This window comes from Pelodiscus sinensis, chromosome 3 (genome assembly GCF_052426305.1).
Source record: "Pelodiscus sinensis isolate ZL-2025 chromosome 3, ASM5242630v1, whole genome shotgun sequence".
Taxonomy (NCBI): domain Eukaryota; kingdom Metazoa; phylum Chordata; order Testudines; family Trionychidae; genus Pelodiscus; species Pelodiscus sinensis.
The window spans coordinates 139143025-139215113 of record NC_143054.1 but is presented as its reverse complement, the minus strand read 5'-3'; the positions used below and the strand labels follow the sequence as shown (position 1 = coordinate 139215113).

Genomic DNA, 72089 nt, shown 5'->3' with positions numbered 1-72089 from the left:
TCTGTGGCCTCCGGCCCCACCCCTTTGCCCGAGGCCCCACTCCTTCTGGCGTGGCCCAGAGCCAGCCCATGAACACGTACCCTAATTCATAGAGTGGCCCCTCTCTGAAAATGATTGCCCACTCCTGGCTTGCATCATAAACAAATGGGTTAACCAAAGTACATTTCTCAAACTTACCAGCAGGTGGCACTCAAGCAGGAGTCTTGAAATTACCTTGCCATAAATATCCAAAAAGAAGCGTAGCTGGAAAATAGTCCCTTTGCAATATTTCCCAGCAGCTGCATTTTAGTTCATAATGGACAAATATTACAAGATTTTTAGTGAAATAATCTACTTTTTGAATTGACATACTCATTATAGTTGAAAATAGAAAAGCTCTTTTGAGAACCCTGGAATCTTTACTGCCACAGCATAAAAATGTGGACTAGTGGCCAAAAGGTGCTTTTTTTTTCTGCCCTAGTGATTTCATGGGGTCATATGTAAGATGTGTGCAAAGTAAAACTGTGTTTAAATAGCATAGATCTGAGTAGATTTTTAGCATGGGTTAAGTGTTGTAGATAGGTTCGTTGTAATATGTCTTTGTAGTAAATCAGCTGGCACAATGGAGAACATACTTGCTTTTAGACTGGAAAATATAATAGGACATTAGAACAAATCAAGAAGCTAGTGGTATCTGCAAAGGCATTTGAATGCTTTGATAGCAGGTAAAGGAGACTTTAAACATGTAATGACATGGCAGATGGGGCCAGAAAGTTAGCTGTTTTGCCTTTATCACTGCTGCTGCAATAGTCCCTATACTGAATTTAGAATAGAGCATGCCACAATTACTGGGCTATAATTTAAACACTCTGTGAACAATAAATTTGGGGATTTGAAAGGTGCCCACTATATTTGGACTCAGGAAATTCCATGGGAGGACATTTGTATAGGTCACAGATCACAAACCCCTTGTTAAAATTCTTGAAACTACAACGGGTGAACCAACTTTAGAAACTGCTGTATTATGAAGGCAGACTGTGATGCCTGCATCTTACCACGGTCCCATCAGGTGAAAGCCACAGAAATGCTGCGCCATCAGAGATTAACTATCGACCGCAATCAAATCCTGATTTGGGAATCACTAATTTTGGCCAAACTTCCAATTACTGGGGAAAAAATATGTAGCGACTGTTCAAGATTCAGTCTGGAGAGGAAAAATAGAGTATGTGGAATCTGATCATTTTAATCCCATAGTTGGGGAGACTGAGTCTTTCTAAGAATGGGTACAGCTTGGGGAAGTTTTCTATCTATCTATCTTGCTACTCTGATGTGGAAACCTTTCTTTTATATGAAACCAGGTGCCAAAGCAGTGCCACTGTTTAATGAGTGGGGGTCTTGTCAGGCTTCTCTTCTCTTCTTCACTGAATATCCAGCTCCAGTCCTCTGCCACTTCAGGATGAGGTCCTTCGCTGCTCAAGAGAAGATGGTAGGATAGGATGGTACTTTGCTAATGTTTCATCGAAAGCTTCAGCAGGTACAGGTACATCCACTGTGTTGGGAATAATCCAGATCCTGTTTTGAAGGCTTTTGTCCATAGCTAAGTACGTGTTGTGCCTGTGTTGTCAGACACTTTTAAATTTCTGAAAATCTGCTCTTCTTGGAGGCAACAGCCATTTTGTTTTCAGTTTCAATGTAGCCTGTTATAGCGGTATATATACCACACTTCAAGATAGCTTGTGGGACTATACTTATTTTGTAGTTTTCCATTTAACTAAAGAGAGAGGTCATTCAGACTTGCTCTCTGGGTATGGAACAACATAGGAGATTTTACTGGAGGGCACAGTAGAAGATGCTACTATTTCAAACAGTGTAAAATGATGTCTTTGCAATTGGTTGTTACAGGGTAAAGAGAGTCTACGGACACCCCCAGCACTAAGCTCTCTCTCTGCTGCTTGACTGACATAAATAGGGCCCATCACCCATCAGGGGATGCTGAACAATTTGTATAGTGGGGATGCTGAGAGTCATTGAACCAAACTGTAAATACTGTATATAATAGGGATGTTAAATGTAGTTAAATCTACTAATCGACTAGTTGATTAGTCAATAAGCGGGGAAAACTGCAGAGCCACAATGGGGTTAGCTCCCAGCCCTGTTCTGCCTTTTAAATGTATTAAGTACCAGCAGGCTCTTAATACACTTAAAAGGCTGAAATGCAGCGGAGGGGACCAAGCGTGAGCTGGGACAGCTGATTCCCGGCTTGCGCTCAGGGCCAGATTAAGGCGGGGGAGGGGGGTCTAGCCAGGCAGCTGCCTGGGAGGCCAACCTATGGGGGACACCTGATGGCAGCTGTAACGGGCACCACGCGGCACCCCTTAGAGCTGCCATCAGGCACCGTGTGCCCAGGGCCGGGGGCTGAGCAGCGCCCCTGAGAGCTGCAATCAGGTGCCACATAAGGTGTGCAGTGTGCCAGGGGGCAGGGCCGCGTGTGCTCCGTGCGCCCAGGGCTCAGGAATGGCTCTAGCTGGCCCTGCTTGCGCTGAGTGCCCCTCCACCCCCTCTTCCCGGTGCACACCAGCCTTTTAAATATATTAAGAGCCTGCAGGCACTTAATACATTTAAAAAGCAGAGGGGTAGCATCTGGGACCAGGCGTGAGCTGAGGACCAGGCATGAGCCGGGATTCCCAGCTTATGCCTGGTCCCCCCTACCCCTCTGCCTCTCCTGCCCCCTGCAGAGATGGTGCTGGGGGGAACCAGCTTTTAAGCCAGCTCTCCCTAACACTGGCTCCTGCTCCCCCTTGCTGCCTCTGATAGAGGCAGCAAGGGGGGAGAGAAGTGACTAGCTGAGGTATAAGCTTATGCTTATCAGATTTTCAATTAGTTGCTTCCATCCCTAGTATATAATGGAAAAGGCTTCAAGCCAGCTGCTCTGAAAATGCTTATCATGTTCATGTTTGAAATGCTTAGTGGCATAACTGAGAGCCACCTGACAATGGTCTAATGAAGTTTGCCAAATAGTACAAGACTATAAAAGCCTTTTGAGTTGCGTATCTCATAAAAATGAAGTAATCTGTGTTGAGGAATCTTATGTATGGCAGAGGCAATCATGTGTTCGTCCCGTGTTCAACTCCAAGGAAAGCACACAGCTGAAGTAGAGGCTTGAGGTTCCAACAGAATTCAAGTGACTTTTAACAATTTGTTATCTCTATTTGATCGCTTTCAGTGAGGGCCATGTGCTATAGTTATCATTGTTAATTCAGTTTCCTGTGCATACCAGGCCTTATTGTGGATCATATAGCCCCTCACCATGTGGATAAGGTCCATATAGTCCCCGTAAACCAAATCTGTAAAATGTAAATCCAGTAACAATCTTCTGTCTGTTTTTCCTTGACCATGTTCCCTGCATGTTTTCTATTTACCCTCTGTAGGGCATCAAATGGCAATGTAAGCAGGTGATGCCAGAAAACCCCCCCTCCTCATAGTACTGAGTTAGCGCCTGCATCCCTGAAACATTCCTCTCTGTATTGCCCTTATCCCTGACTTCTTTAGCCTAGACTCTAGGGACCAAAGACTGTTCAAATGCAGATTTTTCTGGAGGAAACATGCTGAAATCATAGCAGAGTGCTGGCAGCTGCACGTTTCCAAACAAACTCTAGGGTCAGAACTGCTAGTGTGTTTAATGGGGGACAGGGGTTAATTTATTTTCTTTTCTGGTTTGTATCTTTAAAAAAAGGCTGGTTGCTAGAGTTTATAAAAAGCCCCTCTGCATGCAACCCCTTACAAAGACTCGCCACATCCTGGTGAAAACTAAGGGTCTGTCCACACTGTGGTTGAAATCACGCTCCTGTGGTGTCCCTGATCAATGTGGACAGAGCTTTTTTTCTGATATCCTGCAATGCTATAGACTACCCCTTAAGGCTATTAAGAGTAGCTTCATAACATGATTCTCAGAGTGGAAAAAAAACTTTTCCAGAAACAGTGCTAGAAAAACATTGCTTCAAGCATAGTGTAGAAAGAGCTAGCATGATGTTTAAGGAACTGGGTTAATGCACTAGTATCTGCTGAGGCTAATCATTAGCAAACTGTAGATCAACAAGAATTTGTTCTCATTAGAGCTCATCAGCACCATCCAATGGACAACTTGTTGTCCATCGGAAGGTTTCCCCTCTAGTGAAGGTACAGAGTAACTTCAAAGAGATTGTGAGTAGTAGTGTAGAAAGAAGACGTTTCTGGTATATATAGTTCATATAGTCATAGAATTCCAGAACTGGAAGGGACCTCAAGAGGTCATCAAGTCCAGTCTCCTGCCTTCAAGGAGGACCAAGCACCATTTATATCATCCCTGATAGATGTCTGTCTAACCTGCTCTTAAATATCTCCAGAGATGGAGATTCTACAACCTCCATAGGCAACTTATTCCAGTGTTTAATCACCCTGACAGTTAGGAACTTTTTCCTAATGTCCAACCTAAACCTCCCTTGCTTCAGTTTAAACCCATTGCTTCTTGTCCTATCATCAGAGGCCAAGGAGAACAATTTTTCTCCCTTCTCCTTATAACACTTTCTATGCCCTTTCCCTTTAAAGGTATGTGGAGCTCTGTTACCTGAATTGCAGTGCTGTGAGGATGGCCAGAAATGGATGAGTGAAGCTCTTAGGGCTCACCCATTTCTCTTGTCTCACCCCCCTCATTACCCCAAGCATGGAAGCAGAGATGAGCTGTGCTTACTGGTAAGGTGTGTAGGGGGAGCAGAGTACTGGCAGGGTGATTGTAGGTGCTGTTTATATGATTGCCAGGCCATGAGGTGCTTCCAGGCTCTTTTCCTGTGTGTGCCTTCTCCACATCTTCCAATGCTTCCCTGAGAGTTGGAGCTTTTGCCAGGAAGAGTCTCGTCAAATCCCCTGGGAGAACATCATTGTTTATGCTGGCACCAAGTGCCATCCATTGCAAGTAATTCTTTGCCTCATTTATACGTTTGTGGATTCTACCCCCATGATTACATGCTTTCCTCTCAGAGCCTGGTAGATGACTGAAGCACTATACATCAGTGCTTCTCAAACAGGGGTATGTGTACTCTGAGGGCACTCAGAGGTCTTCCGGGGGTAGTCAACTCATCTAGATCAGTGTATCTCAACCTAAAGGTTGCAGCCCCTGGGGGAGTCAGCAGATGGATTCAAAGGGCTGCAAGTGTAGGGGGTGGTAAGCAGAGCAATAGACTAAAGCCCCATGCCAAAGGGGCCATGCAATACTAAATCATGCCCCAGGCGGTGGGGCTTGGACTTCAGATAAGGCTTAGAAGTGAAAAAGAGGCTTAAGTATCACACTGAAATACAAGTAGGATATTTGTATTCCAATTGATTTATTTTATAATTATATGATAACAGCAAGGAAGCAAGACATTTTTTAATCGCAGGGCACTATGACACTTGTAGTTGTTTGTCTGATTTTTGTAAGCAAGTCATGTTTAAGTGAGGGGAAACTTGAGGTACGCAAGACCAATCAGCCTCCTGAAAGGGGTACAGTAGTCTGGAAAGTTTGCCAACCACTGGCCTGCACCATCTACAAACCTCGCCGAGACTATGGGTCCATTGATGTAGTCCATGCTTCCACTGCAGAAACGGCCTATGCTCTACAAAGCTTTCACGAGGCTGGGAAGAGAAAGGTGATTGGACTGATGATTAGTATAATGTTACTGTGAGACACGGGTGTGCTGATAAGAGACTGCATTTTATTGCATGGCCCCAGACACCTCACCTAGGGCAGGAAAAAAAAGTTATATTGTGGTCACATGACAGACATCAATATTCCCTGACTACAGAAGGCCGTATTAGAGTTAGTGCCTCATAACACTCTGCTAGTGTCCAGGCATCGTCTGCAGGCATTTTTGAGTACTGAGAAATAATTTGTATGTCTCTTCTAAACCACAGTTCCCCAATGCCTCCGAAGGTGGAAGAGATGTCTCCTGGATTCTCTTCAGTGAGCAGTAGTATCTGGTCTCTATGACATCTTAAAGTAAGCGGGAGTTTTGCTATTGATTTCAGTAGGGACAGGATTTTACACCCTAGCTGCAAGAGAGGAAGGGGGTAAATCTGTTTCACTCAGTTTTTTCCCCCCAAGCTAAGTACAGGTTGGAAAGTAAGGGGGATTCTTCCACCACCTATTCGCCCTAATAGAGGTGAAAAGGAAGTAACCATTCAGGCTGCAGGAAGCAGGACCACATGTTAGGTTCCATGTTTGCTGTCAGACAAGAATGGAGTTGGGAAGAGCAGTTGTTAAAGGAGCTCCTGGGTTTTCATCAATGCTGTACCAAACAACCCTATTGTTCTCTTTATATTTAGGAGCTAACATGACCATAGCCTACAAGCTGTTCCATTATGCAAATATGACCCGGTCCAGCTCTGGCTTAGCAAGGGAAAAGATCAATGAGTAACTTTTAAAACAGTGACTGTTTAAATTAAGTGGCGCTGATAACAGTGACAATGCCTCTTCATAGCAAGATTTTCACTGAAAGGGTCACACATAGAGGAACTTGAGCCATGAACTTACTTGGGCAAGGCAGGCAGAGGGATTATGTGGGTCTATAAACGTATTCAAAGCTATTTGCTGCTGAATGTCTTTAACATAGGAACAATGATAATATAAATGTTTGAAAATGTTGAAAGAATGACACTGTACATAGGCCGCACAACTGCAACATGCATAAACCTGACCATTCCTCCTGTCCCATATCAAGACTAAATATTTTTTAAAAATCACTTCTGACAGTCCTTTATTGTTGTCTAATGAGGGCTTAAGTGGCTCGGAAAAAGTTATGTAACCAGTTGCTCGGATTTCATCGCAGAATCTGAAGTAGGCAGCAGTTGCAAATGTCACCATTTGTCTCTAAAGTTTGTTTAACTGAAGCCCAGCTTGTTTGCACGATGGGCAGTTCTTTGTCCTCCCACTCTTGTTTTCTAAGTGCCAGTGAAATGTCACAACTCTGATTATTGTGGAGTTCTCAGCTCAGCCACTCTGCTGTCCCTGCTGAATTAACAAGGGGCCTCTTTGAGCCATTGTTCCAGGGAAACTTTCCACGAGGGAGTTCCTGGCTGCTTCTCTGTGCTATTCCCAAACATTTTTACACTCTGCTTCTTTTGTTAATTGGACTATTTGTTTCTGAGCTTGTTGCTGAGCAAATCAAATTGTCCCACGCTTGGTTAGCAAACCCTGAAATAATTGACACTGGGTTCAAAGTGGTTTGACGTATTCAAGCTCATAAACCAGTCTGGTTTCCTGAGCCAGCTGTGAATATTTAATTCATGCTGGGTTTATCGAGCTCTCAAAGAAAGTCTTGAATGAGATCCAGTGATTCAAAATGTGTCCACAACTTTTTTGACAGACAACTCTTAAGAACATAAGGTAATCATCATGTGATCCCTCTCCTATCATCCATTTCCAGACAAACAGAGGCTAAGGACACCATTCCTGCCCATCCTGGCTAATAGCCATTGATGGATGTAACAGCTGTGAACTTATCTAGCCCTTTTTTGAACCCTGTTAAAGTCCTAGTCTTCACAACATCCTCTGGCATGGCATTCCACAGGTTGATTGGGAGCTGCATGAAGAAAAACTTCCTTTTGTTTGTTTTAAACCTGCTGCCTATTAATTTCATTTGGTGACCACTAATTCTTATATTGTGGGAACAAGTAAATAACTTTTCCTTATTCACTTTTTCCACACCAGTCATGATTTTATAGATCTCTATCATATCCGCCTTTAGTCTCCTCTTTTCCAAGCTGAAAAGTCCCAGTCTTTTTAATCTCTCTTCATATAGGAACCGTGCCAAACCCCGAATAATTTTTGTTACCCTTCTCTGAACCTTTTCTAATACCAGTATATCTTTTTTGGGATGAGGCAATCACATCTGTATGCAGTATTTACGATGGGGCCGTACCATGGGTTTATATAGAGGCAATATGATATTCTCTGTCTTATTCTCTATCCCTTTTTTTAATGATTTCTAACATTCTATTTGCTTTTTGGATTGCCGCTGCACATGTTTTCAGAGAACTATCCACAGTGACTCCACGATCTCTCTCTTGAGTGGTTGTAGTTAAATTAGTCCCCATCCTATTATATGTGTAGTTAGGATTATTTTTTCCAATCTGCATTATTTTACATTTATCAACATTAAATTTCATTTGCCATTTTGTTGCTCAAGCCCTTAATTTGGTGAGATCTTTTTCAGGCTCTTCACCGTCTGCTTCGGTCTTAACTATCTTGAGCAGTTTCGTATCATCTGCAAATTTTGCCACTTCACTGTTTACCCCTTTCTCCAGATCATCTATAAATAGTGCAGGTAATCATATATGCTACATTGGGTGCAATAAACAGAATACCCCCCCCCCCCCTCCCTCCCTGCTGATGGGCTTCTGCCTGCATTCTCTCATACAGGGAATTTAAAAAAAAATTTAATTGAGCCACTATAAGGACTTACAGACTGATCCAGATTAACCAACCTTCTTTGTAAATGTCCAGCAAAAATTACATCTCTTCATCTCTAAGAAATGTGTACTGTGGCATTAGTCATTCTAACAGTCCTTACATATGTCAATTGCAACAGGAATGAGGCAGGTGAAATTGCTGGTTTAAAATGGGAACTCCCACCTATGGGAGTCCAGGTGGCACCTCCTGCTGAATATGGGATTGGATATAGAGTAATGGGAGTTTGTGCTTTTCAGATTTCAATGTTTGTATCTGTCATCAGCTGTATTTGCCCAAGTGCAATATGTCATGGCATACTTTCAACAGGCTGGGTGGGTGTATCTGCTTTTAAAATCGCACATTTTGCAAGTATGCCTACGTAACTTTTACTGCTACAATTTTAGCAGACATCAAGTGCAATGCTATTCTTTTAGCAATCAGTAGCAAAGCTCCTAGTGGCTTAAATGAGAACATGATTAGGACTATTATTAGGACATCCATGAATGTGATCTTATGAGATCGTGATAGGTCAGAGATTTGTATTACACTGTGGAGACACTTTGGTCCATCAAGCAAGACCCTAACATTTAGAATTAAAGACAAAGCTTTAACCTATAAATAATGACAAAAGGAGGAAGGCAACATATACATCATTTCCTTATAACAATGGTTTTTCTAAGTGTAACCCACATACCTATTTAGTATGGTGAATTATCCCATTTGAGCACTTACAGAAAGTGAGAATGAGCATGTGTTCTACAGAGGCTGTTAGCTCAAGTTGTAGAGGCTCACCCACTAAGCTCCAGAGATCACACGTTCTGTTCCACCTGTTGGCATTACATATGATCAAGTAATCATAGCCAACTTTCATGACTTCAAGTCAAGTATATTATACATTGCTTTAATACTCTAACGATCCTAAATTATCTAAGCCTGATTTTACATAGAAGCTTTGTGATGAAATAAAACAATTTCTAGCCCACAAAAATGAAACCACACATCAGGCATCTGTCTCGAGTGGTTATTCATATGATTGTGCCAATTAAATTACAACAGCACATTCTGCATGAGGGACACTTAAAAATTATTCTAATGATGGTATTACTGAGAAGTTCTGTGTGGCGGCCAGACAGCTTCAGTGAGTAAGACTTAGTCCTGGGGTATAACTCCAATGAAGAGTTATACCAGGAATTAAGTTCATTCATTGGAAGGACAGTAATGAGTTGTTTGGTGTATGAGCATAAGCCCAATGTGCTAACACTTCCACATATATAAAAGTGGTTCAGTACAAAATTTGGTAGAGAAGCCAGCTGAATCTTTCAGGAGCACGTTGGGGAGAAATGCTCTTTGTGGTTGTTGATGCTGATGTGCTTGCTAAATCTGCATTATTTATAGCAACTGGTGCATGAAAAGTCTTAAAGGAGTACTTACTATACTTTATTAAGATAGTCAGACCAGTTAGATCAGAGTTTGCATTTTAGGAATTTCAAATATTTTTTCATTTCAATAAGTAGACTCAAAAATCTGGTTTACACCTTTATAGATACACCATTTCCACCACTGGTTTAGGGTAAAGAGTTCTACTGTTGTTTAAACAAAGTTTACACTCTTAAAATACAGTACTTCAACCTGGTACTCAAATGTGTTTGCACCCTAGTTGCTTATTGTCATCTTCCGTATATCACGCCCCAATTAGCAGAAGTGTACACTAATTTTCAGTCTCTAACTTGAGAGACCATGGGCCTGATTTCTCAGGTGCCAAGACTCTAGTGGTTGCAGTCAAACTCCCATTGATTTCAGCTGGAACTTGGAGTGTTCAGGACTTCTGAAAATCAGACCCTCAAATTCTTAAGAGGGGCACCCCAAAACAGCAGGTACTGTTGCAAATTTTGGTCTTGCTGCTTTTGGGACAGATTTTGGAAGGTACTTAGGCACCTAGCAATGCAGCTAAATATCTTTGAGGATGTGAGTCTCAGTGCACAGCTGCATGGTTAGATACCTCACTACATAGCTTCTAGAATAGCTTTTTCTGAAAAAAAAGCTTGCAGTGTAGACATACCCTAAGAGGTGGAAGATGACCATGGAAATGGGTTTTTAGAGTGTCACTTCTGTTGTGAAATGCCCTAGCAATTCTGTTTATTTTAAGGAACAGCTTATGCAGTGAGTATATTGGGAGAAAGGCATCGGGAACCTATTCATCTTCATTTATGTAGGGATTCAAGTTAGGTGGTTGGCTGGTGCACTATGGTCTTGGAGAGACATAACCAGCCCATCAGCTGAACAGCTAAGGTGTACACTTGAGACAGCAGTGTGTCAGCTGTGGCTGCATGGTGCATAACATCAAAGGAGAAACAAAGTGTACTCAGCAGTGTATAGCAACCACCCACTCTGAACCAGTAGGATGGTTCTTGGGCTAGATGCAAGGGTTTGCACCCCATTGCTCACCCCATTGTCACCCCTGTTTCAATCCATCCAGTTAGAATAGGATTCTGCCCTTAATCTGTTGTAGGTTTGACTGAGTCCTGGAATTGTGGAAAGCAGCTTCACTCAGACCCAAACAGTTGACCTATTTTCTATTAATTATTTATGATAATGAAAAAGAAAAAAAGCCAAAATCCCCCAAATTTTCCACAAAAAATGAATATGCTTTTCAGTTCAGTTCTATGGCCATGAGAGAAATCATAGTTCTCTGCCATTGCTTATAAAGGTTATTTGTTTTTGAGTTCAAATCAGATGAAAATCTCAAACCAAATATACTAATGGAGGAAATTAAGGTGGATTTTTTTGGGGTGTGTGTGAAACTTTCCCAAGAAACACACATGGATATGCAGAGTGCTGCAAAACAAACACAATGTTTATGTACTTGGACCCTTTGCGATTCTGGAGATTCAAAGCTAGTAATGCCGTTTGCAAACCATTAATTATTTATCTTGCTTAATGATGGAGCATTCAAATGTCAAATACATGCAGATACAATGTTTCAAAGGGAATGTGTTTACTGTAAACATGCCAATACATTTTACTTTGGTGGATGTTTGTGAACAAGAATAGCTTCTAAAGAGGAGGAAAATGAACGTCTCTTGTTTTCATTTTCCAAACAAACAAACAAAAAACCCTGAAAGAATTAGCCGATTCTGCCATAGCATGAAAAATAAACCCGTTTTACTGGTTAATCCCCACAGTTTTGCTATTTAAATCACTACTTTGTCCTACTAATTTATAGAAGCGCTATTACCAGATAGTCATTGGCAGTTCTGTATCCCTCAGCAGACATATGGACTTCCCCAAGAAGAGTCAATAGAGGCTGGGTTTTGTTTTTGTTTTTTGAATAATTTTTGAAACCACACTTTTTTGGTGCTTTCGTGAGAATAGCATCTTTGCTAGTTTCCTTCTCTGGGCAACATCTTATTCCAATTTAATAGCCAAGTAAAAAGATAGTTTGGAGATGCATGAAAAAAAATTAAGGCCAACTTCCCTGAGGATGGATGTTATCATCATGTCCTGCTCACCAGGAAAATCAGGAAAGATTAAGCTAATTCAGCCAATAAACAAAGCGTGGCATAAAACTGCCATCCATAGCTCAGCAAAGTATGAGACGATGCCAGTACCACCAGGAGCTTGCCCAGTGACATGGTTGCTACTGGCAGCAGGGCCCACAGCCTCGCCAGACCCCAAGGCAAGGTGTGGTGGGAGGGGGCAAGAAGGAGCAGGGCAGAGAGCTGAAGCATGGGGCCAAGGGCAGACATCCCTCAGCGCCATCCAGACCGTGGTGCTCCATCTCACCCCTGTGCTCCTGTGGCAACACAAAGGGAGCCAGTGGTCAGGAACTCTGGTTCCCTTTGAACCTCTGGGCCCTGGGGCAACTGCTCCCTTTATTCCCCCTGCTTGAGCAACCTGAGAGCATCATGGAGGTGACAGTGTTAGTCTCCCACAGAGAGCATGTGGCTTTTGCTCACCCTCTAGTGGCCAGTCATGCAGAAGATTTACAGTGATTTTAGCACAGGCTGACTTTCCTTTGCTGCCTTTACTCCAAGGCCAAGTTTGAAGCCAGGAGAATGGGATGAACCCGGGACAGTTAAAGGTACAAAATAGTGGCAAAATGTGCTTTTGGAAAATCAATCTGCTAATTTAGATATGAAAATATTAGCGATTTTGAATGATACATTTGCTAAATAAAGGCTTTCGAATGCAGTACTGTTAAGATGCAGAGAGGGAATACTTCCTTCAGACTCTGTGGCTACATCTACACTACGAGTTTTCTTGGCTAACAATACGCTAAGGAGCAACTCATTTGTATGAGTCACGATCTCATTTGCATATGTTCTGCCAATCCGTTTTTGCGCTAGGGGTTTTTGCACAAAAACAAGCAGTGTGGATGTTTTCTTTTTGCACAAAACCCCCTTTTTCTGCAAGATCGGCATACCTCCTTTTTTGGGGATCTTGTGGAAAAAGGTTTTTTTGCGCAAAACGAAAACATACACACTGCAAAAACCCCTAGCGCAAAAACAAATTGGCAGAAACTATGCAAATGAGATCGCGACTCATGCAAATGAGTCCCTCATTAGCATATTTTTTGCTGAGAAAATTAGTAGCGTAGATGTAGCAAAAATATGATGGCCACCATTGTAATTTGCTACATTGCATTTTATAATTCATATCATGAGAATTATATCTGCTTAGCACATCCTGATTTGCTTTAAGTCATGCAGGAGTCTCTAGAAAGGGACAGATGGATGGGATGCTCAGAAGTGGTGAGCTGAATCTGTTCTAGTTGCACATACAGTGAGTGCACATGGTAAATGCAGCCTTACAATCTATCACATTCAATATCCGGGTTGGTAGATGCAGAATCAAAGTATACTTCCCTTTTTTTGGGAGGTGGGGTATTGGTTGGACTTCCTACCCCAGAATCAGGACTGGGTACAGGTTGGACCTCTGCTGCATATTTCTCTTCTCTCTGAGGAGCAAGTTCCTGCTTCTGCTTGAGATTTTTAAAGCGTTTGAGCTTCACGGGGTCCTTAGTCTCCTTAGCACAATGCAGCAAGATGAAAATGTCCCTCCGGAATTTGGCGCTCATTCCAAAGTAGATAATGGGGTTGTAGAAGCTGGCAGACTTCGCAAAGAGACTGGCAAGGATGCTGGTTAGATTGGGCACAGAGTAGCCACAGGCAGACCAGATCGAGATGACAGCATATGGAGACCAGGCTATAATGAAGGCTGTGCAAATGACAATAGAAACCTAGAAGACAGAATGAAAATGTCTTTCATTTCCTTAAGACAATACAGTGCATTGGATGCAGTGTGGGCTGATGGCTAAGAAAGACCTGTCTCGTATTCCCAGCTGTACCAGTGACTTGCTCTGCCACCTTGGGTAAGTCATTTCACCTTTCTGTGCCTGTCTATATTTTCCCTTCCCTGCTTCATCTTAGATGATGAGCAATTTGAGGCAGAGAAGCTGTCTATTACTATATATTTTTACAGAATCTAGCACATTTCTTATATGGAAAATATGATAATTGTCTGATTTAGATAAGGAATAGAGTTTTTCTTCATTGCCATATGCTATTGCGTACTCATTAGGACAAAGGTGTTGGAACAATTTTTATTGTGGAGGTGCTGAAAGCCATTAAGCAAAACTGTAAACCCTCTATATAATGGAAACCATTTCAGGTCAGTGGATGCTCCTGTACTGCCAGTTGTGCTAGTTCCAGCACTCTTGCATTAGGACACAACTATGGACCAGATTTTGCAACCTTTGCTCTTGTTCATTGGTATTTATTCGTGTACGTATTTTAGCTTCGTTTGGACACTTCTGATAGTTATTGCTCCAAAGTAAATCAAAGATATATAATTGAGTCAATTGAGATACATATTTACTGAGATAAAAAATAGACAAAATCGTTTGTAGACCCTTCGTTTTCAGAAGTGCTGAGAACCTCACAACCACAGTTGTGGAGGTGATTGTATCTTCTGAAAATCAGGCTATAGGCCAATATTTTCAAACCTAGTACCTAAAACATGTTACACTGTAGGCACTAAATAAATGCCCTCCTTCTTAGAAGCATTGAACAGAGAGAGTTCCCAATGAGTGCAATGGAGAAGGGGATATTTAACACCTCTGAAAATCAAGCCACTTAGTTGAGTCCCATAGGCGTGCGCAGCACATTTCATTAGGGTGTGCACCCAAAGATTTTTTTTTAAATGCACTTTGACCCCCCCCCCCCATTAGCCACATCCCTGACCCCTGTTAGCCACGCCCCTGGAGGTAACCCTCTCCGGGCAAGATGGGCACATGACCAAAAGTAAAAAGTGTATGTGACCCCCCGACCCTAGGACTTTTCCCACCATCCTCCTATCAATAGGGATTAGTTTGTCCTCCCCAACCCCCCCCCCCCCCATGCAGCTATCCTGCAATTGCATTAATCCAATGTGTGTGACATTAATGCGGGGGTCGAGAGGCTGGGGGGGGGGGAGGAGGAAGTGTTCCCTCTAAGAGTTTCCTCCCATGAGCAGAATGAATTTTGTGTTGTGCACCAGTACTGAGTTCATGTGGCTTGTTTGGATGTGCCACTGTGGCACCCAAGTTATTAATAAATATCTTCCTTTCCCCTCTGCTGCTATGTCTCCTCCCCTTTCTCCATCAACTCCCCTGGTGACTGCTGCCCCCCAACCCCTCACCCTCCCCTGCTGTCCTGACTCCTGCCCTTCTCACTTCCCTCAGCCTTCCTGAGACCTGCCCCTCCTCCGCCAGCCCTTCTCTCCCCTCTGTGCCCACTCCTCCAGTAGCCCCACTCTGATCATGTGAGCTACCCCTCCTATCCCTTCATCTAACACCTCCCTCGCCTCTCTCCTCTGGTGCTGGTCCCTCCCCTGCAGGTGTCTGCCCTTCTGCTTCACCCCCAGAATTCCCTGCCACCTACACCTTCCCTTAGCCCTGCACCTTCCTGGTGCCTGCCCCTGCCCCCTTTGCCCTTTTTTCCCTGATGCCCATCCCCTCACCACCCTCTGCCCCCATTCCCCTCATGCCCCTGTGCCCTCACACATGACTTGCTCCAACCCCACCTTCCTCATGCCTACCCCTTCTGTCAAGCCTTCTCCCAGCACCTCCCCCTCCAATCCCCAATGCCCTTACCCTCTCCTCTTCCACCATCACCCTGTACCCCCTCCCACTGACACCTCCCCTCCTGCTCTTTTCCTTGTTGTCTCCACTTCCCCCTAGCATTTGTGTCTCCTCTACCCTGTCCCTTTGGTGCCTTCCCCTTTCTTCCCCCTCTTCCCTCCCCCTCCGTACAAGCCCCTTCCACTCCTTCCCCTTTGTTTCTCCTCCTCACTCCCCCACCGCAAAAGCCCCTTCCTCTCCTCCCCCCACCCTTACCTTCAGCTTCTGCCTTACAGCTTGCAGGGCTGGAGTCAGAGCCAGCCCAAACTGCAGGGCCGGGGAGGGGCACCCCCGGGGCACCGTGCAGTGCTGTAGGGCAGGGCAGGGATGCCCCCGGGGTGCCGCGTGGTGCTACAGGGCAGGGCACCACGCGGTGCTGCAGGGCAGGGCACCGCGCGGTGCTTCCAGGACAGGCTGGGGCGCCCACGGAGCACCGTGCCATACTGTCAGGTTGGGGGGCACCCCTGGGCGCCTCAACGGCACCTCACCACGCACACCGTACTGGTGGGCTGGGCGGGGGCATTCCCGGGTGCCTCAGGGGTGCTGCGCCGTGCTGCTGGGCCGGCCCTAGACATTAGGGTGTGCTTGGGCACACCCGGCCAGCCCGTGCGCACACCTATGTTGAGTCCTTAAATATAGATTTAGGTGTTGAATATAACTTTTATTGTGTTTGATCATTTGCCCTTTGTGTTTTAAAAGAATTGGGATGAAGATGAAAGGAATATGAAAAAAAAACCCAGTTAAGTAAGGACAGAAAAAAGAAATGGGAAAGGAGACTGAATGACGACCATGCAGAAGAAAGGGAAAAGGACAGAGAAGGTAGAAGGACAGAGAGTGGGAGTTGGGAGGGTGGGGAGAAGTGAAGGAAATATAGGGTAAGATTCAAAGGCTGCGTCTAGACTTTTTTCAAAAAAACTTCACCTACGTCTAGACTACAGCCGCATTCTTTCAAAATTAAATTGAAAGAACGCAGCTTTTCTTTCGACGGCAGTACTCCTAATTTCACGAGGAATAATGCCTTTTTTCGAAAGTGCTCTTTTGAAAAAAGGCGCTATGTAATGCCAACTGTGCTTTTTCGAAAGAGAGCATCCAGACTGCCTGGGTACTCTCTTTCGAAAAAGCAGCTTGCTTTTTCTAAAGTACTGATTGTAGTCTAGATGCTCTTTTTCGAAAGAGGCTTGCAGTCTAGACGTAGCCAATGGGAAAAAGAAAGGAGAGCAGTAGAAAAGAGTAGAAACAGTTTTTTTTATTATGCCCCGGTTTATTAATAGTAGGATTTTTTTTTTTTATTTTTTTTTTTAAGGCACTCAGCTCAGCATTCCTTCTAAGCTGCAGGGCAGTACAGCTTCTCAGGTGATTAATCAGCTCTGCCCAGTCAGTCAGCCAGCCCTGAGCCTCTGACTGGCCAAGGCTGATTAATCACCTGTGAAGCTGTGCTGCCATCACTTGGCTTAGAGGGAATGCTGACCCAGTTCCTATGAAATCTCCCATTAGTTTTGATGGAACAATAAGCAGTGTCAGGCCAATGATTAGCATTTTTGAGAATTCCACCATACATCTCTCTCTGCACAGCAATATCACTTCAGAAAAAAAGAGAGTCTTTGATGTTCCATAAATAAAGAGCTTCTGCTATATTTCCCCCATATTTTCAACTGACTACATTATTTTTTCATATTCTGGTTTAATGTTAATTTGTGGTTCAATTTGATAAGTTTTCAATTTCTTCATTGAACTCTAAAGAGGTTCCTTTAGAATATAGAAGAAAGCACAGTGACCCTCTGTTTTCTTGTATACTACAGATATACTAAATACTCAGACGTACCCGAGTGACATTTCGCTCCATTCGCCTCTGCCTGTCTGTTGGATCACCCACTCCAGTTAACACATGGCTTGACTTGACAGTATTGATGATGGCCACATATGAGAAGACCATGACAGTTACAGGTAAGAAGAAACAGCAGATAAGAATAGACACAATGTAGGATTTGTAGATTGTAGAGAAATTGGCTTTTGCCCAGTCTATCTCACACGTGCCATACATGCGATCTAGAAAACAGAACAATGTGGTTAGCTTTTTTCTTTTTAAAATATTTGCCTGTATCAACCGTAAAGCATTTGATTTATCTATTTAAAACCTATAGTTTTCTTTTAAAAAGCAAAGGACCAAGTGATCATGGTTATGTAATAAATTATGACATAATGTTCTATAGATTCAATTTTCCAACAAAATCCCTGCACCAAAATTTATTACAAGCGACATGCCTCTGATTTAGATTTCTGCTGCCTGTCCAGCATGAATAAACCATTGTTAGGGAGGACAGTAAAATGTGATATTTTAATTTTCATTCTCACAAAAATGGCCATTCATTCTATAGGTTTGATACCATTGCAAGTCACGTTCTAGCTATTTCTTGCTGCAAAGCAACTTTTTCTAAGATCTCAGTACCAAACAGCATAATAAGGGCTGTTGTAGCAAAGATAATGCACCAACCAATTTTAAAAAGTCCCGTTAGCGAACAAATTACAAAATAAGAAATGGGAATAAGAAATATTGCATCAGTAGCCACAAAAAATTCTGTCAAGAAAGGATTTCCACTTTAATGACACCAGAGGTGCAAAAATTGTAATAGAGAAAATGGCAGTGATAATGGGAACACATACCCGGAAAAACTGTGATGAGATATACATTGCAACAATAGCATGCACAACTTCTTCAGTCAGAAAGGGACTACCGATGCTTAAATAATTGGCCAGATTTACAAAGGGATTTAGGTGATGCAGCTAGGCACCTAGTGGGATTTTAAAAGTGCCTATGCAAGTTAGGCACCTAAAAGAAGGTCTATGGGAATTAGACATCTAATCTGCATGGGTGCTTCTATACATCCCACTAGAATCATACAAGATTAGGGTTGCAAGAGACCTGAAGTGATCTAGTCCAACCCCTTGTTCAAAGAAGGACCAACCCCAACTAAATCATTTGAGCCAGGACTTAAACCCCTCTAAGAATGGAGATTCCATTATCTTCATAGGTAACCCATTTCAGTGCTTCACCAACCCTGCTAGTGAAATAGTTTTTCCTAATATCCAATCTAGACCTCCCCCATTGCTTCTTATTCTGCCATCTGTCACCACTGAGAACAGCCTAGCTTTATCCTCTTTGGAACCCTCTTCCAGGTAGTTGAAAACTACTATCAATTTCCTCCTCATTCTTCTCTTCTGCAGACTAAATAAGCCCAGTTCCTTCAGACTCTCCTCATAAATCATGTGCCTCAGCCCCCTAGGGTGTGTCTAAACTACATGGGTCCGTCGATGGAGCCATGTAGATTAGGCAGGACGGCAAAGGGAAATGAAACCATGATTTAAATAATCACGAGGCATAAAGGATCTGCTGATGAAGGGTTCTGGGGTCGGCAGATCCCCATCGGCAGATGCCACACTGTGCCAACAATCAGCTGATCGGCACAGCGCAGTGGCCATTTTGATTTAAATAAAGCGGTGATTATTTAAATCATCGTTTCATTTCCCTTTGCTGAGTAAACTAATCTACATGGCTCCGTCGAAGGAGCCATATAGTTTAGACGTACCCCTAATCATTTTGGTTGACCTCTACTGGGCTATTTCATTAGGCACTTATCTCCATCTTTGAGCACCTCAACCTCATTCTAAATGTCTCAGTATCAAAATATTGAATCTGATTCACAATGATAAAACCTGCCCATATATTTCACACATGAAGGTTTCAGGGACTCCCCAAAGGGAAATGAGCAGCAGGATTTTCTATAGACTAAAGTTTAAAAAAAATGTAGGATGACTGCTCAGACAACCACTGGAATAAGATACATCACAAAGAAGCAAAGCATGAACCAAAGTTTTATTTGTTCACACAGTCAAGTGCCTACAATCCTTGGAAAAGTTAAACAAGTGAAACCTGCATTATTCAGCAATGGAATTCTTATTAGCACCAAATGACAAGACCTAATAAAAAATAACTCCTCTTAGTTCTCCACAAAATATATTTAAATGAGATGAATTTAACCTTCAGAAGGCAGGACCAGAGCTAGAAAAAGAATCACTTACCCTGAGTTAAAAGATAGGGCTTATCCATATTTAACATTAAAAATTTTTAATGTTTTTATATGGATACATTCAGGGTACAGCTACACTGCCGGGGGTGGAGGGGAAGGGCTCAGGAGACTGGAGGTATCCCCGAAAAACTCTGCTGCATTCAGGGAACACGTTTGCTCTTCCATTTTTTTTTTATTTATTTTTTTTTGTGGAAGAGCAAATGTGCTTTTTCAGGGAGATGGGGCCAAATGGCAGAAAATCCTCTTCTGGAGCTCAATTTGCATAGCTTTTTCTGAAGAAAAAAAAAAAACCCTATAGTGTAGACCTAGCCCTAATCAGTACCTTGAAAAGCAAAGGCAAAGTACTGGCTCTATTGAAATCCATGGCAAAATTCCCATTGACTTGAGTAGGCCAGATTTTCATCCCACAAGTAGATTATATAGGGAAAGGATATGTAAATCTGGATAATTTAGCAAATAAACAGTAATATACTTAATACATGTAATATAATATCATCCACGTAATATAATATCACTGATTAGTAGAAAATGTAGAGAATGTACTAAACCCAAAACTCAGATCTTAGGGTATGTCTACACAGAGTCTACACAACCATTCTGTTATTTCAAAATTAATTTGAAATAGCGTAGGGCTTATTTCGAAATTGGTCAACTTCATTCCACAAGGAATAGCACCAATTTCGAAATTGCTATTTTGATATAAGTGCTGTGTAGACGCTTATTTCGAAATAAGGGGCCTCCAGCCCTTCCCAGGATGTCTTGCTGGCCGCCCGGGCTACAAGGCAACTCCTGACCTGATGCCCTGCTGGAATTGGTTCCAACCAGCCTTACATGCGATTCAATGTACTCAGTGTGGACACGCTATTTCGAAATAGAAAAATGCTATTTCAAAATGCATTTTGTGTGTATACGCGTTATTTCAAAATAAGCTATTTCAAATTAACTATTTCGAAATTAGATATTTCGCAATAACACTATAGTGCAGACATACCCTGAAGTATACCCAGAGTACAATCATAATCATTTCTGGGATAAATAATTCTTTATGAATTATACTCACAGCTCTACAGATAATCAATCTGCTCCACAATAAACAGCAAGGCTACGTCTACACTGGCCCCTTTTCCGGAAGGGGCATGGTAATTTTTGAGATCGTAATAGGGAAATCCAAAGGTAGGAAGTAGGAATAAGATCCTCCGGAAAAGGGCGCTTTTTCCGGAGGATCGGGGCCAGTGTAGACGCTCTTTTCCGGCTTTTCTAAAAGCCGGAAAAAAGCAGCGGACATTTCTATTTAAATGCCGCGGGGGATATTTAAATCCCCCGCGGATTTCCCTATTACGATCTCAAAAATTACCATGCCCCTTCCGGAAAAGGGGCCAGTGTAGACGTAGCCCAAGATAAGAGGGAAATCATCTTTGTTCTATTAAAAGCAAAAGTGCCAATTGTGTCTCTGCAAGAATGTGTGAGAGATCCTTTACCTGTATAACTGCCCCATCCAAGTATTGGAGCCACTGACCAGAAAAAAGCTGCGATCCAGATGAGAATCAGGGCCACAGTGATGCTGCTATTGCTAATGCAATGCCCTGAAACATACGACACAGTGAGAAAATGCCACTTAACACACTGACCCTTTGCAGATTAAATCTATTCCCATTGGACTACTTTAAAAACCACAGAGGGCTCACAGGGGGAAACCTGGTACTCGAGATAATTCCCATGTTCAAGATTTTGCAGGAACATTGGAATTAGATGAAATTAGATTAGATTAGATGAAAAGTGATAAATTAGATATGGGAGAATTAGGAAATTCAACATTAAAGCTACAAGAAACATGAATGAATTTTTCAGTTTTGCAAACCTTTAAAAAGACAGGAAATTATAAGTTTAATTTGATGTGGAAAAAAAACGGAAAGAATGGAAATTCACAAGTGCAGCTTTCAAATAACTAACTCTGCACCCACACTCATAGCTAGAGGGGGAAAAATCAGAAACTCAAACTATCTCATTCATCCTGCATAACACTTTCATCTCATCCATGATCACAGAAACCCAAATTCTTTATTCTTAATCATACAGTGGTTGTGCCAGTTTTAACTTCCTTTAAAGGGATATAAAGTCCACAGAAAGAGATATCCTTTACCTGACAGATTAGCAAAGTACTCTGCTCACTTTTCATTAAGATTCCATGTGCCATCATTAACACAGATGTCATAGACCCATGTATGTGTCTGCACGTGCAAACCTCTCAGTGCAAGACAACACATAGCAAAAGTATTTCAACCTAGAGCATTTGAAAGAAATTTCTGCATTCCAAACTGTTGGTGGGACAATGGTAACAACTGTCTAGATATATTTTGCTGGGGTTGCGTGGTTGTGACTTTTGACAGAATTTAGCCCAGAGACCAGCCCACTCAAACACTGCTTTTTGGAACAACCCTGAGCTCTGGCATAGATACCTCAGATAAGAGCTTTATTTTTTTTTATTTTCCCATACTTACCATTTTCCCTGCAGAATATGAGCCTCAGGTGTGTCGAAGGCAAAAGGCTCTTATTTATTCACATCTCTAATGGTTTTAATTACCAATTTCCATTTTTCTTCTCCCCTTTGTCCTTGATTTCCAAGCTGTTCATGATGTCATTGGATGAGAATGCAGGACATGTTTTCAGTCTGAGTTCCCCAAGTGATCCACTGTGTCCTCCCTTACTCTCTCATGTCTTCCCCTATCAGGGATGGTGGAGCACAGTTTCCTGTACTTAAATCCATGGTATGCCCACCTCATGAACACTGTGTGCAGATGTGATCACTTCATCTTGAAAAAGATATTGTGGCATTCAAAAAAAGTTCAGAAAAGGCAACAGAAATGATTAGGGATATGGAACAGCTGCCATATGAGGAGATATTAATAAGATGGGACTTTTCAGCTTGGAAAAGAGATGACTAAGGGCACTGGTGGTGGATGTAAGAGGCAAGAAGAGGCAACATCTTCACTGGTTCTTAGTGCTCAACCTGTCCCCTCTTCCTATCCCTATTCTGACCATTCCTGAAGTGTCCCAGAGCAGGCTCTTGCTGCTTGCAGACTGGTGACTCTTCCCCAAAGTGGATCTGTTAACTTAAAAGTGAAAAGCTTTCCAGCTTGCCAGGCCTATTAGCATAACATTGGACCTGTGATAGAGCCATTAAGCAGTAATGAAACCATTTATCGGGCATGTGCCAACACTGAATTTACTGACAAAAACAATTGTGCATTACTATCTCTACAGGACATTAGTTTAAAATTTGCTTTTTTATATTCTTCAGCAATAAACGAGTGAAATATTTAAACCCATCTCTAAAAAAATCCTTATATGCATGCTAAAATGCACAATCTGAGTATTCAGCTTTAACCTTAAATGCTTGGATCTTCATACTTTTTTTTTTAAATAATTTTCTCAGAAGACCACCCTTCTCTAAAATACACATTTTAATTTTAATCACTGTAGTACAAAAAACTTGCTTTCAAGGTCTTCCTGTCCTATTTTCTAAACCACGTGCTTCCCAAAGCTATCTCCATTTCTCTTTTTGACAGAATACTTATGTTGTGTAATACACTGAGAGTTCCTAAACTTCCTTACTGTTATATTTGGAGGGTGACTAAATGGGGCATAGCTCTATCTAAACATATTGCCCATCAAATAGCGTCTTCCTTTCAGTTTCCCCAGTTCCCTTTGACAAATATTTCCTCTGTGTTCCTCACAAAAAATTCCTTGATCTTCCCCTGGTAGTATCATTAAGACACGGGGTACAATGATGAGGGCTCCCACAATGTTACCTATTGAATCCATTCCACTTTAATTGACTCATACTGGGGTGAAGTGGTACATGAGGCTCCCTCTCTAGCCCAGTGGTAGGGCTTCTCTGGTGTGTTAGGGGACCTGCTGGGCCAAATCCTCTTTCTGCTCCCTGAAAAGAGTGTGTGGGAAGAGGCATGTTCTGCAGCCCATGTACGGTTATACAGCTAGCTATGGTGATGGAGGCTGGGGACCCCTTGAGTTTGTCTGTTGAAGTGGATACACTTTAGTTAATTATTATTTGTGTTTTAGCTACTCTGCACTTTGTAGTCCAGTGGTTAGACTGCCTGCCTTGCTTAGTGGTGCTGTGGGTTTGAGTCTTCCCTCTGCCTGCCTTAAGAAGGGCTTTGACTGGGTTTCAAAGACAGTTGTGCAGAATGCTTCCTGGGCTTCCCGCTCTCTTGCCTGTGGAAGCTGTTTCCCTCAATGTTGGTTAGGCCAGGAGCCTCTTTTGACTTCCTCTGTAGCCCAGAGGTTTGGCTGGGAGCTTGGATTGTGGTAAGTGTGGGTTTGAGTTTGCTTTGGGGCCTGGGCCTGCCCCTGTTCTGTAACAGCCGTGGGCTTGCTGCTCAATTCTCAGTTGAACTTGCTCTGTGAGTTAAAAATGCTTTGGGCCAGGCTCACAGCTAGCCTCACTCTCCAGTCCAGTTGCTTAAACAAGACAGCACGAGACTGGAGATATTTCAGATGCCTTGTGATCAGCGACTGATGGGCATGTTTGATTGATTAGTAATAGGGGTGTATTATTGAGAACTGGCCTCGAGAGCATTTAAGTTCTTATTGAGTGCTGCCAGCTGGAACTTTTTGGCCATGTAGCCTGCCTCAGAGAGAAAGTCCCTGCATACTGAATCCTGAAGATTGGCCTTAAGGTCCAGAGGAGATATTGTCCAACCATGAACAGCTGGCAGCCTTGTGGTCATCCATGATTCCTCTGGCTGTACCAGATCAATAATGACTTTGTGGAGCTTTTAAATGCCTGGAATAAAGCCATACAATGTGGCCATGGACATTCAACGCTATGGATCCCTGCTGCCAAGGCTAGTGTTGGTATAAAACAGTGGTCCCCAACGTTTTGGGGCTGCCGGGCGCCTGGGGGCGGGGCCACTCACGCGCTGCGCGTATGGGGGCGGGGCCGCTCACAGGCCACGTGACTGGGGGCGGGACCAAGCATGCGCCGCACGCCCGAGGTCGGCACCGGCATGTGCAGCAATCCTGGGCAGGGGCTGCCCAGGTTCCGCGCGGCGCCCCTGGGGCCGGGGCTGGGGCCAGGGCTGGGGCTGGGGCTGGAGCTGGGGCCGGGGCAGCACCCACGGGGGCGGGGCTGGGGCCGGGGCCGGGGCTGGCGCGGCACCCCCGGGAGTGGGGCTGGTGCGGCACCCCCAGGGGTGGGGCCAAGGCCGGGGCCAGGGGTCAGGGTCGGCACCGGCACGCACGGCGCACCCGGAGCCGGGGCCGGGGCCGGGGCCGGCCATGCGCCCGGGGCTGGCACCTGCCGCACGCCCGGGGGCGGGGCCAGCCCAGATTACTCCGCGGGCGCATGTAAAGGGCCCGGTGGGCGCCATGGCACCCGCGGGCACCGGGTTTGGGACCACGGGTATAAAAGAACCCTCAGGTTCACTAACAGATTTGTAGAACTTATAAGCAAGCCTGAGCTGGTTTAAGGCTTTCCACGAGGAGTAACAGTTAATTCGAGGGAAGGGTTTCGGATAGGACTACCGCATCTACATACAGCGAGTTAATTTGGGCTACCGGCTTTTAAAAATGTTGACCGGCCGCGAATATGCTGATCAAGCATGGGGTATTTAAATCCCACGCTTCATTAGCAACTTCGGTATGCTTCATTTGCCTCCCTAGGGAGCAAGTGTAGACATACCCTCAGGTGCTACAGGGATACTTGTTTCTTTAAAATTACAGATTAACATGGCTAACCCTCTGAGACTTTAAGAGTTACTCTTGATTTTCAGCAAGATAAAAGAATGCAGAATCAGACCAGCACTATTTGAATTCCTTCAAAGATGTTGTCTGAAGATCTTACCTCTGTCTGGATGGCAGCCCTTTATGTAGCGAGTCACACTGATCACTGTAAGGGTATTTATGCTAGCCAGGCCAAACAGAAGTGTCAGAAATCCATCAATCTGGAAAAACAAATAGAAAAAGGTGTTTTTGTTTCTGCAGCCAAACTGCAGAATGATAAGTGGAGTTGGATTGAGGAAAACTATTGGGAATGCTTCATTTTTTTTAAATATTAAAGTTCCTAAAAGTTTTCCCAAAAGCCCAAATATCTGTGAAATATAAAATGTCCAGGGCCATTATCTTCTCTGTGATCAGTGAACAATTAAACACTGAAAAAACTAGATGTGGTGTGAGCCATATGGAAAACATGAATGTAAAATAAACAAGCAAACACATGCTAAAATACATCCTACCAAAAAACAAAGCTACCGAATGAAAGAATAAAAAAAAGACTGCACAGACGAAAGGGGTGTGGATGCACTAATCCTCATTATATAGAGACATGTGTAAACTGAACATAGGAAGTGTAGATTAAGGTGGCAGTAGGAATAGGAAGAAAGAGAAATAATCAGTTTAGCTGAGTGGGAAAAGATTTTTAAAGCATCCACACCTAAATCACGCAAATTATTTACCTTTGAACAATGCTGGTTATATTTATTTCAGGTATTTGTAAAGCTGACTTAGGCCCTGGAATTGGATCCACACAGGTATGGATGCATAGATCCTTTTTCCAAAGCCAGTGCCCCTCCCCCCCCCCGGGCTACGTCTAGATTGCATCCCTTTTTCGTAAAAGGGATGCAAATTAGAAGTATCGCAATTGCTAATGACGAGGGGATTTAAATCTCCCCCGCTTCATTAGCATAAAAATGGCTGCCGCTTTTTTTCAGCACGGAGCTTTGCTGGAAAAAAGCACCTGTCTAGACTCGGATCTTTCGGAAAATAAAGCCTTTTCTGAAAGATCCCTTATCCCTCTTAAAATAAGGGATAAGGGATCATTCGGAAAAGGCTTTATTTTCCAAAAGATCCACGTCTAGACTGGTGCTTTTTTCAAAAGTTTGGAATCCTTTACAAACACAGAGCTGTATGGTCATTGGAGGGATAAATTTCTCATTAAGTTGAGTAGGAAAAATGATGTACCGGTAAGTGGCCTCACACCGTAACTCACTAACTTATAAGAATTTGATATTCGATAGTTATGAAACAAAATGCTGTATCATAAGTAGAACTAGTTGAAACACTTTCAGTGAAATTGCTTTCCATTGGAAAATGCTGTTTTGATTACACTGAAATGCTTTGTGGGAATGTGTCAATTTCTTGTTGTTTTGATAACGTTGAACTTTTTTCAACTTTATCGTTATAATTAATTTCATTTTGATTGATAGATTACAACATTTGTTTTAATATATTATAATTAATATTTAGTACTGTATTATAATATCATACTTTGATAATATTAAAACAAAACATTTTACCGTATCAAAACAAAACCCTTCCATGTTTCTGAATTGAACTATTCAAAATTTCTATTTTGCAGGAAAATTAAATTTTGATTTTTCATTCTGATTTGGAACTGCAAAAAAAAAAGTCACTTCAGAATTTCTCACAGAACAGAAATTCTGTTTACCAACCATTTCTAATTATAAACAAGGAAGCAGGCCAACATCACTTCCCAAATAAATGAACAGCCAGTAAGTCATCACTACTGTTCTTTAAATGTCACCTTTTACCAGCTCAGCATTTAAGTTACACCAGTCTCCATCCAACAAGAGTTTAGGGAGATCTAGTTCTCCATTGCTTTGTACCTTGTGTGGATATTTAAACTTGTGCAGAATAACTGTAAAATGGTGCCCTTATGACTTGTAAAGGTATAAATGACTACACACTGTGCATTGGATAATAAGGGAATCTATAAACCTGATGAAAAGTCCACTGAATTCAGCGGAAGTACTCACTCATTGATTTCCATTAGCTTTTGGTATGGGCCCTGTATTAGCATGGAAGAGGCTTATTCATGCATGTTGTCCTCTGACTTTGACACCTTATCTAAAACCCTCCTGTTCATCTTTGATTGTTACATTCTCTGGTATTTTACCCTGTAGCACCAGATATGGTTTATTGAGTTTCAGTTGGGGACAATATTTGATAGTGTCTCATGCAGCCTCTTTTTCAAAATTGTTAACTCAGCTCGGACAGACACACACCTCATATGGACTCAAAACAATCAGGAATGACAAATTGCAAAGCAATGAGGTGCTAAGTGGGTTACTGCAGACACTATATGGGATCGAGCTTAATGTCTTCATGAAGGGCCTAGAAGAGGGATTAAACAGCACATTAATGAAATCCCAAGAGGATATCAAATTCAGAGCATTCTGAAACCATAAACGGAACAGAGAGAGGCTACAAAAGAGGCCCAGTGGGTGGATACAGGAACAATAAATTGCATCCCAGGATTCATCTTTGAAAAATACCAACATTTCTCTCAAGTGCCTAAGCACCAGGGTTAAAATTATATAAAACATAATGTCTTCAGCATCTTCTACTATACTGGAGCACCTGCCTTGTACTGCCAACCATCCTTAGTGTGGCTCAGCCTCACAAGAGGCAGAATGGAGCCCAAATGTGATTTCCAAAACGTGTAGCAGACATTGGATGGGTTATATCACTAAAAACAACGCACGTTGTTTCTATTTATATACCTTATCAATGAAAATACAATACTTGCTCTTTAGTTATGAGTTAAAAGAGAAAGGGGATTAATTAAAGCACTATGATTAGCACTAAAGAGCTGTCAGGCCAGCTAGCTTAGCCAGCTTTAGCCTTTTCTGCTCCGGACTGGCTCATGCCCAGCTGCAGGTGTTAACTGTTGGTTAGCTTTAGGGACATTGTTCCTTCCATTCTTTATAAAACCAAAGTCTCAAGGTCAGCTCCGATTTCTCTCTCCCTTGCTTTCTGAGAATTTCCCTCTGGTCATTCAGCAGCTCTTCTCTATGAATTTACTCCATTTGCTGTGTCTTCATTCTCATACCTCTCTTAGGAGTTTGCTGCCTACATTTGCAGTGCTGAGCATGCAGGGGTCTTACAGCTTCGCAGACTGTTACAACACGTTCTGTACAATTCTTTCCATCGTATGTATTTCAATAGCCCCATTACCATATCTGAGTTCCTCACAGTCTTTAGCACATATTTTCCCCCACTTATAGATAGGGTACTAAGACTACGGCTACGTCTACGTCTACACTGGCCCCTCTTCCGGAAGGGGCATGTAAATTTCACGAGTCGTCGTAGGGAAATCCGCGGGCGATTTAAATATCCCCCGCGGCATTTAAATAAAAATGTCCGCCGCTTTTTTCCGGCTTTTAAAAAAGCCGGAAAAGAGCGTCTAGACTGGCCCCGATCCTCCGGAAAAAGTGCCCTTTTCCGGAGGCTCTTATTCTTACTTTGAAGTAAGAATAAGAGCCTCCAGAAAAGGGCACTTTTTCCGGAGGATCGGGGCCAGTCTAGACGCTCTTTTCCGGCTTTTTTAAAAGCCGGAAAAAAGCGGCGGACATTTTTATTTAAATGCCGCGGGGGATATTTAAATCCCCCGCGGATTTCCCTACGACGACTCGTGAAATTTACATGCCCCTTCCGGAAGAGGGGCCAGTGTAGACGTAGCCTAAATGATTTGCCCTAGATCACACAGCATGTCTCGTACAGCAGGGACCCAAACTCCAATCTCACAAGTCATTGGCCCGTGCCCTAAACAGTGGAGTCTCCTTCAGATTTATGAACAAGGCAGAAGCTTATATTAACACCAACAGGTGCATTTGAACCTGGGACCTCTGCAGCTTAGTGTATGAACTAAAAGCCAGCTGGCTAATAAGATAAGGCTGGCGAACAGACTCATTATTCTCTCTGTAAGCCGTCTCAGTGCTACCTAGCTAGACAGTACACTACATGTAGAGGTGTATGGGTTACACTTAGGGTATGTCTACACTACAGAGAAGATCAAAGCTGCTGCAGTCAATCTTCCAGGGTTCAAATTAGAGGGTTTAGTGAAGACACGTTAATTTGAGCTGAGAAGGGCACTGCGGTCAATGCCGGTAGTCCTGCTTCCATGAGGAGTAAGGGAAGTCAAAAGGAAAGTGTGCTGCCTTTGACTTCCTGCAGTGTGGACTGTGCCAAAATTCGAGTTAAGATACTTCGACTTCAGCTATGCAGTGGGGCTATGTCTACACTGGTGGGTTCTTACGTAAAAATGGCCGTTCTTGTGCAAGAATCCGCAGAGTGTCCACACTGCCCACCCGCTCTTGCAGAAGAAGATTTACAGTACAGCATGGTAAGAGAGGGCTTCTTGCGCAAGAGCTATGCTCTTTTTTAACACGTGTAAGCCTTCTTGCGCAGGGGCTCTCGTGCAAGAGGGCAGTGTGGATGCTCGGCAGGGATTTCTTGCACAGTGTAAGGCGAGGAAGAGGAATTAGGTGTCCTTAAAGGAGAAAAGGTGAACCCAACACTAGTCATAGCTTGAGCACTCTAAACACTTGCCACAATGGACAACAGAAAGAGAAAGACCTTTCAGATCCACCTCTACCTCGAAAAGGACAGTATGGATCAGAGGTAGCAACAGAGACCGATCTACGGAATCCAAGGTAACTAGTAACCCAGAAAATACTAATTGTCCAACCACAGTCTCTTGAGTTGATAGTTAGAAATACTAATGTCAGTACTCAGAATAAAGTAATCCATTTCCTCTCCAAACTCAAGGGCTATGTGTAGACTGGCATGATTTTCCGGAAATGCTTTTAATGGAAAAGTTTTCCGTTAAAAGCATTTTCAGAAAAGAGCATCTAGATTGGCACGGACGCTTTTCCACAAAAGCACTTTTTGCGGAAAAGCGTCCATGCCAATCTAGATGCGCTTTTCTGCAAAAAAGCCCAGATCACCATTTTCGCGATCGGGGCTTTTTTGCAGAAAACAAATCTGAGCTGTCTACACTGGCCCTTTTGTGCAAAACTTTTGCACAAAAGGGACTTTTGCCCTAATGGGAGCAGCATAGTATTTCCGCAAAAAGCACTGATTTCTTACAGTAGGAAGTCAGTGCTTTTGTGGAAATTCAAGCGGCCAGTGTAGACAGCTGGCAAGTTTTTCCGGAAAAGCAGCTGATTTTCCGGAAAACCTGGCCAGTCTAGACACAGCCAAGGATAAGTTGGCCCATCAACTAAGGACATTCTAAAATATGTAGGAGAATAAATAAAAACTCTCTAATCTAAAAATTGGGTGCATATTTTCGTGCTTTTCTCCTCCAGCCATCTCTTTATTCCCTTTTTCTCCCACCTCCAGCACATTGTTTCCTACTATGTTCTTTCATAACATCTTCTGTTATTTCAGTGTAGGGCACTGGTCCTCATAATGTGATCTCTGGAACACTGGTGATCTGAACCCTAATGCTACCCAAGTAATCAGTAACTGCAGGTCCCCTGGCTAATTAATTAATAGAAACAACATCGGGAAGTTTGTCTGATTTTGATTTTAATTTTGACTCAGATTTTCTGCTAATATTTCTTAAAAAACAAGGAGATTAGCCATTTTGATAGTCTTTCTTTCAGGGACTGCACCAAAGCTGTTCCTTCTGCCACACAAATATTGACAGATTATGCTTATTATCTTTATTAGTTGCCTACAAGCTGAGACACGAACAAAAGAAAATGTCATCCTATTCTACTTTCTACTTCACATGCCTTAGTTTAAATCTCATTATGTGCACAGTAAACTACTTAAAACTCACAATGTGTAAATCTCATAATGCACTCAAATTAGTTCCTTAAGCTTTGCTCTAAGGTACAAGTGTCAGGAATCTCCCATGCACCAACAAGTTTTAGCAATAGACTGGATTATACTCTCAACTATACTGCTGTAGCCTACTAGCTTCAATAAAGCTTTTTTTAAATTTATATTAGCGAGAGAAAAGACTATATCCCAGTGTTTTTGCTTAAATAGCAATTGTATGTCAATTTCAGTTGCAATGGAAGTCTCATTGGTGACTGCTCAAGATAGAACAGATTATTGTGGCTTCCTAAACTATATGTGTTTCTGCATAGACTAAGCTGCCCTATTATTATCCTCTAGTTAATATGATAAATCTACCAAGAAACTGTTCTTCCACTATATAGGTTATCCCCGCTATAAGTTGCCCCAGTTCGGCACTAAAGTCATTGATGCTTGTAGGAACTAATGCATTATAAGTCCTCTCATTCTCTACTCTTAAGTCACGCAAAAAACAAAACAACGCCCTCCCCCCCCAATTTGTGCAAATGGAAGTCAGTCATGGGGAGAAAAAATTCCCCACTTTAAGTTGTTTCGCCGGAAGTCCAAGTTTTTTGGAACGTATCTTGGACTTATAGCAAGGATGGCCTGTACACCATTATATATATTAAGACCCTTACAATCTAGCCTCCAAAAATAACATTTAAAAATGCAAACAAAAATTACTCCAAATTCATGTGATTGAAATAAAAATTAACAGAACACCCAACCCAGAAACCAAAGGAGAAAAGTAAATGACCCACGTTCCAAAACTAAACTAAACTAAACTAAACTAAACTAAACTAAACAAACAAACAAAATGAGAGTATTCCTTTAAGACCCATCCTTCCTCCCTCCCTATCAAGCAGGGACGTGAGTTTCATTTATATCCAATAAAAACTACCTTCTCCTCACCCTCACACCAATTCATTAAGAGCATATCAGTTTAAGCAACATAGTTCATTTCAGCTTTCAGGTAAAAAAGAAGGGCTCACAAGATACATGACCCAAAACAACAACTTGAACTGCATTTGGAAATGAATTAGAATCTATCCACAACATTCGCTGATATCTGAGCCCTTAAATGTGCAGCCTTATTTTTGCAATAATATTTTTCCCATTTAATTTGTTAGCCCTTTCTAAAAAAAAAGAAAAAAAAAAGAAAATGGAAGTTTCCCCATTGTATACTAATAGTTGCCAAAGATAATCTGGTTTGTCTAAAAATAGAATGAATAATGGGTAGAGAGCAGTTCCTGATCTTTTCTATTAATCAGGACTCTGCTTACTTGAATGGAGTTATTCTACATTTATGCTGGCACAACTGAGATCAGAATCAGGCCCTATCAACCAACGACTGGCTCATGGCTATTGATATTACAGTTTGTTTAATTACTTGTGCATATGCTGGTATATAGCTAAGTAAGTGAATGGGGTCCAGCTGATCTCAAGACATGATCATTTAAAACATTCATAACATTTAAATACAGGACTATGTAGCACTTTAAAGACTAACAAGATGGTTTATTAGATGATGAGCTTTTGTGGGCCAGACCCACTTCCTCAGATCAAATAATGGAAGAAAATAGTCACAACCATATATATCAAAGGATTCAATTTAAAAAAAATGAACACACATGAAAAGGACAAATCACATTACAGAACAGAAGGGGGATGTGGGGGGGGGGGGGGGGGGGAGGAAGGTGAATGCCAGTGAGTTAATGATATTAGAGGTGGGGAAGGGGAAATGTCTGTGAGTTAATAGTATTAGAGGTGATAATTGGGGAAGCTATCTTTGTAATGTGTGAGATAATTGGAGTCTTTGTTAATTCCTCTGCGGAGAGTGTCGAATTTTAGCATGAATGCCAGTTCAGAGGATTCCCTTTCAAGTGCAGATTTGAATGTCTTCTGAAGTAGAATGCAGGTTAGCAGGTCATTCAGACAGTGTCCTTTCTGGTTGAAATGACAAGCAACTGTTTTTTCTTTGTGATCCTGTCTAATGTCTGTTTTGTGGGCATTGATTCTTTGGCGAAGTGTCTGAGAGGTTTGTCCAATGTACATAGCAGATGGACACTTTCGGCACGTGATAGCATAGATTATATTTCTGGATGCGCAGGAATATGTGTTCTTGATCTTATAACTCACTTGGTTAGGCCCAATAATGGTGTCAGCAGAGTGAATATGTGGACAAAGCTGGCAGCGGGGTTTGTTGCAAGGGAAAGTACCAGGGTTGGTATTAGTGTGGTATGTCCTGTGGTTGTTGGTATGAATCATCTTGAGGTTAGGTGGTTGTCTATAGGAGACTATGGGTCTGTCTCCCAGAGCTTCTTGTAGTTTAGTGTCCTGTTCCAGTATAGGCTGTAATCTATTGATAATGTGTTGGACAGGTTTAAGTTGGGAGCTGTAGGTGATGACAAGTGGTGTTCTATTGTTGGTTTTCTTGGGTCTGTCTTGAAGTAGATGGTTTCTAGGTGTTCGTTTGGCTCTTTCAATTTGCTTTTTTATTTCTCCGGGTGGGTAGTTGAGGTTTATAAATGCTTGGTAGAGATCCTGAAGTTTCTGGTCTCTGTCTGTGAGATTAGAGCAGATGCGGTTGTATCGAAGGGCTTGGCTATAGATGATGGATCGTATGGTGTGTGCTGGATGGGAGCTGGAAGCATGTAGGTAACTGTATGAGTCAGTGGGTTTTCTGTAGAGGGTGGTGTCTAATTTTCCATTGTTGATTAGTACTGTGGTGTCCAGGAAATGGATCTCTCGTGTGGAATGGTCCAGGCTGAGGTTAATGGTGGGGTGTAGGTTGTTGAAATCTCTGTGGAATGTCTCCAGTGTTTCTTGGCCATGCGTCCAGATCATAAAGATGTCATCGATGTAGCATAAGTAGAGAAGGGGTAAAAGGGGACGGGAGTTGAGGAAACGTTGTTCTAGGTCAGCCATAAAGATATTAGCATACTGTGGGGCCATGCGTGTACCCATGGCTGTGCCGCTGATCTGGAGGTATAAGTTGTTCTCAAACTGGAAATAATTGTGGGTGAGAACGAAGTTACATAGGTCTGCTACCAGGTTGGCAGTGGTGTCCTCTGGGATAGTGTTTCTAATAGCTTGTAATCCGTCTTCATGTGGGATGTTGGTGTATAGTGCTTCTACATCCATGGTGGCAAGGATGGTGTTATTGGGGAGGTTATCGATGTTTTGTAGACTAACACGGCTACATTTCTATCACTATATAACATTTAAATGACTGACTGATTTTCTTCACATTGCCTGTGATCTCCATAAGAAATGTAAAAACCACAGACAAAATACACCCCAGATCAAAGCAAACTCCACATTTTCTTCAAATGTGTGCAGTAGTTTTAAAGCTATGAATATGTCAAGAATTTGAAAAGTGTGCTGTGGATTAAATGAAAGTGTTCTGTGGTGTTGATCCTGCATAGTACAGGTGCAACCCACAGATCTAGTGGGTGTGGTTCACTGTCCCATGTAATGGCACTTAGACTACTTACAGAGAGATAAGAATGAGTGAACTCCATAGCTTAAGCTGAGCGCCTGCTGGCTTTACAACTCAAGCTGTGGTGACTCCTCCACTAAACTCAGAGGCCCTGGTTTGAGTCTCTCTGGTGGTGGACAACTATAGGAAACTGTGTATAGAAATTCAAGGTTATTTTCTGTTCTTAGTGGAACCTTATCCTTCATTAATGAAATACTGCTGTGTGGCTGCCATAAGGATGTGTCTGCTCCCAGAGCCATCTTTATTTCCTGACATCAATCACCTGACCTGGATCAGGGTTATACAAACTTAATTCCCTCTTGGACTTAAGCCTGACCATCATTCATGCAGAGAAAAGTATATAGTACTTAACATCACCCTGATTAATGATTAGTCTTTACCCTGGAGGGCAATGACCTCACACACCTTTCTGTGTACCATGCAGTGGTTAAAAACACAACCTATATATCTGAGAAATACAGAGGATGCTCATATCACTTGTGCTAGAACTCACTAGGTCTGATTACCTTATCAGAATGAACATAAGTGTGGGTGCCCAGAACTTCCTGGTTCCCAGATCTGTGCTGACATTACTAAATCATTACACACTCCTCATCTCATCTCATCTCATCTCATCTCATCTCATCTCATCTCATCTCTCTCTCTCTCTCTCCCACATGCATACACAGAGGCTATGTCTAGACTGACGATTTTCAGCAAATGCTTTTAACGGAAAAGTTTTCCGTTAAAGGCATTTGTGGAAAAGAGCGTCTAGATTGGCACAGACGATTTTCCACAAAAGCACTTTTTGCGGAAAAGCGTCCGTGCCAATCTAGATGCGCCTTTGTGCAAAAAATCCCCGATCGCCATTTTAGCCATTGGGGCTTTTTTGCGCAAAACAGTACTGTGCTGTCTACACTGGCCCTCTTGCGCAAATGATTTGCGCAAGAGGGCTTTTGCCCGAACGGGAGCAGCATAGTATTTCCGCAAGAAGCACTGACTTCTTACAGAGGGAAGTCAGTGTTCTTGCGGAAATTCAAGCGGCCAGTGTAGACAGCTGGCAAGTTTTTCCACAAAAGCAGCAGATTTTGTGGAAAAACTTGCCAGTCTAGACACAGCCAGACTGTTTCACACCATTATTTTTTGTTTACTCACATAACTATGATTCTAGGCAATGTAATACCTAAAAAAACAATATGGTTAAGAGATTAAGACGGAACATGCTTTACTGGTGATCTGCTCAGCAGCTAAAAATGCTGTACCAGAGCCAACAATAAGCATGTTTTTAAAATGTAATTGATATCGTCAAATAAAAATGTAAATTCATCTGAGAGAGTGTCATCTAATGATTCCTGATACATTACAACACGCATAAAATTACTTAAAATCAAAATGATATTCTCTACCCTGAGAGGAACAGCCATGAATAATATCACTTTCACACACTGGAAGTTTTTCTGAATAAGCAAATTGCCATATTTAATGATAGGAAACACCATGCTATTAGTGAAATAGCAAAAGCATAAAGTTCAGTATTTTCCAAGTAGACAATACCGTGTAGATAATAAATCCTTCTGAAAACAGGTTGGGGTGGGACTGGGGTGTGTCTTAACTATGGGTAGGTCTACACTTGCAACCTAATTCGAACTAGGGCTGCATTTGGAATTGCAAATCAAGCCCGGGATTTAAATATCCCGCACTTGATTTGCATCTTCCCAGCCGGGCGCCATTTTTGAAATTTACAAGCCCGAAGTAACTGCCTCATTGCAGGAGGAATAACAGGTAGTTCGAACTAGGGCTTTATTTCGAACGCCCGTTTCACTGCTGTGTGTAGACGCAGGCAGTTACTTCGGGTTTGTAAATTTCAAAAAATGGCGCCCGGCTGGGAAGATGCAAATCAAGCACGGGATATTTAAATCCTGGGCTTGATTTGCAATTCTGAATGCCTACATTTGCAGCCCTAGTTCGAATTAGGCTGCAACTGTAGACATACCCTTATGAGTATAATTATATACTCGTAAAATAAGGAACACTACTGGATGAAATACTGATAATTAAGAATATACTATTTTCAAATCTTACAAAAAACTTCATAGGAACTGATATTTTAGAGGTATGAAATCATATAAAATTATTTGGGAAAAATTTACAATTTTTTCACTAAAAAAGTGACTAGTGGGCTTTCAAAACATTATTCACCTCCACATGACACCCAGTACTAATACCAGCTTACATTTTTCAAATTAAACTTTTTCTACAAAGTGAGGTTGTGACTGAAATTTTCATGGAAAACAATTATTTTTGACAAAAATATTTAGGTTTCTGTTGACAAATTGAAAAGTTTTTTTCCCCATTTTTGGCAATGAGAAATATTTATTTTTGAAACCTTTTGGTTGCCAAAAATATTTTGGATTTTCACTGAAACCTTGAATATTTTTTGCAGAGATTTTTTTTGGGGGGGGGGAAGGAAAGAAATCAAATTATTTTTTCCCCCAAAATGCTTTGTGGGAAAACATTTCCTGACTAATTCTACTATAAACTCAATTAATTTTTGTGTGTTTTACATCTATTTTACTTTCACAGGTATTTTTTATGAGTTGCCCTAATAGCTGTAATGGAAAATGCTGATGAAATGGGTTCATTCAGACAGAAGAAACTCTATCCACTTTCTACATGTTCTCTTTAATATAATAAATGCTAAGTCATTCATCTATTCAACTATCTATCTGAATAAATCACAGTCCCAAAAAGAAATAAACTTGATCTTTACAAACATAAAATATCTTAAAAATACCTTAAAAACTCCAGTCATCTGAAGTGGGCTGTGCCCACGCAAGCTCATGATACATGTTTTGTTAGTCTATAAAGTGCTACCAGACCATTTGTTGTTTAAGTTTATCCTGTACAGACTAACTCGGTTACCCCCTGAAGCTTCATAAAATAGCTCGAATGAAATCAAAGTAAAATTATCTGATCTAAGGAAATTGGTGGATGGTAGAGCTTATCAGCCCCAAACCAGGAAAAATGGAAATATTTCTGAGACAGAGTAGAAAGGCATTACAACATTCAGTCTCTTATGAATTACTGAAGAGAGAAATTAAATAGTGAACTATGGAGTTCCCCCTAGAAACTTGTATAGCACACTTTAGTGTGTATTAAATCAAGCTCATTGCATTTATTGTTATTATAGGATGTTAAGAAAGAACATATCCAGATGGTTTTAAAACCATCGGTACTTTTTACATATCTGTCTTGCCTTTGGTGCCCACCTGGTACCAATAATGGGGTCCATTAAAGGTTAACACAAACATAGCTTTCTTGTGAAAGTAATATATGCTGTATTCGTTTTTTGTCTCCAGAATGTTACTTTATACTGTTCTCTAATTTGATAAAATTATCAGGTATGTTATCCTAAAGATCATTTGTTATTCCTGGGCTCTGCCACAGCCACTTTGAGGCCTGCAAAACACATGGCAAGCTGTTCTCTCTGGGCTGATTCATAGCTGTGGGGAGGCCACCTGTGCGCCATTTCCAGGGTCGACAAGAAGTCACTTCTGGATGCTGGCTAAATGCCTCAGTTGAGCCCTTTACACCAACATTCCACATGAAGACAGATTACAGGCCATCAGAGTCATCATCCCCGATAACAGCACTGAACACTTAGTTACAGAACTCTGCGACTTTGTCCTCACCCACAACTACTTCCAATTCGGAGACAATTTGTATCTCCAAGTCAGTGGCACGGCCATGGGCACACGCATGGCACCACAATATGCCAATGTCTTGGCATATGTCAATGGCTGACCTTGAACAACATTTCCTCAGCTCTCGCCCCCTAATATCCTTACTTTACTTATGCTACATCATGACATTTTTATCATATGGACCCGTGGAAAGAGACTCTTGAAGAATTTCACAAAGATTTCAACAACTTCCACCCCACCATCAACCTCAGCCTGGACTAGTCCAAACGGGAAATCTACTTCCTGGACACTACAGTACAATTTAAAAATGGATAAATCTCTGCCACCCTATACCGGAAACCCACTGACTGCTACACTTATCTTCATGCCTTCAGCTTCCATCCCAGACATATTTTTCAATCTATTGTATACAGCCAAGCCCTAAGATACAACTGGATTTGCTCTGATTCCACAGATAGAGACAAACACCTACAGGATCTTTATAGAGCATTCCTAAAACTGAAATGCCCACCTGGAGAAGTGAAAAAACAAATTGACAGAGCCAAAAAAGTACCCAGACATGAACTACTCCAAGACAGACCCAAAAGAGAAAATAACAGAATTCCACTTGTCATCACCCACGGTCCAAAACTCAAACCTCTCCAATGCATTATCCACAATCTGCAACCTATCTTGGAAAATAATCCCTCACTGTTAGAAGCCATGAGGGAAAGGTCTATTCTCACTTACAGACAACCTCCAAACCCGAAACGTATTCTTTTCAATAACCATGCTACACAGCTACATCATAAACATCCAGGAACCCATCCCTGCAATCAACCACGGTGCCAACTCTGCCCACATCTCTCATTACTGGAGCCAACCACATAAGCCATCAAATCCGAGGCTCATTCAACTGCACATCCAGGTATTTAATCTATTTAAATTATTTAAATTTAAATAGATTAAGTAATTTAAATGCCAGCAATGCCCCACTGCAATACATATTGGACAAACTGGACAGAACCTACGTGAAAGAATTAATCGACACAAATCAGATATCCGTAAAGGGAACATACAAAAGCACGTGGGAGCACACTTTAATCTCTCTGGGCATGCATTAACAGATCTTCAAGTGGCTGTTTCATTACAAACCAATTGCAGGAGCCAAATACACAGGGAAGGACTGAAACAAGAAACAGGACTATGTAGCACTTTAAAGACTAACAGGATGGTTTATTAGGCGATGAGCTTTCGCGGGCCAGGCCCACTTCCTCAGATCAAATAGTGGAAGAAAATTGTCACAACCATATATATCAAAGGATACAATTAAAAAAACGAACACATATGAAAAGGACAAATCAAATTTCAGAACAGAAGAGGGATGGGGGAGGTAAATGTCTGTGAGCTAATGATATTAGAGGTGATAATTGGGGAAGCTATCTTTGTAATGGATAAGATAATTAGCGTCTTTATTCAAACTTGAATGTAAAGTGTCGGAAGGACACTTGAGTGAAGGACTGGAGCTTCAGCTCATTTGCAAGTTCAATTCTCACACCTCTAGATTAAACAAAGATACTGGATGGTTAGGTTATTACCTACCTATCAAACAATGAGGGTGACAATGGTTCTTTGTCTTTGAAGAATCTCATATTACCATCTAGGATGTTTCATCAGTCTTTGTGTGTCCTGACTCTTTGTTGTTTGCTAATTAATGTTTCTAATGTGCCCCCTTTGACTATTTAGTCTTTAGATGCTTATAGACTAAAGGGATTGCATTGCATTTAGCATTGGCCTGCTAAACCCAGGGTTGTGAGTTCAATCCTTGTGGAGGCCATTTAGGAATTTGGGGCAAATATTTGTCAGGGATGGTACTTGGTCCTACTGTGAAGGCAGGGGACTGGACTTGATGACCTTTCAAGGTCCCTTCCAGTTCCAGGAGATAGGCAATCTCCATTAATTAATTAATGACTCCCTGCTTTTCCTTGATATTTTTTACCCACTGCCTTTTCTTGTTTTCTCCCCCTCTCCCCCATTTTCCCTTCTTCCACCCTCTCTCCCATCTTCCCTATTTATTTTGGTCCTAGACATCCAACACTCTGGTCATCTGAAGAAGTGGGCTGTGCCCACAAAAGCTCATGATACCATCTACTTGTTTTGTTAGTCTATAAAGTGCTACCAGACCATTTGTTGTTTTTTCAGTTTACCTGTAGAGACTAACTTGGCTATCCCCTGAAGCTTCAGTTGAGGTGGTTCTTTTGATGAGCTGCTGGTGTGGCTTTTAGCCACATGAGATTACAGCATAGCAAAGGATGAGCAATGTATCCATACATTTGAAGGGATGGCCTCAAATGGTAATTGCCTCAGATGGTAATGTTCATTTCGAGGCAACATTTTAGTTTTCTAGCCCTGTGTTCACACTAGTAGCCCATACTTCTCTGTGTGATGCATAAGTAGATCATCAGCTTTGTGACATGAAATAATGTTTGTGCACCACAGGAGAGTCTCTCTCAATTTGCTAAGCAACCAAACTGAACTTTCAGATTATTTACAGTTCCTAAGTATCAAAGACATAACTTCACTGACTGTCACAATGTCAACAATGGCTACAGAAGTTTCAAAAAAAGAACAAGAGCTAATGGGGTAGATTCTCAGCTACAGCAAAACTGGCATGAAGTTACTACCCCAGCTGTAGACATAGCCCGGTATTCTCATCTGTGATGTTTAGGTTGGTTGTGTCTAACTCCTCTTCCCCCGAATCAAAGCTACTGTTTTTTCCTTCTATGTTACTTAAAGGTGAACTGCAAAGTAAAACAGGAGCTGGGGAGAAGGGTCCTTTCCTACTTTGTTTTTTGTTTTCCTCATTTTAAATCAGCTCTCTGAAGAGAGAGCTGTAGGTTACAGCCTTATGTGACTACTTTGTTGAGGTCTTCTGAATATTGCTAAGGTCTTCCGGCCAAGGGGAGTGAGGACTCTTCCTATAGTCATACTATTTCATACATAAAATCCTCACAGAAAATAAAAGCAATTTTTGAGGGGATGAAGGAGTTACTAAAGTCCATCTTTGTACTGCACACAGGCGCAGTAAAGGGGCAAAATCAGTCTTTTGGTATTTTACTTTAGAGTTCATCTTTACTACATTCCATTTTTAGCTGAGCAGGATGTAAAGGTGAGCTGAATACAGATCTAAAGTTACACGGCCTGTACTCAGTACCTTTAACACCTGCTTTATCTGTTAATGCTCTTAGTTACAGTTCCATGATTTGTCTTTGGGTTATTTTCATCTTACACAAATGTCAAAAATGATAAGCTATATATAAACAAAACCCGAGCAATATTATACTTTGGCTAATTCTATGTGAAGACATGCAGCAGCTAGTTCTCAATCCTTTTTTATATTCAGTATAATTCCTTGTGAGATTCTGCAAGCTGAGCTACATGCAAAGACTCTTAGGGTACGGCTACACTGCGGGGGGAGGGCATGTTTCAAAGAAGGGATGCAAATTGCACTCGCATTTTCATATCTTCTGTTTTTTTTCCAGAAGAGAATTTTCCAATATTTGGCTCCTCTACATGGGGCCAAATGTCAGAAAAACCCTCTCTTTTGGAAGCCCCCTGTATACCTCATTTTACGAGGAATAAGGGGGCTTCTGAAAGAGGGTTTTTTCTGACATTTGGCCCCATGTGAATGGGCCAAATATCAGAAAATCCTCTTCAGGGAAAAAAAAAACAATGGAAGAAGATTTGCAAATGTGAGCGCAATCTGCATACCTTCTGCGAAACTCCTCCCCGCCACAGTGTAGCCATACTTACTGAAATGTTTATGAGTCCCAATGAGGACAGTGAGGTTGACAGAGAGTAAGCGGCAGTTGAGACTGAGGTATATAGAGATCCTGTGCACCATTTTCCTAAGCAATTCAGGAACCACACAGTTAAAAAGGAAATCCTTGAAACCTGGTGTTGGCCTCTTCTACCCATTGTTTGTGCCTTAATTCCTCAGTCATATGCCTGAATTGCTTCAGTCACTGCTCCTGGGAGCATACAGGAAAAGAAGAGAACCAAAACCTTATCTTGGTTAGAGAGCTATTATGAAAATGTAAAATATTTTAAAATCAAATTAATTCAATGAGCCAATGTAAACCTCTAGGGATGTCGAACACAATGGACAAAAACATGTGGGAGGAAGAGAAGACTGGATTGCTTATTAAAAGCACAAATAAGGTGGTGAGGCTTTAAAATGTTGTCCCAGGCTCTGTACAGCTTAACTAACTAAGCACCATCGTAACTGTGGTATGTGTTAGGTTGCTTTAGCTTTATTTTTTCCTGTTACCTATCTGCTTTAGTCTTTGCAAGGTGTTGTATCATGCAAGTGTCAAAGTCAGACAGGACTCACAGATTTGTCAGTCCGCTCTGTTTATTAGCAAAGCCGCTCTGCTAAATGCACCCAGAAAATGTGGGTGCCATACAAGGTTCAAACCCCTTGCTTTATACAGTCAAAAGAAAGCCAAAACAGGATTAAAAGAGGGGCAAAACTTCACAGGATTAGTGTGAGGCTAGTCAAGTATCTTCATTTCCACATCAAGCACACAGCAATCTCCTGTCCATATCACCTTGGTTATCTCAATTGCTTTCTCCCTAACACCTAATGTTCCTTTTCCTATTAACCCTGGCCCACCGGGCTAGCACCCTGATCTGCATACCTACAAACAACATTAACATACTTTTCTTCTTCCTGTTCAGAGACAAACACTATTCCTTCAGCTTATTCAATTATTACAGCATAATTCATCTTTCTCTTACAGTATAATTCTTTCTACTTTCACACAAGCAAGGTCCTAATAAACTTCAACAGGACTTTATTTGCCAAAAGTGAAACCTCTTTACAAAGCTGCTGCACCCCTCTGTAGCTCTCACTCAGCCCTGGCTAATCTTCTCCCCCTCTTCTTCCTGTTTCTCAACAGTCAGTGCTCCCAGTTCTACTAATTACAAGCAGCATCTAAAACCCCACACAAGGCTCAGAAGGGTTTCATGTCAGAAAGATAAAAATAATACATTAATACAGAGGCATTCTTAATTTTTTTTCTATGTGGTGCAGTTCTTAAAGGCAACAAATAGACTAGTAACATCTTAAAGATTAACAAAACATGTAGATGGCATCATGAGCGTTCATGGGCGCAACCCATTTCTTCAGATGACAGGAGTATTAGAAGTCCAGATCCAAGAATAAATAAGGTGGCGGGAGGGAAAAAAGAGAGAAAAAAGGAGGGGGAAAGGAGAAAAAAATTAAGACACACCCACATTATCAACAATTTACAACCTATCCTGGAAAATGACCCCTCACTCTCACAGGCTTTGGGGGAAAAGCCAATCCTCGCTTACAGACAGCAACCTTGCCTCAAACAAATTCTTTCCAGTAACCACGCAACACATCTCCATCATAATTACCCGGGAACCCACCCCTGCAATCAGCCCATGTGCCAACTCTTCCCACACATCTACACAAGCGATTTCATCCCTGTACCCAACCAAATCTGCCACAAAATCAGAGGCTCTTTTAACTGAACTGAACATCCACTAATGTGATCTATGCCAGTGTTTCTCAACCAGTGGTACGAGTACCCTTAGGAGTATTCGAGAAAAGTCTGGGGGAATACATCAACACCACTGAAATTTGGAGAAAACTGAATTTTATTTTTAAGTTTTACAGCGCTTTATTATTTTTGTACTTTTTACACCTCAAAATTTCATTGCCCGCCCGGCTACGATTAAGTTGTTTAAATAAATGTGTTGCAATGGTAGAAAAAAATTGTGTGTGGCTGAAAACTGTAGGTACTGGGTGTATTTATAATTTTTTTTAAATGGGGTACTTTACAAGGAAAGGTTGAGAAGCACCGATCTATGCCATCAAATGCCAGCAATGGCCCACTGCCATGTATATTGTCCGAACTGGTCAGTCTCTGCAGAAAAGAATTAATGGATACAAATCAGATATCTGAAAAGGCGATACACAAAAACCTATTGGAAAATACTTTAATCTACCAGGTGGGTACAAACTAAGATGAAGATTTCAGTTCTAAGGCTAGCAGTTGGGGGTGAGACAGTCAATTCCAATATTGTTTGAATTCTAAGATGCATAGGAAGGTTCGGCATTACATAATAGTATTATTATAATAATGAAAGACTGAATATTTTAAAATGAGTTTTAAATGTGCATCAACACACATAGCACCACTATTCTTTTTACACAACCCCCACAGATATTAACAGTAGCTTCTATACAAAAACCAGTGGCAGGCTATGTCCATAAATTAAGAAATATGTTAACACTTATTTTCTGGTTTCCCTGTTTTCACTGAATTCTGTTTTTCAGATTTAAGAAAAGGAATAAGAGTCAGACTCTCTTTAAAGCTGACCTGCAGAGAAACCTCCACTGAAAAAGGCATACTTTCCATCATCTGATATATCTTGTTTATCACCAAACAAGTGAGAGCTTGCTCAAACAGTTCCTAACTTTATTCAGAGACGTCTCTGTTTTTCCACTTTTGACTGAGCTCTTTGATAAACAGAAAAAAGACGTTTTTGTGCAAGATACATTCTGTTTAGCTCAGTTATTTACATGTTCTTATTACAAGGAAATATTTACACAATCTGTCACCTAGAACATGTTTGTGTACAACCCTGACGCAGAGCCATTTGTTTATTCATCCTACCAAGAAAACAGGCCAAATTCTGATTTTTGTTGCACTAGGTTTTGAATTTTCAGACCGTGGAACTGCTCTAGAATTATGTACATAAAATAGATCAGAAGTCGATCAAAACATTTGTAAATATCTCATCCCTTCCAAAACTATGAGCTGAATTGCTGCTGTTAGAACTGCCATTTTGTAAAAGAGAAGCAGAAACGTGGCCCTAAATGTATTTTTTCCATTTAACTTTAGTTATGCTTAAATGTTTGGATTACTTATGAAGATTTTAGTCATATGTAATGAGGGAAAGGACATTTCAGTGGATAGAGTAGCAGCCTGATATACTTTTGTTCAGAATGTTTTTTTTTCACTTCCTTTGCCTTTTTTAAAGATAATTTCTTATAACATTAATGTCACATCTAGGCTACATCTACACTAAGAGTTTTCGCCACAAAAAATATGCAAATGAAGGACTCATTTGCAAAAGTCACGATCTCATTTGCATACTTTATGCCAATCTGTTTTTACACTGGGGTTTTTGTACGTAAACAAGCAAAACGTCCACACTGTTTGTTTTTGCTCAAAAAAATCAGCATAAAAACGGATCAGCAGAAAATATGCAAATGAGATCGTGACTCATGCTAATTTTTTCTGAGAAAACTTGTAGCGTAGACGTAGCCCTACTGAACATGAGAATATACTAGTTGTACTGTGGTTAATCCAGAGTAACTCCACTGAAGTATAAATTGAGTTACTCCAGATTTAGACAGGTATAAATAAAATAAAAATATGGCCCTTAAGTCCTGCTGGGTCAGGTGGTTCTTTCATTTACACCAGCATAGATCTAGACTAACTCCTGTGACTTCAGCGGTGCTCTTCTAGATTTATACATCTGTAACTGAATGCAGTGTCTTGGTCCTGTGGCTGGTTAGGTAACGTATTATTATACATAAAATATAGCAGCTACACATTCTTAATTACAATATGGATGTCACATTTATATATGTGAAACAATAAGTTGTAACTTCTAGAGTTCACACCCAGAATTATCAGACACATTTATTTCAACATTATGAAAATCAGAGAGTTCTTTTCCTTAGAAAAGGCAACAGGTCCAAACAATTCAGAACTTTGCTTGACATCTAAACTCTGCAAATAACTTCTTGTTTAAAATAGACAGAAATCTATTTACGTACATTGCTTCCAGCAACATAGTATTTGGACACCTTGCAAAAGTTAAAGACTTTATCCTCAACATTATCCCTGCAAGCGAGAGAAGTGCTAGTACCTGACATATTATAGACAGGCAACTCGGGCACAGTACGATTACAGATCAGATCCTCCACATAACAGCTGCCTATTGGGGACTCTCTCACAAGCCCCATAGAAGAGGTTGTGTTGGGGTGTGGATGGGGGCAGTGTTGCAATATGACACACTAGTGAGTCCAAGATGCATTGTGGCCCATGGGGCAATCCCTGGAGGCTCCCATACCATAGACAGGTAATCAGGGCTGTTTAAGCAATGCCAAGGTCTTTCCCAGGCACTCAAGAATCCAGATCACAGGCTGTGAAGGTGGCTTAAATCCACTTAGTCTTTCTCTCTCCCAATGGGTTGTGAGTGCCACTGATTTCAATGGGGATGGGATTTCAGTCATAGTGATTTTGCCCAAGTTCATGCAGGAAATCTGTGACAAAGCTAGGAATTGAACTTTGTTCTCCTGAATCCATGTTTAATTCCCTAATACCACTGCTATCCCTTCCTCTGAACAAGCACAACAGTAGGAATACTTTTAATTCTGCACCTGGGTCTGACTTTTTCAGCATCAGTGAAACTTTTTGTCTGATTGGTGACTTCTTAGCCATACATTAAATAAAATAAATGAAAGTATTTTCCTGTCATTTCTATGAAAACATACCCAAGATGGGCAGCTGTGAAAATGCACAGAAGGAACATAGAGGAATTTTGCTAAAACAACTTTCTTTCTTTCTTTAGATAAAAATCTCATTCTGCTGACATGCATAGACACATACTTTGGAGAACGAGAATGTTTTGCTAAGGTCAGAGCAGTAGTTTTATGGTAAGCTAACTATCCCGTGGAGAAGGAACAAAGCTTGCCTCCTTGGCAATCTATGACATAGGGTACAACTACACTGCAAACTTATTTTGGAAAAAGCTAATCCGGAAGATATCTTCCGGAATCGTTTATTTCAAAATAGTGTATCCACATTAGGGGAGCCTGCCTCAGAATAATGTTGAGACTTCTCTATAGTGTGGATGCTCTATCTGAATTTAGAGCCCCAGGAGGCCCTGGGGAGGAATAACTTAGAATGGTTCTGGGGAGAAGCTCTTTTGACATAGCAGCAGTGGAGTGTCCACATACACCCGCTTCTGAAATAGCTTTTTTGGAAGAGGTGTTATTCCTCATGGAATGAGGTTTACCAATGTTGGAAAAATGCCTCCATTATTCCAATTTTCTTTCGAAATAATGCAATTGCTGTGTGGATGCTAGTATTGTTTTTCTGGAATAACGACCGTTATTCTGGAATAATGGTGCAGTGTAAATGCACCCTTAGTATGAAAAGTTGGAACAGGCACCAGCTGTAAAAATAGCTTCTCTCAACTGCTGCCACCATTCTCTCCTCTTCCCTTCAGTAAAGCTGACAAGTTAAGGGAAGAAGGGGCTTTTGAGAACATAAATATGCACTCTGTGATGTCAAGTATAATCTCTCTCACAAATATAAATGAAAACACTAATAAACTAGATTATACCCTACGCACCTTCTCGTGGCAAGGACCCTACATATACTTATCTTCCCCTTCCTAAGGAGCAAACAGGCTGGGATGAGGGGGAATGGAAATCGGCATCTACAATATCAGTTTTTCCCTACTTCCCCCAAACATTGCAAAAGACTCTCCATTAAAGCTGGGCAGACAGTTTTCCCATTTATCAAGTATATTTTGAGAATTGGAATCATAGAACCATAGAGCTGGAAAAGACCTCAGAAGGTCATCAAGTCCAGCCCCCTGCTCTAGGCAGGACCAATCCCAACTAAATCAACCCAGAAAATGTTTCTTATCTTGAATGAGGACAAAAAGGTGAAATCTCAAAAATAATAATGACCTGAACAGACAGTTTGTTTTGTCTTGTTTCAGATTAATTGAAACCTTTCCTCTCCATAATTTCAAAACCTTTTAGTTTTGATTTAGTTTCATTTTTTCAGTCGTATTAGTTTGACTGTCTAAACAATACTAGAATTTTTCATTCTGAAAATGTGGCAATAAGTCATGTAGATAATTTAAAAAAAAATTATTTTGACCTTTCTTTTTTTAAATCAGGGGATTTGTCAGACCCAATCAGTTACAAACACTTTCAGTTGTAATGAATCACCATTTTTCTATGGCTAAAATTATTAGACTGCTTTATTGTCCATGAGTTCAGGGATCTACAAATTAGTTAGGGGCAAGAAGGTGCAGTAGATGTGAGCCTGATGAAACAAACATAATCATTGCAGGAAGAATGTTAACAGCCAAAGGCAGTATTAGTTCTGTCTTCATGAGAGGCCCTCATTTGCATGGGTGAACCAGAGGGAGGTGGGACTGAGTCCTAGAGGCAGCTGCTGCTTGGGAAATCATGTTTCAGCTGGAATCATGACAGCATGAGTCCAATGAAACTGTGCTTTCAGGGAGCAAAGGCAGAGATGCAGGGGCTTGAAGATCAATGTGGAGGTCCAGGGACTTCAAGAGGGATATTCCCTGGGAGGATACCCAGAGTCCATGCAGATCAAAACTCCCAGTTTCATCTATGGATGAAGTGGTGGTGGTGAGCCCTTCTCCTAACGGGAGAATTCAGGAAAAACCATACAAGACGACCTATGTGCGATTTTGTGGCACCTACAGAGTTGCTTGCACATAGGGGTATTATGTGATCCAGTAATACTAAGCAGAAACTTATAAACAGAATGTATTAGATTGAGGGATAGGAGAAAAATCCAGAAAGCATTTACACTAAACATCCATCAATAAAAGATTCTGATGTAAAGCAGTAAAGCATACACATAACCCCCTTTGCCCCTTAGACCTCTCCGCCTTTAACATTAAATGGGAGGAAGGATGGTGATGTGAGTCAAGCATAGGAGCAGGAATTAGAAGGCCAGGATTCTGTCTTTGCCCCTTTCCCTGGACTCCATCTTATCCTGGGCAAGTCACTTGATCTCAGTCTGCCTTGGATTCCTTATCTATAAAACAGTCTATGTTGGAATACAGTACTGCTTACCATGAGCAACTGTGAGGGAATCTAGCCATTAATGGTTTGTCCTGTTATGAAGGAGGTTACACTAGGTCATAACAGTTCCTTCTGGCTTTAAAATCTGTTAATCAAATAGGCTTTTCCCTTAGATACAAATAGGCTTTGGCAGAACTACTCATGTGCTTAAATTGAGCATCTGGTTTAGTGCTTTGCTGGGTCAAGGCCTTATTGAATTCAAACAACAAAAGAAGTAATTTTTGTTTTAGACTACATTTAACGAAGTGATGCCCTGTGTTGAGTTCAACTTTAAAGTCTTAGTGCGTCTCTATACTTACAGCTAAATCTGCACTTCTGCAATTGATTTAGCAGGTCTGGTGAAGACCAGTTAACTCGATGGCAAAGCACGCTCCTATCAACATCTATACTCCAGCTGCCTGAGAACAGCAAGTTAAGTTGGCAGGAGAGACACTGAATTAGTGTAACTTGGGTCAACTTACAGCTTTAGCATAGACCAGCCCTTAATGAGTAACCTGGCCAGGACCTCAGAGGGTATGTCTACACTACAAAGTTAGTTCGAACTAACGTCCGTTAGTTCGAACTAACTTTCCTAGGTGCTACACTAGCGCTCCGTTAGTTCGAACTTAATTTGAACTAACGGAGCGCTTAGTTCGAACTAGGTAAACCTCATTTTACGAGGATTAAGCCTAGTTCGAACTAGCTAGTTCGAATTAAGGGCTGTGTAGACCCTTAATTCAAACTAGTGGGAGGCTAAGGCTTCCCAGGTTTCCCTGGTGGCCACTCTGGCCAACACCAGGGAAACTCTATTGCCCCCCTCCCGGCCCCGGAGCCCTTAAAGGGCCACGGGCTGGCTACACAGTTTGTGCCAGTTGCAAGGCTGCGAGCACCCGTGCCTGCACAGCCTGCACCTGCCACAGAATGAGCCAGCCATCCGAAGGCTCCCAGCCCTCCACTGCTCCCCAGACCAGCCTGGCGGCTCCCAGGAGCCTGCCCGGGGGCGCAAAAGGCGGGCGCCCGCCTGGTCAAGTGCGGAGATCGTGGACCTCATCGAGGTTTGGGGGGAAGCCTCCAATGTCCACGATCTCTGCACTAGCCACCGGAACGCGGCCATCTACGGCCGCATGACTGCCAGCCTGGCCGCCAGGGGCCACCAGTGCAGCCGGGAGCAGGTGCGCTGCAAAATTAAGGACTTGCGGCAGTCCTACTCCCGGGCCTGCCTGCCAGGGGCCGACCCGGAGGCCTGCCCCCACTTCCATGCCCTGGACCGCATCCTGGGGGCTCATGCCATCCCTGCCCCCCGGGACGTGATTGACCCCGGGGCAGAGGGACCGCTCCTGGACACAGAGGAGGAGGAAGAGGGCTCTGAGAGCCAGGAGCCTGACGCCAGCCTGCCCAGGACCCGGGACCACCGAGGCACGCCACAGAGCCGCTCGCCTGCGTCGTCTGAGGCCGGGGAGGCATCCACCTGTGAGTACCCTCGTGTTCCCCTTATGTGTACGGGGGGCTGGGGCAAGAGGGAGCCCCGGGACCATGCGCCTGGGCCTTGCCCACCACGGAGCAGCAGCTGGGGATCCTGCAGGGGCCCTGGCCTTGCAAAGGGGAGCTGGGTTCCACACACCTGGGCCCCTGGAGTAATTGACCGCTGGTCTTCTTGCACCACAGCCGCAGCACCTGGGACTGCAGGGCACACCACCCCGCCTGCAGCAGCCGCCCGCGCCTGGGCAAGCAGGACAGCCAGGAACCAGGAGGATTACCAGAGGCGGCACCTCCAGTTCCTGGATCGACAGCTCCGTCTCCAGGACCACTGGGTCCAGGAGGACCTCAGGCTGCGCTGGAGGAGTCTGGAGGCCCTGGAGGAGCAGGGCTGTGCCCTGTGAGGCCACCTCCAGAGCCTGCTGGACCGCTTCCCATTTCCTCCTCCCCCTGCTCCCCATCTTGCTCCCCCTGCTCCCGCTCCTGCTTCCGCTCCTGCTTCCTCCACACCCCCTGTCCCTCCTGCCCCCCCCCCCCACAACCATTTCCCACCGACGCCCCCGGATCCGCAGTGTGGTGAGACGGGAGAGGCAGCCGGACTCCCACCCCTGAGCTTTCCTTTCCCTTCCTCCCTTCCCTCCCCTTCCCTTCCAGCGCCCTCGTCCCAGGTTTCCCCCTCCCCTCTCCCACCCTCATTCCTCCCTTCCCGCACCCAGTTATGTTCAATAAACAGACGTTTTTGTTTCAAAAACAGGTGTCTTTATTGTACAGTAGATAGGGAGGGGAAAGCGGAAGGGGGGGGTAGGGTGGAAGAAGGTCCCAGTAGGGCATGCAGGGAGAGGTCAGTCCTCCTCCTCCTCCACCAGGAAGCTCTCCCGCAGGGCTTCCCGGATCCGGACGGCCCCCCGCTGGGCTTCCCGGATGGCGGCGGTGCGGGGCTGACCGTAGTGTCCAGCCATGCGGTCAGCCTCAGCCATCCAGGCTGACAGGAAAGCCTCCCCCTTCCGCTCACACAAATTGTGGAGCACACAACATGTGGAGGGATGGATGTTGTGCTCGGCCAGGTCCAGACGGGTGAGGAGGCATCGAAAGCGGGCTTTCAGTCGCCCGAAGGCCCCCTCCACCACGATGCGGGCCCTGATCAGCCTGGCATTGAAGGCCTGGCGGGAGGGATTGAGGTGCCCCGTGTAGGGCTTCATGAGCCAGGGCTGCAGTGGGTAGGCGGCATCCCCCACCAGGCACACGGGCATGTCCACGTCCCCGACCCTGATGTGGCGGTCGGGGAAGAAGGTCCCGTCCTGCAGCCGCTGGCACATGGAGGAGTTGCGGTACACCTGGGCGTCATGTGCTTTGCTGGACCAGCCCACATTAATGTCCGTGAACTGTCCCCGGTGGTCACACACGGCCTGCAGGATCACGGAGAAGTACCCCTTTCTGTTGACGTACCGGGACGCCTGGTGTTCTGGGGCACGGATGGGGATGTGCGTCCCGTCGATGGCCCCCCCCCCGCAGTTGGGGAAGCCGAGGGCGCCGAATCCCCGGATGACGGCGTCCGGGTCGGCGAGGCGGACCACCCTGCGGAGCAGCACCCGGTTGATGGCCTTGACCACCTGCGGAGAGAGACACAGCAAAGCGCCAATCAGTGGGGCGCCCGGGTGGCTGGGAGCGTGCGTGCTCTGGCGGTGCCCCGCGCCCCACTCCCGGAAGCAACCCCCCTGGCGGCGTGTAGTACGGCCGGGACAGCCCGACCCCTCCGGTGCGGGGCGCTTTCGCCTCCTCCCGCCCCCTCTTTGTCCCTTGGGCGGCCCATCCCCTCCTCACAGCCCCCCTCCCCCCCAGCTCGGTGGCCGACGAGTGCCATACCTGCATGAGCACCGCTCCGACAGTGGATCTCCCCACGCCGAACTGGTTCCCGACGGATCGGTAGCTGTCTGGCGTGGAGAGCTTCCAGAGGGCGATGGCCACCCGCGTCTAGAGGGGGATGGCGGGCCTCATGCGAGTGTCCCTTCTTTGCAGGGCAGGGGCGAGCCACTCGCAGAGCTCCAGGAAGGTGTCCCTCCTCATCCTGAAGTTCTGGGTCCACTGTCGGTCCTCCCAGCGCTCCAGGACGATGCGGTCCCACCAGTCGGTGCTGGTGTCCAGACGCCAGACGCGGCGGGGCACGCCGGTGCCGGGGCGCCGTCGCGGCTCCTCCACAGCCCCCAGGGCGGCCAGGCGGAGAGGCAGGGGGCTGACGTTCACCAGGTGGTGCCAGGCAGCCTCGAGCCATTGGTGGCAGGCTTGCAGCAGCAAGTCCAGAAAGTGCACCAGAAGGTGCAGGGCGAGCTGTGGCTCCATGTTGCCACCTGCGGCAGCCCCCCCCGAAGGGAAGCACCGACACAGACGGGCACAGAGACCAACGCTTTGCTGTCCCTCAGCGAGGTTGGCAAGGAAGCAGGAAAAGCTGAGAACCGGCTGTCCGGGGGGGTCCCTTTAAGCACGAGCCTCAGATAGCCTCAGACAGCAGCCACACAAAGCAACTACTGACCTGATGCCCTGCCAGAACCGGTTTCAGCTGCCCTTAAATGCCCCCCTGCGTCCAATCAGTGTGGACGCGCTAGTTCGAATTAGCAAAACGCTAATTCGAACTAGTTTTTAGTTCTAGACGCGTTAGTTCGAATTAGCTTAGTTCGAATTAACTAATTCGAACTAAGTTAGTTCGAATTAGCGCTGTAGTGTAGACATACCCAGATAGATGGAGGAAAGCAGAGCCTACAGGCAGAACTTTCTAACATTATTGATAGTGGTGAAATGATGGCTAAATAAAATAGAATCTAGAATCTTAAAAATTAAATCTTGAGCGGACAATGTTAGAATCCTTGGTCTCCCAAATGGAGGGGACACCCTAATGACTTTCCTAAGAGAATGTAACTTGCTCCCCTCTAATAGTGCAAAACTGAAGCTTCCAGCTGTTTTTCAAGGGTACCCCAAAGTCAAGCACACTGCAGTAAAACAGCCATAAAAACTGCCCTAATGGGTAGGATCATGGTCCTTGTATCTTGTCTCTGGCATCCTGCCCAATATTCTGTTTCCAAAAGTGGTCCATACCAGAACGTCCAGGGGAGTGTAAGGAATAATCAGCACTATCTTCCACTCTCAGTTTCTGGTAGTTCAAGGATACACAGGTGCAGATACTGCGACAAGAGCAGCATGATAGAGAAAGTACCATAAAACTCTGTGCCAGGCCTAATGAAAAAAATATCACTAAATGCAATGACTGTTGCCTGGACATGCAAGAATAGCAATGGATCCATTATACCTCCTGGACAGCATGCCTTCACAACTTTAGCCAGGGGATAAAATGGGGTCCTTGGCCTCTGTTTGTCAGAGGCTGGAGAGAGATGGCAGGAGACAAATCGCTTGATCATTGTCTTCGGTCCACCCTCTCTGGGGCACCTGGTGCTGGCCACTGTCGGTAGACAGGCTACTTGGCTAGATGGACCTTTGGTCTGACCCAGTACAGCCGTTCTTATGTTCTTATGTTCAGTCATCGTCTGTGGACTGAGTATAAAACAAGAGGCTCCTAATTATCTTTGTACTTCTGTTAGATATTGTGAAAACAAAGAGGTTTCAGTATCTGGGTTCAGTGAAAAGCACATGAAGAGCCGTGTGTCCACCACATATTCTAATCCATTAAATCTGTAACCCGTTGGTTACACTGTGTGTATCTCTCTTCCAAAGGACGAGTCTGTTACTGCCATCTTTATCTCATGCTTTAACTTTGGAGGTCTCTTGAGCTGGAAAAAATGGCAGCCATCACACAAAATACATCACTATTTTTGTGAGCAAATGGAAGCTTGTGTTTGAGAGCTCTATGTGAAGAAGAAAGGTACTCATTACCATTATTTGGCATCTCTCAGAGAACAATAAACACTGTAAAAGGGCTATTCCAGCCACTCCAGTAAAGTCTCATGGGTGAGTAAATAAAAACTCATGGCCAATGGTGTTGAAGGCTGCTGATAGTTCTAAAAATCAGCAAGGACATCTTACCAATGGTTACTACTAGAAAGAGACCATCAATAATTGTTAAGATTTTTTTCCACACCAACCTCATAGTCAAAATATCAGATTGGAAAGGGAACAAAGACATCTAGGAAATGAAGTTGCAGCTGGAGCACTTCCTACCCAACCTCCTCAGTAAACTTGGCACTGTACCATATTAAAGGATAATAGATTAACAATATAAACATGGGGTTTTACAAATATTTACAATAACAAAAGGCATTGGGTGGTAATATGCAAACCCTCTTGAATACCTCCTAAGATATTGGAAAAGTTATGCGTTGATTGCTAGCTTTCTGGGGCAGGGATCACATTTTCATTGTATGTGTAAACAGTGTCTAATACAATAGGGCACAGATCCTTGCTGAGGCCACTAGTCACTACTACTGTGATTCAAGTAATAACAATTACCCAATGGATCTATGGCGTTCTCCTGCAAGGAGCAGAACAACTTTAAGTGTAGTATCAGGAACCTATTGTATAAAGGGCTTTCCGTGAACTGGTCCAAGGTTGGTTTAGCTAGACAAGCACCTACATATTTGGATGCATTTCTGAAACAAATCAGAACTACAGTCCATTGGAAAATCATTCATCACTAATTTTCACTCTCATAACTCTGGTTATTTATATACAGCACACATGCAGAAATAGCACTACTTATTTTGCCTAAGTCAATATTTCATCACAGAATGCATTCCTACCTGGCATGTCCATATCGATGTGATGAGAAATCCATCATCTCTAAAGACATTGAAGATTTCAATGATCCCTCGTGAATAACCAAACACAGAAACACTAGCATCTGATATGGCCAGATTAAACGTGAGATAATCTGTTGGCTGCAGGACAGCTCTCTGCTTATATAGTACAAAAATCACAATGCTGTTTCCAAACCAAGACATCCATCCTGAAAAGTAAAGTAAATTCCATGACAGTCAAATTAAAAAACAAACAACAAGAACAAATCAGGAAACAGAGAAGTATGTAAATGCTTGATGCCTGTACATCGAGGGACAGTATGGTCAGGGACCGCTGTAGGTTTTTTGCTGCCCCAAGCAAAACATTTTTTTCCTCTTCCCCCTTTTTTGTTGGCTTTTACACGTGTTTGCACTTTGCAATGTTTTTGTTTTGTTTTGACTGTATAAAATTTAAAAAAATGAAAACAGAAAATGTGTAGTTAGTGAAATAAAACAATTTCCTACTAGTGTACTCAATTAATTTTAACAAAATCACTATTACAAACAATTTGGGTTCAACTATACACTGTAATGAAAAAGTCAGTGTCTTCCGGTGCGCCCAGTTTCTCATAAATTCAAAGACTTTATATGAACTGAATTTTTCTGGTTTTTATACTTGTGTAGCCTTTTAATAATTCAGTAAAATCTAATTTTTTTTGCAATGGTACTTTCAATTGAAATTAATGCGAGCCCTGTCAAACGATTTTGAGACATGGTGGACCTCAAATAATTTTTTTGTAATTTCAGTTTTGAGAAACTGCGCTCATCAGAAACCACTGATACTGGTAATGTTAAAAGAATGCATAATGCTATAGCAGTGTTTGGAGTGAAAAAATCATTATTGCTATAAATTCTAATACTTTTAGATGAGAAGTTTTAGGACTTATTAGCTCAGATAAAGCTATTAATTCATCATACAATTCTACTCCATCAATGTCAGCAGCGTTATCAGTTCTGAGTGCTAAATGTAGGTCCTGGCAGTGCTTCATGAGGTCTTCTTTAGAAAACCGATTTTTAATATTTCTAATATCATATAAAAATCGTATAAAAATTCAAAAGCAGGTGCTGGCGTGTCTGGAGCAGGAGCTAGGGCAGGTGCGGGGGCTGTTCCTCAGCCCTAGGCCCGGCTGCTCCACCAGTACCTGCAGCTTCTCCAGCGCCTGCAGGGCCTCGTCCAGCACGTTCCGTGTGGCCATACCCAGGACGCAGGGGCCCCGGCGGGTGCCCAGCCCCCCTGCAGCCACCATGGCCCTGGCCGGAGGGGAGACTGCACTTCCTGCACCAGGGCCATCCCCCCACAAACCTGCCCCTGTCCCCCACGAGCAGGGCTGACCCAAAGTAGGTGGCGGAGCCAGGCAGCAGCAGGAGGCAGAGGGCGGCCAGCAGGCTCCAGGCATGCATGGTGCCAGTGCTACGCAGTGGGTAGTGGCGTCTCCCGCTGCCCTTTAAAATCGGTGGGCGGGCCGGGGCGGAGCCAGGCATTGCCGGGGGTAGCTGCTTATCTGGAAATGCCGCCTCTGGAAATGTATCACCCCAAGCATGTGCTTGATTTGCTGGTTCCTAGAGCCGGCCCTGAGTACATGGTATGTTGTCAGCTGATGGTACAGGTGTGAATTTGAAGTGGGTTCGTTAAACTGCATTCAATCTTTGTGCAGATGCTATTAATTGGAATTAAATTGTCCATAATTTTCTTTAATTTAATTCACTTTGGATGCAAATTAGACTAAACCAAATTAAGACCACCTTTACACTGAATGTAGGTGTTCAAGTAGAGGTTTAATGCGGTTTAACTAATCCACATCAAATTCACACTTTTAGTTAATTCAGAATAGTGATAGAAAAGTAGCCTTGTTAGTCTGGTGTAGCTGAAACAAAAGACAGGACTATGTAGCACTTTAAAGACTAACAAGATGGTTTATTAGGTGATGAGCTTTGGGTCTGGCCCACGAAAGCTCATCACCTAATAAACCATCTTGTTAGTCTTTAAAGTGCTACATAGTCCTGTCTTTTGTTTTAGTTAATTCAGTTACCTTTCTTTTAACTTCCCATGCAGATAAACCCTAAAGCACAGGCACTTGCTATTTGAAACAGTCTCCAGGGTTAAAAACTTGTGAGAGTGCTTACACAGGTTCCAAAGGAGGATTTATCAAACCTAGCAACACTAGATTCAGCCTGCAGATGGGAACCATCTGCCTATTAGGAGGCTTAATGGTAAATGGAGCTCTGGAGAAATTTTTGGGCAGAGGGTGCTATAGAATATCCCTGAATAGTCTCACTAATCACCCCCAAAGTAGGGAATCAATACATTAAGGACATGAGGGGACAGTCTATCTTCCTAAAGGCTTGTAAAAATCTGTCTAGCTCTGCAGTGTTAATTATGAAATCCCACTAATGGCACGAGCAGTTTATAGTCAGGACAAGTTAATTTGGAAGGCATTCATGAGGCAAAAAAGATTTCGCATTACTGTGATCCAAAAGATAATGAGTGATCAGGAAAAAAATGCTACCCATTTTGGGCCCTCAACCTACAAGGGGGAAATTTATCAAGTATCTTCTACAATAGCACAGAGTTCACCAAAACACTGGGTAGTTGCAGATCAGGTTTAAGTCAATAGAATTACTTTGGACTTAACATAACATTACTAGAGTAGAATTTGGCTCTTGATTTGTAACAAAATATTTCAGTATAGATACAAATTCATAGGGAATGCTTAAATTTTACAGAAGAGATGCACAAGAACAGTGGGTCATAAAGTCTGAAAGCCTATATTAAAAGGCTGCCAAAGCACTGTATAGGATGTGTGGGTTTCCCTTAAAATCTATCGAGATGTAAATTTCATTTGCACACAATGCATTTGCTGGCAATATGCAGAACTATGTAGCACAGAGAAAGAGGAGAGTTTTCAGTTAAAAGATAAGTTAAATGAGAGAGGGTATGTCTACACTACAGCGCTAATTCGAACTAACTTAGTTCGAATTAGTTAATTCGAACTAAGCTAATTCGAACTAACACATCTAGAACTAAAAACTAGTTCGAATTAGCGTTTTGCTAATTCGAACTAGCGCGTCCACATTAAGTGGACCCTGAAGCGGGGTTAAGGATGGCCGGAAGCAGTGCCGGCAGGGCATCAGAGGAGGACTTAGAGCGTGGAGATGCTGTCTCAGGCTAGCCGAGGGCTGCGCTTAAAGGGTCCCGACCCCCACCCCGGACAGACATTTCTCAGGGGTGCCCCGCTTGCAAAGCAGTCCTGGCTTGGAGTGCCCTGAGTGCCCACACTGGGCACATCACAGCACTCCGCCATCAGCCCGGCTGCACTTGCCGCAGGCTGCCATCTGGGGAGACGGGGCAACTGGGGGGCTGCAGGAGAGCTTCCACCCCCAGAAGCCTGCAGAGCCAGCCCAGTCCTCCCCATCGGGGGCTCGTACCCCATTCCTCCCTCACCTCCTTCCACTTACCCTTCCCTAGCCCCTCTTCTTGATGTACAAAATAAAGATAACGTGTCTTCCAAAATGGAATCTGTCTTTATTGAACAAAACTGGGGGAGACTGGGAAAAGGAGGTGGGAGAGGGGAAGAGAGAGGCTGGGAGAGGGGAGGGCAACTAAAATGATCAGGGGTTGGGAACAGGTCCCATATGAAGAGAGGCTAAAGAGACTGGGACTTTTCAGCTTAGAAAAGAGGAGATGGAGGGGGGACAGGATAGAGGTCTCTAAAAGCAGGAGTTGGGTGGAGACGGTGCATACAGAAAAGTTCTTCATTAGTTCCCATAAAGAAAGACTAGAGGACACCAAAGGAAAGGAATGGGTAGCAGGCTTCAAACTAGTAACAGAAAGTTCTTCTTCACAAAGCAAAGAGTCAACCTGTGGAACTCCTTGCTGCAGGAGGCTGTGAAGGCTAGAACTGGAACAGAGTTTAAAGGGAAGTGAGATCAAGTCATGGAGGTTGGGTCCATAGAGTGGTATTAGCCAGGGGGTAGGAGTGGTGTCCCTACCCAAGGTTTGTGGAAGGCTGGAGAGGGATGGCACGAGACAAATGGCTTGGTCACTGTCTTCGGTCCATCCCCTCCAGGGTCCCTAAGGTTGGCCGCTGTCGGCAGACAGGCTACTGGGATACATGGACCTTTGGTCTGACCCAGTACAGCCATTGTAAGCTCAGGGCTCAGGGTCGGGGGTCTCAGTGGACCCCCTTGATTCTCTTGCACACCTGCTCCTGAGTGGCCAGGCTGGCAGCTATCCTGCCCAAGCTGGCCACTTTCCTGTGCCTAGTGCGGAGATCGTGGACGAGGTCCACGATGTCCGCACTAGCCCAGGCGGGTGCCCGCCTCTTGCGGTCCCGGGCAAGCTCCCGGGAGCCGCCAGCCTGGTCCCGGGAAGAGGGGGAGGGCTGGGGGGCATTGGGTGGGTGGCTCGATCCGTGCCAGGTGCCGGGTCTGCTGGCTGGGTGCTGGCAGGCTTGCACCTGGCACGGGCACCGTAGCCAGCCCATGCCCCTTTAAGGGGTCCGGGGCCGGGAGGGGGGCAGTAGAGTTTCCCTGATGTTGGCCAGAGTGGCCACCAGGGAAACCTGGGGAGGGCTAGCCTCCCACTAGTTCGAATTAAGGGGCTACACACCCCTTAATTCGAACTAGCTAGTTCGAACTAGGCTTAATCCTTGTGGAATGAGGATTACCTAGTTCGAACTAAGCGCTCCGTTAGTTCGAATTAAATTCGAACTAACGGAGCGCTAGTGTAGCGCCTATGAAAGTTAGTTCGAACTAACTTTGTAGTGTAGACATACCCAGAGAGAGAGGAAGGGATCTCTTCCCATGAAGAAACACAGACCTTTCTCAGATTTGAAACGATAGAGCAATCTTACATCTGGAGCTTGATAGTGTGTCTGAATATAATGGGGATATGTTATAATAAATGCAGACACTTCTTGGTGTGTGAAATTACAGATCAGCCTTGTGTATGGCACAGCCACAAGTGGGGAGTTGATTTTACAGAAGCAAGCAGACAAACTTTCTCTGCTGTGTCCAGCACTTGAGATGTATGAAGTGGCTTGCAATTGAATCAATTTGAAAGAGATCGTCTAGACAGCAACCAGTATTTTCAAAAAAGAAAGCCGCTTTTTTGAAAGAGAGCACCTTGGCAGTCTGGATGCTCTTTCGAAAAAGCGCTGTTTGCATTCAGTAACACCTTTTTTCAAAAGAACATGGCAGCAGTGTAGATTCAGGTGAAATTTTTTCAAAAAAAGGTCACTTTTTTAGAAAAACCCCTGTAGCCTAGACACCCCTCCCCCATGAACAAGTGGCATCTGGTATTTTTGCATACAACAAGGAAAGAATTCTCCCTATAAAGGATCTGTTAAAATTTTATACATTACCAGGCCATTCAGCTTGCAACACTGAACTCTGTATCATCACTATTGTACCTTTTTAAAGTCACAGGCTAAAATGGTACAAACCAGTACACGTGGTCTAGTTTACAAAACAATTTAGAAGATGAAATAAAGGACAAAATGCAATGTAGTAAAAAAGAAGAACAATGGCTTCACCTTCAGTGACATTGAGAGGCATCCCCCCTCACCCCAACTGCTTTGCAGATGGCACATGTATCAGGATAGATCACATTTGAGGAAATAGCCTGGAAAGAAACATCTGCTCCATGAACTACTAAGAGGTACATGTATTCCCATTTGGCCTATCAATAAAATAGAACATAAAGGAAAACCAGTTGACAATTTATCACAACTTTCAAAAGGCCATTCACAAGACACTACTTAAAAAAAACCAGCAGTTCTGGAGTGAGGGGCAAAGTTCTGCAATAGATCAGAAACTGGGTGAGAACAAGAAAATAAATAGGAATTTGCTAATAATCAATATTGATCAGAAGTTAGGAACTACAGAAAACTGATAAGGAAAGCAAAAACATATAATGAGAAATCTATGGCCAGTATCTCAGGAGGGTTTTTGACAGAAGCTAAAACAAAAGACAGAATTACGTAGCACTTTAAGGACTTTAAAGTGCTACATAGTTCTGTCTTTTGTTTCAGCTAGACCAGACTAACACGGCTGCATCTCTATCTTTTTGACAGAAGCTATGTGAGACATTTTTAAATAAGCAGGTTAAGATAACTTACGTCCACGAGACGGCTGAGGAGTAACTTACTTAAAGGAGATGGCTGAGGAGCTGACTGGATTATAAATAATGATTTTCAATAAGTTTTGGAGCACTTAAGAAGTTCCAAAAGGCTGGAAGACGGCTAATGTTATTTTGTTTTTTTAAAAGGTAAAACACAATGACTCTGGAAATTATAAGCCTGACATTGATCCCAGGGAAGACAATGGAGCAGTGATATGGGACTTGATTAATAAGAATCTAGAATTTAATTACTTGATCAATAAGAATGTAATTCATGCAAATTAACAAGGGTTTATGGAAATAAAACCTGTCACACTAACTTGATACCCTCTTTTGGTGAAATTGAGAAAGTGGGGTTTGCCCATGAAAGCTCATGATACTGTGTGTGTGTGTGTGTGTATATATATATATATATATATATTTGTGTGTGTGTGTGTGTGTGTGTGTGTGTGTGTGAGGCTACAGGGCTACTTGTTGTTTCTTGAAAGTTACAGACCAACACAGCTACCCCCTTGAGACTCATAAATACTACTTTTAGCATTGCAGAACAAAGTCAAAAAAGCTATGGGAAAGTGAGGCAGTCTCTCTCTCCTGGTTGTTAATTATACATTCTGTTGATTATGTTAAATTTCAAATGCAAAATCGTATACATCAGTTGCACTTGAGCAACACCTCCCACACATACCAGTTGGGTAGGTTTTACTGGTAATTGCTGGACAATGATCATACAATCCACCACTGAATCTCCAGTGAAAGTGCGGCACATGGACGTTTACAGAGGCGAGTCTTGGATGACCGTGACATCAAGACACAGATGAAGATTGATGTCTACAATGCTGTAGACATCCCAACATTGCTGTACGGAGCTGAAGCCTGGACTCCCTTTAGATGTTGTGTTAAAGATCTGGGGAAATTCCACCAAGGGTACCTGAAGAGAATATTGAGCATCACGGAGCAGGATAGACAGACTAACATTAGTGTCCTTGCAGAGACTGATTCCTGCAGCACTGAGGCAATAATTGCCCGCAGGCAGCTACGATGGTCTGGTCACATGGTCAGGTTTCCTGACACACGTTTGCCTAAACAGATTTTCTACGCTCAGCTGAGGACCAGGGTGAAGTTTTTTGATGGGCAGAGGAAGCGCTACAGAGACATCCTTAAGAACACCTTGGAAAAGTGTGACATTGACGCTAACCCCTAGAAGAGACAGGTGGAAGATTGGGTAACCTGGAGGACTACCATCAAGAATGGTCCTGACACTTTGAGATCAAGTGTTGTGTTCATGAAGAAGATCAGAGACCCCAACGTAAGGAGCATGCCTGGGCCCGATGGAGACAGAGACCTAATGTGCATGGCCTAATTTCTCATCTTTGTTCTCATCCATTATAGGTTTCCAAGGGGAAATCTTACTCGATTTCAGGGATCCCCAGAGAGAGAGAGAGAGAGTGGTGATTATACCTGAGCTGGAATTAATGCAGTTTGACTTTTAGACCACAGGTTAAGCCTTAGGGTGGGCAATTATGACACTTTTCTGCTTATAAACACAGAGTATCTTCTGTAGAGCAATTGAGAGCTAACAAACATGGAAATTTTTGCTGCTATATTTGAACACTCAGTAATATTAGGACTCCATTTTAAAAGAGTACAGAAATTTGGCAAAAAGGAATAGAGAAATTTGGTTACAATACAGGTTAGGCCTTAAAGCAAGATATTAGATGAAGTATAGATCTGAATTCAAAGCCTGGGAGTGTTTGACTTTAGTGTGTTGATTTGTGCCTCTAATTTCAAATGAACATGAAAAAATTTGATCCTATCTACTCTATATTTGAGAGAATTAGTCTGTGCGTGTGTATCTATTTGTTCAAGAACTCTGCCTAAACAGTAAGAGCTATGCCCACCAAATTTGGTCTGCTCCCCACCCAGATTTGTATGGGAACATTGCGGGCTGTCTCCCTTCATCATGGAGTGAAGGGAAAGTTCACAGTTTGCTTCATTCCAAACTCTGGTTGGGGAGCACAAGGGGCAGATGAGCTGTGCACTTCGTCCTCACTCCCTGACAGGGACAGGAAGGGGAAGAGCAAGCAGCTCTGTTATGAATCTTGGGGCAACGCCTTAAGCTCCCCACTCACCTCCAGCCTCCTGCCCTGAACAATGCTGGGTAAATATGCTAGTAATATATATAGTAGAAGTACACTGGAAATATAAAAATATATAAATATGCATATGGATAAGAAGCTAGTTAGTAGATCTGGTCAGGAAACAAATTTTGTATGGGAATAAAGAGAAACAGATTATATATTTTAAAAATTTGATCCAAAATTTACCTTCACATATTTCCAGGTTTTGACTGAAAAGCCCTAAACCTGAAAACCAGCCTTTTATTTGGTTCTCAGCAATCCTAAAAACAAAGGAAATGTTCTGTTCTATGGATACCTCCTCACCTTTCCTCCCCAAAAGTCAGAAATTGACATTTATCTCAGAAATCTCTGTTTTAACAAAAAAAAGACGTTTTTTTATTTAAAATATTTTGAATGAAAAATGATTATCTGTCTCTACTAGCTAATCATTTGAAAGACTTTGATATGGACTACAGGATCAGTAGGGACAATGTAAATTTGGGCAATTGTTAACTTCCGTAGCAAATACACTTTGATTTGTGTTATTGATGGAAAAAGCTAACACTGAGAGTGTACCTGAGTCTTCAGGTTCACAGTGAAGTTACAATAAGGATGAATTTTCCCTAGTGTGTAAACTAGCTATAAGCATATCTAGAAATTTCCAAAAAGATGATATATGTAAAAGACAGGGAAAACTCTACTGCTATTTTCATTGTATCATTTTTATTTCTTTAGTGCAACCTGCAGCGCCAATGTGCTGGGAAGGAGTCTGGTAGGTATTAAGTAATCACAGTATCCCATTCACAGCGGGGCTAATCAGTTAAGACCTGATCTTGAACCACTGAAGTCAATGTGTGTTTTGTCATTGACGTCTATCAAGCCCTAATTGAGAGTGCTTTCTAGTGTGGCTCATTCAGTACTTGATTGTGCTGGTGGTGCCTGCACTACTGTATATGTGCTGATTGTCTAGGCTGCTGTGTGCATGGGTATGCACGTGTGCATGCTGATCTGTGATAAATCAGAATATCTCTACTTCCTCTCAACCACATTATTTTTATTCAGCTTCCTAATAAAGTGGCTGCTATTTTTTCTGGACTGTCGTATTCCTTACTCCAACTGCATTATGGCTGCTAGTTTCATTTTAAAGACATTACTCTTGTACAGATATGAGGAAAAGATTTAAAGACTCTTCATCAGGGCTTTACAAATATCAGGTAGTGGTTTGCAGCTACTGTTAGCACTGAAGAGTGGGAGTATACATGATAAGCTTAGAAAAAGAACAATTATAGAGTGTGATTAATTCACAAGATTCTCAATAGTTATATCCAGGAACTATTTCTATTTACATGGCTATGGAATTCTCAATATGCACAATGTCTGTTATATGCAGCTTCATTTCTTTATCGTATATTGATAGATACATTCAATATAAAGCTAAGAAGTGGTTCTGAATTATTCTCTGGAAAACAGTTACTTTTTGATATTTTTCATATGAAGTCAGAATAATAAAGGGATGTTTTTTGACTTTTTTTGTCAGTTGGTACATCTACATTTTTTGAAATGTTATAAAGTCTGCCTATAGAACAACAGATACAGTAATTCACCATCATCCTGCACTGAATTTGCTGAAAATTACAATACAATACTTAATACAAAATGCCTTAGGAACAAGGTGAGTTAATATGAAGTTACGTTTTAAAACACTTTTACTATGAGTTTATAATAGTGATCTTGCAAGGTAATCTGAATATCAAGCTTTTAGACATGTATACATGTTGTTGTATTATTTGTGCTATAAGTAGCTTATACTGATTGTATTTCAAATTAGCTTATGTCTACACAGCGCCAAATTTCAAAATAATGCATTATTCCAAAATTCTCCTTAACCGTCGTGGAACAAGGATTACCAGGACATTGGAATAAGCCACCCATTATTTTGAAATCTATTTCAAAATAACAAGCTGCTTCAATAGACAAGGAGTAGCTATTTCAGGATACTTCCGATATCCCGAAATAGCTTCTCTCTGTAGATGTACCCTTAGTGAGTAATAATTTAGCTCTTAAAGGTATCTTTAATAGACTCAAATCAAGAAAGTTTCCTTTAGGCATATATAAAATATTAGATGGAAGAATGTCAACAAATTTAAAATAGAATTCTACAATTATTGAACTAAATGAATTAATTTTAGAAAGAGAACAATTTGTTGAACACAAATGGAATACAAACTTCAGTAAACAGAAACTAGAACCACAGAACACTAAGGGCATATCTACATTGGCAAGTTATTTCAAAATAATTCCCCTTATTTTGAAATAACAAGGTGAGCGTCCACACTACCCAAACCCATTACTTTGAAATAATGGGCTTGTTATTTCAAAATAACAACTCCTGCTTGTGAAGAGGAATAAACTTATTTTGAAATAACCTGGGTAGTGTAGACATAGCCCAAGTGAATGCCATCGAGACCTTTTGAGAAAAACAAAGAAATATCATGTTTTTCTGTACAAGATATTTTGTTCTCACATCTCAAGTGAACCTTAGTTAAAGGAGTAGCTTGGACTATAACGCCATATCCTTATGCCCTCAATACAAATGTTTGCATTTAAAATAAACTAAAATAAACTAGCTATATTTAAAAGAACTGTCTGAAGAAAAAGTTTCAATTTATGACATCCTGTTCCTTTGTGGATGAACACCATGGGAATCCCTTTGAAATTTATTACACACTGAAAAAGGAGTTTCATTTCATAAGCTATTCAGAGAGATAGTACATACCTAAGGCCAGTAGATAGAAGCCTATAATAGTCTCTCCTTGTTCTGAGACAGGAGCTTCTTTGTTCAGAAAGGTGATGTTGTTGTTCCTCCATGGTGCCTGTGGAGAAAACTGGAGAGACATTTTCAGGCAAAGCCCGTGACCCAGAATTTGCCCTTTCCCTCTCCCTACCCTTCTGGTTAGTCCCAAATGCCAAGTAAAAGAAAATGTCTCTGGGTGTCTTAAACTTCTGCTCCTTGCATTCTAGGAAGCTGTGCACTGAGACTGAAATTAAACAGGGAAATCTCAAGAGACAAGAAAGAGCTTTGCAGGCCTCTGACCTGTTCTTATTTGCTAATCCTATCTATTAATACAGCTCATGAATCTGTGACCAGACTAGGGCAGCAGATTTCCTTAGATCCCTGGTGCTGCTAACTGCAGAAATCTTGGGTGACTGGAGAGATATCCCTGGTGCTGCTAAATGTAGAAGTCTTTAGTTTATGGGGAGAGTATATTAGGCAGTGATGGGCATTCTTTAAAATACAATTATATGTAGATATGAATTACCCTAATAACAAACATACACATGTATATTATTGTAAAAATACCACAACTCACTTGATTTTGCCCTCACTGAAGACACCAAATATCACCATTGACTTCAAATGAAGAAGGTTCAGACCCATATTTGTTTGTTTTATTTAGCCTTCAATGAAAATATAACATTTTAATGATTAACAGTTCTTTTGGATTCAATGGCCCAATTATCGGCAGCATTCTGATGTCAATTACACTGATGTAATCCTGATTAACTCCTTTGAATGAATGGAATTACCTCAGATTTTCATCAGTGCAACAGAGATCAGAATCTGTCCCCACATTTAACTCTACCCAGTTCCTGGCTACAAAGTAACTACTTATAATATCCCCCACATGTGACTGATGTTTTATATACAATTAGCAGTGAGAGTTAAGTGCCTAAATATATTTGTGATTCTCACATTAGATTTCTTTTTTTGCACTGGTATAGCAAACCCATATAACTGCATCTGGTACAAACTGTGATGCACACTGGTTCCTACTGGTTTCAAAATGGGTTAAACCATAGCGGTGAAAGTCACATTTGCTGCAGTGGCATGTCTCCACTAAGAGCTTGCAGCAGTAGACCACAATGTAAAGATTTTTTGAGTCTTACAAAGTCAATCTAAAACTACGTTACTACTTGAAGAAAAGTAGAGTTTCTGCTTCATTAGGCTTCCACTTTCAAAAGTTAAACTACATCCTTCCCGAAAAGAAGGGGCTGCATTGATTCTTGGGTGTGATGTGCACATGAAAGAGGAAATCCCATTTCGCTACAGAGGATGGTACTGACAGCCCAATGTCCATAACAAATCAAGTTAATATAAAAAAGCTCCAAGATCAAGACTGTTCTGGGCTCCAGGAGCGAGTGTTTCTTGTCTCCTTTGATGCAAAAGCTCTCTGAGCTCTTCCCCTAAAGATCCTAGTCCTGCACTGATGAAGACAGTGAGTGTTACTCAGCTACTAGCAGGTAATCCCAGCCTGCTTTGCATCTTAGAGGGCTAACAGGCTTTTCTCCAGAGGTCTGTTAATACAACTTATAAATACATAAAGTCATACCCTTTATAGACAGTCAGCATCAGCATCAGCATCAGCAAGATACAACACAACATACACATTGCAATCCCTCTGTAACAATCAGAATGCTGAAAAAGCCAAACTGCAAATCATAGTGAACAAAGCAGAGTTTTTTTTCCCTTTCCAGGCCTCCAAACAGCTCAGCTATCCCACTTGTGCCTGCCGCTCCCCAGAGGAAGAGTGCCTGTTCCTACATGCCTCAGTCTCAGGCAGCAAGCCAGCCTCAGGCAGATGTACTTGGTGAAAGGAAGACAAACATTTACTTGCAAATCCCTCTTAATCAATTATTTGTTTTTATCTCTGCTGCCACAGACTAATACCTTCCTTCAGGGTTTTCCTTCATTTGTCATTAAGCCTGACATCCTGAGAGGGGAAAAGAAAAGAGAGGATAATAATACACGTTGCAGCATTTTAACAGGCAGCAGATACATCCACTTTTGTCATCATGTAAGCAATCACCTAGCCTATCTGCTAAGGAGGGAGAGGAGAGAGGGCACCCACATACACTCAATTCATCCATTTCCAGGGACACTAGACTAAGTTTAGGCAAAGCCAATTGCTTTGTGAGAAGGTGGCACTCTCGCTTTCTCTATAATGCATATCTCTGAAATGACATGGGCCAAGATTTTCAAAGATATGCACCTACATCCATTTAGACATCTAAATAAGTGTCTTGATTTCCACAAGTGCCAAATACCTACCAGCTCCCATTGACATTAGTAGGAGCTGCTGTGTGTGCTTTCCAGCTCTATTTAGCACATGGAGACCCTGTCCTAAGTACTGAAACCCCGTGCTGTGGAACACTATAGCTCAACATATCAACTCCTAAATTACACACATATTTAATCCGCCTCCCCTTCCTAATGTACTTAAAGGACTAAAGTATTGGGTGATCCTGGCCTCTTTCCCAAAGTGTTCCTTATGGCTACGTCTAGACTACTTCCCCCCCCCCCCGAAAGGAGATATGCAAATGTGGTGCTAATTTGCATATCTTCCGATTGCTTTTTTGAACGCGAGTTTTTCGAAGGTGAAAGTAGTTTGGTTCCTTTTTTTGTCTTGCAGCACCTTCACACTTACCTGAGGACATGGCAATGATGCTCAATCCCTGTATATGGTGAAAAGATTATTTTGCCCTCCTGTCTAGCACACAGTGTAGCCACTACTAGTCTGTAGGCCAGGGGTGGAGAACTTAAGGCTTGGGGGCTTAGATGCAGTCCCAGGTTTGCCTGGATCTGGCTCCTGAGGCTCAGGGCACACTCCAGCTCCCCTGCTGGTCCACAAAAACTATTAGCCTGGGTCCTTCTAGGCTCTGGTGTGTGAGGGAAATGTGAAGGTCTTTCTCCTTGTCAGTCAGGGGCCACGTCAGTGAGGGTTTTGTGGGTTTTTTTTTTTTTTTTTTGCTTTTTACTTGTGTGTGGCCCCTGACTGATTTTAATGTGGGTCAATGGCCCCCGACCCCAAAAAAGTTCCCCACCCCCTGTTGCAGGCTATTGCAGACACATTTTAGTAAAAAGATAACATCAGTGGAAGTTGATTCTCAGTCTTTTCTATTGATTTCAGTGGGAGCTGGATCAATCATGATCCCTAAATCCTCTAACTGAAGAACTTGACTCATCAATCAACAAAGCTAGCCGTATCTATCTGGCTTTGGTAGTCACCAAATAAAATATGAGTTTGATTTACTGCCACCTATTACTCTACATATAAACTGGGTACATTTTGTTTGGGAGTTTAAGAAATCTGTTGCCATAAGTACAGTATAGAGGTGTCTGTGCTAAGTCTCATAGTATGACAGCAACCTTATAATTGAACATTGATATATACTTTGAGGGATTGCCTGAAATCTTGCCTATTTTGCTAAAGATCCCTTGAGGGAGAGAGGGACACAGGAACTTAATGAAAACAGAACGGTGTTGCTGAAGCTATGCTAAAGCTAATTGCAAAAATATTCCCTATTCCTATCTGGAATTAGTGCTTCATCCAATAGGTAGTGAATCCATTATATGTTGAAATACAGCCAGAGCACCAGTTACCCCATTTGAAAGTACACTAAGAACATAAGAATATAAGAATGGCCATACTGGGTCGGACCAAGGGTCCATCTAGCCCAGTATCCTGTCTGCTGACAGTGGCCAATACCAGATACCCCAGAGGGAAGGAACACAACAGGTAATCCTCATTTGATCCCTTCCCTGTCACCCATTTCCAGACAAACAGAGGCTAGGGACTCCATTCCTACCCACCCTGGCTAAGAACCATTGGTGGACATAACCTCCACGAATCTATCTAGCTCTTAGAATCATAGAATTATAGAACACTAGAACTGGAAGGGACCTCGAGAGGTCGAGTCCACTCCTCTGCCATCATGGCAGGACCCAGTACTGTCTAGACGATCCCCAATAGATCTCTCTCCAATCTGCTCTTAAATATCTACAGAGATGGAGGTTCCACAACCTCCCCGGGCAACTTATTCCAGTGTATAACCATGCTGACAGTTAGGAAGTTTTTCCTAATGTCCAACCCAAACCTCCTTTACTGCAGTTTAAGCCCATTGCTTCTTGACTTATCATCAGAGGCCAAGGAGAACAAATTTTCTCCCTCCTCCTTGTGACACCTTTTTAGATACCTGAAAAACACTATCGTGTCCCCTCTCGGTCTTCTCCTTTCTAAACTAAACAAGCCCAGTTCTTTCAGTCTTCCTTCAGAGGTCATGCTCTCTAGACCTTTAATCATTTAATTGTTGCTCTTCTCTGGACCTTCTCCAATTTCTCCACATCTTTCTTGAAATGTGGTGCCCAGAACAGGATACAATATTCCAACTGAGGGCTAATCAGTGCAGAGTAGTGCGGAAGAATGACTTCCTGTGTCTTGCTCACAACACTACTGTTAATGCATCCCAGAATCATGTTTACTTTTTTTGCAACAGTGTCACACTGTTGACCCATATTTAGCCTGTAGTACACTATGACCCCTAGATCCCTTTCTGCAGTACTCCTTCCTAGACAGTCGCTTCCCATTGTGTATGTGTGAAATGGATTGTTCTTTCCTAAGTGGAGTACTTTGAATTTGTCCTTATTAAACTTCATCCTATTTACTTCAGACCATTTCTCCAGTTTGTCCAGATCATTTTGAATTATGACCCTATCCTCCAAAGCAGTTGCAACCCCTTCTGGCTTCGTATAATCTGCACTCTTACTAAGCATCCTCTCTATGCCAATATCTAAATTGTTGATGAAGGTATTGAACATAACTGGTCCCACAGAACCCCACTTATTATGCCCTTCCAGCAGGATTGTGAACCATTAATAACTACTCTCTGAGAACGGTTATCCAGCCAGTTATGAACCCACCTTACAGTAACCCCATCTAAGTTGTATTTACTCAGTTTATTGATAAGAATATCGTGTGAGACCGTATCAAATGCCTTACTAAAATCTAGGTATACCACATCCACTGCTCCTCTCTTATCCACAAGACTCGTTATCCTATCCTCTTTTTTGAACCCTATTAAAATCCTAGCCTTCACCACATCCTCTGGCAAGGAGTTCCAGAGGTTGACTGTGCGCTGAGTGAAGAAAAACTTGCTTTTGTTTGTTTTAAACCTGCTGCCTATTAATTTCATTTGATGACCCCTAGTTCTTATATTGTGGGAATAAGCAAATAATTTTTCCTTATTCACTTTTTCCACACCAGTCATGACTTTATAGACCTCTATCATATTCCCCCTTAGTCTCCTCTTTTCTATGATGCCAATATCTTTTTTG

The 72089-nt window shown here is 42.7% G+C and overlaps 1 protein-coding gene across 1 annotated transcript; it reads right to left on the bottom strand.

The window, feature by feature from the left end:
• Positions 1-12869: 12869 nt before the first annotated feature.
• On the bottom strand, positions 12870-67088 carry LOC102447773 (visual pigment-like receptor peropsin). Its single transcript, XM_006131291.5, has 6 exons — positions 66693-67088; positions 55643-55848; positions 25548-25647; positions 21163-21267; positions 17422-17645; positions 12870-13679 (listed from the first exon to the last, which is right to left on the bottom strand). The coding sequence occupies exons 1-6, from the start codon at positions 66811-66813 to the stop codon at positions 13248-13250; spliced, it is 1188 nt and encodes a 395-aa protein (XP_006131353.1). The 5' UTR covers positions 66814-67088; the 3' UTR covers positions 12870-13247.
• Positions 67089-72089: the final 5001 nt, after the last annotated feature.

What these genes read in the sequence shown, in the direction of transcription:
- LOC102447773 (XM_006131291.5), bottom strand. Translation starts at nt 66,813, where the DNA reads ATGTCTCTCCAGTTTTCTCCACAGGCACCATGGAGGAACAACAACATC. An exon ending in CTTCTATCTACTGGCCTTAG is followed by an intron (nt 55,849 to 66,692) that starts GTATGTACTATC and finishes TTTACTTTTCAG; the next exon opens with GATGGATGTCTTGGTTTGGA. An exon ending in TGGAGCGAAATGTCACTCGG is followed by an intron (nt 13,680 to 17,421) that starts GTACGTCTGAGT and finishes TCTGTCTTCTAG; the next exon opens with GTTTCTATTGTCATTTGCAC.